Genomic DNA, 71,425 nt, shown 5'->3' on the forward strand with positions numbered 1-71,425 from the left:
ATAAAAAAAGGTGTTAACAATTGTCTCCAGACTGAATTTCTACTTCCTGCTTTCCATTGTGTGATGAACAAGCAACCACCACACACTCCCACCACCAGGAACGAAACTGTTCTGTATTGCCTTCCCCAACATGACAGATGACAGACCAAAATCGCTCTTACACACTGAGCCAAACTAAGCCTCCCCCCCCCCACAAGCTCTTTGTCAGCAATTCTGGTCACAAGTAACTAATACAATCACCAAGCTGCAGCCTCAGCCTTCTGGCTTACCTTCAACTATCAACACAAAAATCTGGGGTCATTATTTCAAAGAAGAAAAAAAAATACCCTGAATTTTCATATCAGAAAATTCACTTTTGTGGACCCATCAGACCCATGAGGCATGTGTGGTCTGAGATCAGAAGCTTCACAACTGGAGATTCCATTTAGGGTTGAAAAATGAAAGAAAATAAATGACAAAGACCTATCATATTGCTTTCCCAGGATGTGTGGGTCGCTCCCAGTATAGCCAGCCCTTCTAGAAACTTCCATTAGGGAAAGGCCGCTTTAAGACAATCTTATCTGGCTGGGCAATGGTGGTGCACACCTCTAATGCCAGCACTATGGAGGCAGAGGCAGGCGGATCTCTGAGTTCGAGGCTAACCTGATCTCTAGTGAAACTTCCAGGACAGCCAGTTCTACACCAAGAAACCCGCTTTAAAAGGAAAAACAAAAGACAGGCATATCTGGATCTGTCTGCCCAGCTTTACCTGAACTCTGTGTTGGGTCTTGCAAAATAAAGCTGCTTCCTCTTGGATCTCGTTTACACACAGCGGCAGCTGGTAAATATTTAACAGCTAATTCCCCAGGAGGGGAAAAGCCCTAGAGTGCAGAGTTTTTACAGAGTTCCAAGATGTCCTTGAAGAGCAGGTTTGAGAGTCTGCCTCCGTGACTGTTTCCGGAGCCCTTCCAACTGGATTTATCTAGCATGCCACTGGCCCACCGGCAGTCCAGGAGCCAGCCCTCTGATCTGGAGGGAGGGGGATTTGTGGGCGGCCCTATCCTCTCTGCCCGCTCTCACAGATCCTCTCCAGAAGGAAGACCAGACCGTTGCTCAGTCAGCAGTTTGCAAGGATTCCAATCAAAGCTTCTCCTTCCCTTTGAAGTTCCTTCACAGAAGCCAGACAGGATTCCCAGAGTCCTCAGGACGGAGCCCTCCGCCTTTCCCGTCTGGTCTCCATGAATAGCTGGACTGGGGACGTGTCTACAATCTCCCTGAGCATCAGCGTATTTTTGAGGTTTGTTTGATTTCTCTTTTAATAGACAAATTCCTGAAAACACAGGAAAAAAAACTCATTTCCTGTTCCCAGCTCAGCATCCACAACCAGGAAGACGCTGGGAGCACGGTGGAAGCTGGGAGCCGGCGCTATTTCATAGACTCCCTGTGGAGCGCCTGCCACGCTGCCACCAGGATCCTTAGCAACAGAGACAGGAGAGCAGGAGGAAGGGTTGGGGGCTGTGCAGGCTCAAGAAACAGGGTGTGCGGTAACAGGATTGCAGGGCTTTCTAGCGAACACGACTGCGCTGCCTCAGCCCCACAGCTGGTCCTGCACACGTTGCTCTTTCCCTCCCTTAGCACACATTTTCCTTCCTTCCAGAACTTGACCTGAATCTCCCCCTCATCTCCTCTCCTCGCTTACTCTTGGCATACTATATTTGCGACTTGTTTCCTGATGTACCTATCTCCTATGCAGAACCTTGACTTGACTTTTTTGTTTGTTTTTGTTGTTGTTGTTTGTTTTCAGAGACAGGGTTTCTCTGTGACTTTGGAGCCTGTCCTGGGATTTGCTCTGTAGACCAGCCTGGCCTCAAATTTACAGAGATCTGCCTGCCTCTGCCTCCCAGGTGCTGGGATTAAAGGCATGCGCCACCACTGCCTGGCTGACTTTATATTTTTAAGCCTTCTGGTGACTGTAAATACTCATACAATTATCCAAGCTCCCTGTCTCTCTTATCCTGTACAATATCTTCCTTGTCATTCCTATTACAGAGGTGTTTAAAGAGGGAGATTTTGTAGTCTACACTGATCAAGTTAAGCAGATAGCTTCCCACGTATCTTCCTGTAATCTTGGGTCTCAGAATTATCTGTGAAGTAGACATTATTGTTTGTTCCATTTTACATAAGCTGTTATTAAGGATCAAAGAGGTTAAGTACCTTTCCAGAGTCACACAACTAGTAAATGGTAAGTGGTCTGTGAACTGACCCTAGAAGGATTGCTTTTGAATGTGCGAATCGGAAGGACAGTAGGAGCCAAGGACCAAATCCCCATAGTTATACGTACGCCTCAGCCACCAGAGTCCCCATCTGCCACAAAGTTCACCCAGCACTTGGGCTAGGAATATGGACATTATTGCACCACATGAAGTCTTCTTGGTCAACAATGGAGTTTCCATCAACAATGGGAACATTCTTCATACTGGTCCCGATTATTTTAATGCCCTGCCTGTCACATAGCTCGTGTTTTCACTGTAACTTTTCTGTCTCCATAAAGAAAATACTTACTCTTCTGTTAAAAATACTGGTGATCTGGGGGCTAGAGAGATGGGTCAGTGGCTATTCTTTCAGAGGACCCAGGTTCAATTCTCAGCACCCACATGGCAGTTCATAACTGCCTGTATCTCCAGTTTCAGGGGATCTGACATCTTCACACAGACAAAACACAAATGTGCATGAAATAAAAATAGATAAACTATAAAAAAATACTAGTGGTCATCAATCCACTGTACAGGTAGTAGCCCAGAACCAGTAGGGTTGCACAAATGTGTTCTATGGTGTTTAGGACCATGTCACCCATGTCACAGTATAGCCCATCCTAAGGGACACTTGGCTGATAGGAGCGCAGCTGTTTCTTAACAGTTAAAAGAGTGAAACAACACGGTCCTTAAGACAGTGGTTCTTGAACTGTGTCCCTACCCTTTCTTCATAAGGTGTTACAAGCTGGACTTGGGTGGTGAGGGTTGACGGTGGCAGATCCAGGGGTCAAATGACATCGTTGTGGCTATTACCACCTGCTCAGAACTGCTGTCTGCTGCTATGATGAACGCCGTGACCAAAAGCAACTCGAGGAAACGGTTTCTTTCAGTTACAGCTTGTGGTCCATCACTAAGGGAAACTGAAGCGGGAACCTGGAGGCCGGATGCTGATGCTGGAGTTGCTGATGCAGAGACCACGGAAGAGCACTGCATACCAGCTTGCTCCGCTTGGCTTGCTCAGCCTGTTTTCTTATCCTACCCAGGACAACCTGCCCCCAATGGGCTGGGCCTTCCCACATCAGTCAGTAGTCAAGAAAATGTCCCACAGACTTGCCTTTTGGCCATTGTTGGAGGCATTTCCTCAATGGATGTTCCCTCTTCCCGAGTGGCTCTAGTTTGTGTCAAGATGACAAAAAAAAAAAAAAAAAAAAAAACCCACTCTCTCAAGGTGATGATGTCACATTACTGTCTGAAAACTGCCCCAACTTGAGAACATCCCACTGAAGGTGTTCTTAGCATTTGGCACTGGCACCTTCTGTCTGCCAGTAAACACAGATACACTTAGACACGTGAGGACGGCTCGCAAAGATTAGCAGAAACAAAGAGAGAACCCATTTGGTCTGGTGTGACAGCTCAATTTTTCTTTCATGGACAGTTGGTGATAATTTTAAATTTTATCCATATATTCTGGAGTCTACTTTCTCCTCATAACATTGTTCTTAGCTCATTTAAAAGAAAACAAACACTCCAGTGTTCCATGCTGTTCTCCAAAGAGCCCTACAGGCGTGGGTGCTGTCCTCTACTATGCCATGGGACTGAGGATGCTACAGATTTGTTTAGCCTTAGTGAAGGATAAAGGGGATGAGAATGTAGAGATGCCACCACGAGGATCAGGTGCTGGTGTCAGACTGGTGGAAGGCACCGGAACTACTGATGAAAATGGAACATTCTAAAGAGGGCCCCAGGCCTTGCCCCCCCCAGCAGGGGTTACCCAGCAGGTCAGGGGACTCATTTTAACTTTCCAAATCCATCCCCACTTCTCACTCCCAGTGTGAGCCTGTGTCTGTGGCAATCCCGGAGACCCCGGGAGGAAGCTGGCATGCCTGCTAGAGAAGTCTGACAGGAATGAGTGCCTGGACCCTGAATCCTTGTGACTGACAGAAGGCATGCCTCCTGCTCTTCCCCAAGCCTACCTTTCTCCGGGGCTCTGTGACACAACTGCATCACAACACCGTGTCCCAGGCCTTGAGTAAGGAGGCTGCAGTCTGAAAAGTCATTCTGGGGGTCTTCACCTCTGCTCACTGGAATCAGCTACCAGAAGATGCTTGGAGCCAAAGCCAGGCTTTTTCAACATAGTACCCCGGAGCCCTCCCTCTCTCTTGACCACCAGCCTGCCTCCCCACCACTCCCCCTGTAGTAGAGCCTACCCCTCCCCTAATGCTGCTATCTAGGGTCTTCTAGACCTCCTCCCTAAATACCCAGTGGGTTCCTCAAACTTGGTTGTCTCCTACATCATTCATTCTAGCTCCTCTTCCATCCATCCATTCATCCATTAGTTTTATTAAGACAGGATCTCAGTCTGTAGTAAAGAGTAGCCTGAAACTCATTATCAACCAAGATGGCCTTGAACTCAAAACATTCCTCTTGCCTTGACTCCCAAGTGCTGGATTTACAGGCATAAGCCACTACTTCTGACTTTTATCATTGTTTTTTATTTAATTTTCAAGTAATATATAGTAATTGTACGTAATCGTGGGATACAGTGTGATACATTAATAAGATTCTAGATTATGTAAATGAGTGGGTTGGGGTAATTAGCATGCCCATCACCTCGGCCGATCACCACTTCTTTGTGCTGCAGATACTCAGCACTTTACTAGCTGTGTTGAGATAGAAATTCTGATTATCCTACTGTGCTGCAGGACATTAGGATTCTTCCTGCTAGCCATCCACCCCACGGAGCCATCACCATCCACCTACCTGCTCAAGCTAGGAGCCTGTGAACCGTCTTTGCACTCAGTTCTTTCTCCTACCCCCCTCAGTGTAACCAAGCATCATGTCGCCTGTTTTCTTTACCTGATGCAATGGCTGACACGTGTCTTGCAAAGCTCATGTGCTTGATCCCTGGTGCAGCAGGGCTGAGAGATGGGGGTCTAACAAGAGGTGGTTAGGTCACTAGGACGCTGTCTCAGGATAGATTGGGGTTGTAGGTTAATTAGCCCAACAGTGACCATGCTTCCCTGTCTCTCTGTCTTCCACCAGGGGATGATGCAGCAGGATGACCTTCACCAAGGGCCAAACACTCATCCTCTTTAACTCTGAGTGACCAAAAAAGTTCTATATAAACTAGCCAGTCTCAGGTGTTCTGTTATAGCAACAGAGGTACAGAGTCATGTGACTTCCCGTGACCTCAGTCCTAGCTGGAGCCCTCAACCTCTCTCTTCTGAACTTACTGCAGCATAGAGACGTCTCAGGCACCACCACTGCCGACTGGCCAATGCAAGCCAAGCTCCTATAGATGCCACACCTGGCCTGACCTCCCAACACTTCCCTCCGCCCCGCCTTGAAATCTTACTTCCTTTCAGCTGTCTCTGGTCTTCCTGTCACCTGTCTGCCCATGATTCCACTTCCTGCTTCCTGAATGCTGATGTCTCCCCTCAGCTGTGATCCCATCTTTTCTCTCGCAGGGTGAGATGCCCTTCCCCTGATCTCTGCCATCTTCAGGGACTACCTCTGAATTGCTCTTCTCTTGTTTGCTGGTTTTTGTTGTTTTATTTTTGCATGGGCCTTGAATTTATCATCGTCCTGCCTCAGACACCCAAATTCTGGGATGAAAGGTATGTGCCATGTACCAGTCAAATTATTCTTTGATTTTTAAAGATGATATTTATCTGTGTCACTCAAGGGGGTATGTGTGTACCATAGCATGTGTGTTGAAGATAGAGGACAACTTGTGAGTCTCGCGCTCAGGTCGTCTGGCTTGGCAGTAAGTGCCTGACTGAGCCATTTCGCCAGCCCGCTCTTTGATCTTACACTATCTGTTTCTCCATTTGTTTCTTCCAGTGAATGGGAGCTACTTGGGGCAGAGGTGGTGATTTCTACCCTCTCTGAGTCACCATTCCCTAGTCTTGACCACTTCACAAAAAAGAATTTCAGGCAGGGGTGAGGACCAGAATCAAAATCCAGCCCTGAAGAGTCTGTCTGTGACCCCAGAGGAGTCAGAAACATGGCCACCTGAAAACAGGGACATGATTTCCCATCTTACAGGAACCGGGGTGCTGTTAAAACATCCCCCCCCCCCTCCTAAAGCAAAGTGCAGAGGGTGGGAACACTCACGTTACCTTCTCAAATCCAGCCCCAATTATCCTTCTCAGTCTCTAAAAGCAAATGGATTTGAGACACTGCTAAACCCAGCCTGCGGATCAGCTCTCCCTCAGGATGCAAAGCCGCCCAAAGTCGTCAATAGTCTCCCTGGATACACATGTACAAGCCCTACCTCAGCCTACTCACGGTTCCCCCAGTGGCCACCCTCCTGCATGGTGCAGACACACAATACCAAATGGGCTTAATTTAGTGACAACATGATGGCTTGTCCCCCTCCCATCTTGACTCTTGGCTTGACACTCCCAGACTGCTCTGGTCCCCTGTAGCCACAGTACTGAAGAAGCCTTTGCTACACAGTCATAGCTGGCTCTCCCTGTCTGTTCATTCCACATCTGCGGGTCACCAGCTACTAACAAAAAGCATGCAGGATGGAAACTGCATGTTCAGTGGACATACAAAATGCCTGGGAAGCGTGGCAGCTGCTTATATAGCGTGTCCATTGTATCAAGACCGACTGTCATCTACAGTGAGTGTAGTAGCACACGCTTGTAACCCACAGACACGTGAGGCTAAGGCAAGGGGATCGTGCCTTCAACCTAGGCTACACAGCAAGACTGTATTCCAAGGGAAAAAAAATCACCTAGAGATAATTGAAGTATACAGGAGGTGTGTGTAGGTTCTATACAAACACTACATAGTCTTACAGAAAAGGGACAGACCCGTGTAGATTGTGACATCTATGGGGCACCTGCAATGAGGCCTCAGTAGAAGCCCCAGAGCACAGGCACAACTGTACTATCAGACCCTTAAAGGCCCTGTGACTCAGTGTTGCTAACCCAGCTGATACCGTGCTTCTGGTCTGGACAACACATACCTGATGCTCTGATATGGAGGGCGTGCTCCTGACCACAAGCCTCCTACAGGCTGTATCTCAGGAGGCAGTTTGCCATTATGAGCGATGGCAAGAGTGTTATCCCAGATGTGCCACTTAGCAGATGTGTGACTTTGGGCAAATTTCCTTTTTGAAAGTCCATTCTCCTCTGTCATATGGAGTGACCACAGCGCCTGACTTGCAGGACTGCTTTAGGGCATCAACGGGTTAAGAAAAAGTACTGGGCAGAGACACACACACAGAGGCAGGCAGATCTCTCTGAGTTCGAGGCCAGGCTAGTCTACAAGAGCAAGTTCCAGGACAGCCTAGGCTACTCTGTCTCAAAAAAAAAAAAGGAAGGAAGGAAGGAAGGAAGGAAGGAAGGAAGGAAGGAAGGAAGGAAGGAAGAAGAGAAGGGGAAAAAAGAAAGAAAAGAAAGTGCTGGGAGGGGGCAAGATGGCAGCAGGGAAAGCCAGCAATATTTCTGTGTGCAGGCTGGCTGTCAGCTGCACACAACCCTGACAAGGAACTGTTTTACAACAGGAAATAGGAGCTGGCAAAGGGAGCCAGCCAGCTCCACCCCAAGGGCAATACTCACTCCAAACCCCCTCCCCCACAAGCCGGGCCTCTGTTCCCAAGGAACAGATGTTGGTGAAGCTCAGGAAATCCTCTTGTCATAAAACCCAGCTTTCCTGCAAGGCCACCCTCACAGTGTTATCCACAGCACTTTGAGGCTGTGACCGGCACAAACTCTGCATCCCAGCAGCCACATTGCCTGCTTGGCTAGTAGGAAATGTATTTGAGCTAACTCAAAGATAAGAAGTGTCTCACACTTAAAAATAGCCCCCTCTATACAAATAAAAACAGGGATAGCACGGCAGAGAGGTCTGGGGCTTCTCTCTCTGACCCTAGGAAAAAAATCAAAGGTGTTTTTGCCGAAGAGTGGCTGCAGCTGGGCGATGGCGCCCTGTGGCAGGAAGTGTGTCGGTATGTGACAGTTTCCTGGGCCATGTGTTGTAACCGCTAGGCTACGCTTCTACGGTTACAACCCCAGGAATCATGAGAAACACCAGCTGCAGTCCTTAAGAATGCCTCAAGAGGTAATCAGTGACCCCAAAAACCGGGCAGGAAAAGTCTACTTAGCTTAGGTTCCATGGTGTTAAACGGCAGGCTTAAGCAGGAATGTCACAAGGACGCTGCTTAGAGGGGCTCAGGGACGTTTTGGCTCTCAAAGATGATCGACTCAGAAGGCTCTTCAAGCACAGCCAGTCAGTCGGTTTACAAAACACGAGTCAACTTTCGGTTGCCATTGAGCTTCCTTTAAGCCTCTTGTTTTGCACCGAGCAAGAAAACAACTTCTAATCCCTCAACTGTGTAGTTCCGAGTACACCACAAAGCGCTGCGCGCGACACGCCTTTGCCCCTGCTCTGTGTGGTTGCAGGTTAACCAGGCCTTCAGTTACGAGCCTATGCAACGGCTCCTTCCCTTGGGGCACACATGCTGTGGACCGGCGGGTTCTGCTCTGACTTCTCCGGTGGGGCATAGCTACCTGATGCACGCTTCTTAGGCCCGCCACACAGACAAGCGTTAGGGACTATTCCTTTTAAAGCAGAGTCCATGCTTTTGTGTTTGGAGAGACTTCGTGACACGCCTGAGACTCCACTATCAAAGTCTGTTTGCTTTCAGGAAGAGAGAGTTGTACAGGAAGGTAGATTGGAAGGAAAGAACACCATGATTCAGGTCGGTGCATTTGCAACACAAACATCACACCTGCTAACTAAGGTTTCGTAGAGATGTCAGTCTTGGGCATAAGATACACAGACTCACAAGGCTAAGCAGATGTGCTCTGCAGCTCAGTAATATAAAGGACACCAAGTCACCAGCCTCAGTTCCCGTGAGAGCCCCCTTCTTCCAATCCACTGATTTTCTAAAACACATGGCTATAGAATTTTAGTGCACTAAGGCCCTTTGTAATTTACTTCTACCTCAATTTTTTTGTTTTTTTTGTTTTTTGTTTGTTTGTTTTTACGAGACAGGGTTTCTCTGTATTGTTTTGGAGGCTGTCAGTCCAGCTCGGCCTCTAACTCACAGAGATCCGCCTGCCTCTGCCTCCCGTGCTGGGATTAAAGGCGTGCGCCACCAATCGCCCGGCCATACCTCAATTTTTAATATATATCTTATTCTGAGAAAATGTTAACCCCTGTGTACCAGAATTACAGGAATAAAAATCTCTCTCTCTCGTCTCTCTCTCTGTCTCTCTCTCTCTGTCTCTGTGTGTGTGTGTGTGTGTGTGTGTGTTTCTCTGTGTGTCTCTTTCTGTGTCTGTCTCTCTGTGTGTCTCTGTGTGTCTGTCTCTCTTTCTGTTTCTCTGTCATTGTCTGTGTCTCTGTCTCTTTTTGTCTGTCTCTCTCTTTGTTTCTCTCTGTCTGCCTCTCTGTATATCTCTGTCTGTCTCTCTGTCTCTGTCTCTGTCTGTCTTTCTCTCTGTCTGTCTCTCTTTCTGTTTCTCTGTCTTTGTCTGTGTCTGTCTCTTTCTGTCTGTCTCTCTCTTTGTTTCTCTGTGTGTGTGTCTCCGTCTCTCTGTCTCTCTCTGTATGCATGTCTCTGTCTCTCTCTCTCTGTTTCTCTCTGTGTCTGTCTCTCTCTGTGTCCCTGTCTGTCTCTCTCTGTTTCTCTCTGTGTCTGTCTCTCTCTGTGTCTCTGTCTGTCTCTCTCTGTGTCTGTCTCTCTCTATCCTTCTCTGTGTCTCTGTCTCTGTCTCTCTTTCTCTCTGGTCTCACTATGTAGCCCTGGCAAACCTTGACACCTCCAGTACTGGGACTAAAGCATGTGCCACCACAGCTGGCAGAAATATCCCTGTTGTTCTTAGAAAATAGCTTCCTTTCAATTTTACTCAAATCAGAGAAAAGTTCAGCTGATGTTTTTATTTTCTATTTTGTTTCTGCACATGCAGTGGCCATAGGGGTGACATACAGAGTGATAAAGGAACAATGCCTTCTCAGAATCCTTTATTTTGTGGGGCAGGGGGAGGGCACTTGTGCCGCAGTGGGGGGCAGGGGGGCAGAGAACTTTCAAAAGTTACCTCTCTCTGCCATGTGGGTTCCAGGAGTTGGACTGAGTTCAGCAGGCAAATGCCTTGACCCAGTGACCCATTGTCCTGGCCCTCAGGACACATTTAATTTTTAAAATTGTTTTAAATTGTGCATATGTGTGTCAGTCCACATGTTAGCTCGTGCTCTTAAGTACAGATCCCCCCAGAGGTGGAAGTGCCAGCAAGTGCAGGGGTGCCAGCAACTGTGAGCTGTCTTGAGTGGATGCTGGGAACTGAACTCGGGTCCTCTGCAAGAGCATCAAGTGCACTAACCACAGAGCCACCCAGCCCCCAAACACCTTTCTAACACACTTCCAATTTCAGAAGCCAGAGGGTTGTGCTTGGCATTGTGGCCAAACCAGATGTACTGAACACTTTCCTGGGAACAAAAGAGCAGGGCCCTTGCCCAGGCCCTCACACTCATGTCCTTCCAATCTCCAGCAGGCTGTCATGATTTGCAAATAAATAAGTGAGCTCAAATATTATTAAACTTTTTAATTAAATATAAAAAGAAATGAAGACTTCTGCTGTCCCCCTGCTCTTAGCCACAGCTCCTGCTGGCTGTAGGAAAGAATTTTAATAGGAAAAAAATAAGATAGGATAATTAAATAACTCTAGAGGCAGAAGGGATCCGGCAGAAGCCACTAATAATACCGAGTAATTGTGTCTCTGTGTTCAATGCAAGTGTGACTGAAAAATGACCATCCAGCCATGTAAGCCAGAAATCCAGAAGTTAGCACATCCTGGTCTCTGGAGATGCCCAGGAAGCCCACCTCCTATTGAACACACCCCTCACCAGTCCTGGGGTCCACTCAGAACCTTTGTTCATCTTACACCTTTGAAGACTTCCACAGCGCTTTGGGTCCCCCTTCCTGACTCGTTGCCCCATGGACATATCCTGAGACTGTGCCCATGAGCTTGTCCCATGATTCTCTGTGTTTGTTCCCCCACACCCTTGACGGTGAGGCCTTTGAGAGCCAGCGCTGCCACTCATTTCTCTATCTTCAGTACCTAATGGTCACTTACTAAACAGACACATAACTCACAAAGCCATTTTTATGTTCTGCCCCTTTCCAGAAATGAACAACTGAGAGGGCAAAGGAATATAGTTTGCAGGTACTGGCCTCTCTGTCTCCCTACAGCTGGGCAGCACTAGGCTGGAGAGATAGTCCAGGGGCTAAGAGCATTGCTGCTCTTCCAGAGGACCCAAGTTCAATTCCCAGCACCCACATGGATGCTCACAACCATCTACAACTCTAGCCTAGGGGATCCAACACCCTCTTCTGACCTCCCTGGGTACCAGGCATGCATGTGGTACACAAACATACATGCGGGCAAAATATCTATACATTAAAACAATAAAATCTAAAAACAAATAAACAAAAAAAATTTTTTAAGTTGGGTGAGACAGCGATGAGTAGGTGATGTTTAAGGCCATGTGCAAAGTCAGCTATGAGGGATGCCACCACGCCCAATGGTACCCTGCTAAATGCCAAGAGCCACGAGAGAACAGATACCAAACACCTTTATCAAATTGTCGCAAGTCTCTATGGCAGCAGTTCTCAACCATTATCAGATATCCTGCATAGCAGGCTTTTACATTGCGATTCTTTAACAGTAGTAATATTGTAGTTATGAAGTAGCAATGAAATAATTTTATGTTGGGGGTCATCACAGCGTGAGGAACTGTATTAAAGTATCTCAGCACTAGGGAGGTTGAGAAGCATCGCTCCATAGCAAGGGTGACTTTTTCTCTTTCTACTGAAGAGACCGAAGCAAGGAAAGATTTTTTTTAATGTGTGCAGAGGGGTTGGAGAGATGGTTCATCAGTCATAAGTATTTACTGCTCTTGTAGGGGATCCCAGCACCCATGTCTGGAAGCTCACATCTGTAATTCCAGCTCTAGGGGATCCTATGCCTTAACCTCCATGGGTACCAGCCCTCATGTGCACATACTCATACTCACACACATACACATAACTGTTAAACAATAAGCCTATAGGCCAGATATGGTGACACAAACCTTTAATCCCAGCACTCTGGAGGCAGAGGCAGGTGGATCTCTATGAATTTAAGGCCAGCCTGGTCCACAGAGTGAGTTCCAGGCCAGCCAAGGCTGTCTCAGATGAATAAACATATAAATCTTAAAAATTAAAATCTTCACAGCCAGTGTGTGACACACACAAGTAATCCAAGCACTAAGGAGCCAAAGTGGGGTGACCATAGTTCAAGGAGAACAAGAACTTGTCTGGAACACAGTCCAAGAATAGAATACGGTGAGGAGAATTCTGAGTGCTTGTGAGAAAACAAGACAAGGATTTTGTGACCTCAGTTTCTCCAAAACCACAGAATTGTTCTTGGAATGTGCTTTCATGTGCTTCCCAGGCGTAGCAGAGAGGAATGAGGTCACTTCAGATTATTCATTTGCATCCGGCTATTGTTTTTTGTTTACATGCCTCTATGGAAAAACGTGTTTTTGCCACATGTGACTTGTCCTTGTGGTTGTCCATTTTACTTGTGAGAGTCTTCTTAACCCTCAGAGGATAAACTGTCCGATGCTCTGAATAAACTTGGCTATTGCGTGAGACTTTAGTCCTCCTCATTTTTAGGCTCGGCTCTCCCAGGCTCAAAGGCCTTTAGAGTGTTGAACAGAGAACAAGGAGGGGAAGTAAGAAGAGAAGATGTGCCCAAAGTCAGCCAGCCAGCAAGAGATGAAACGCGTTCAAATCTGAACCCTTCGATCTCTGCATCTTCCCACTGTGTCCTTCAGTCTCTGCTGGCAAGCTTGGCTGTGACACTGTAAACACTGTAGAACCTTTAGAACAGTTTGTTTCGAATAGCCTTAAAGAGCTGTGGCGAGGTTGATGGCCTTAGGGAGAGCTGGACTTATGCCAGGCAGAAGCATTTCCCAAGCTGTGTTCACACCCACTCTGCCCCTACTGCCAGGCTCATCAGAAGCCTCAGGCCACCTCAGATGCAGCCTAAAAGATACGTTCTCCTGCAGTGTGGTAAGAGACAGACAGAGGGACCATCCCCAGGTGCATTGGAAGCTGTCCTAAGACCTGCCAGCCCTGGTGAGGCCTCCCTCTGAACCCCTTCCAATCTTAGAGCTGAGGTCTCTTTCTAGGACTGGATTCCATCTCAGATCCTCTCTAGACCAAGATGGTGCCTCTGGCTTCCAGTGTCTGGGGAAGTGGAGAAGGAAGTGGGGCCATAGCCGAGGGAAACAAACAGACATAGATCCCATGTAACAGGTAAGCCAACTCCCAGAGAGACAGTCTTGGAGGCACTTGGTACTTGGTTGCTGCAGAGGGTCTGCTCTCCTCCCACCCACACATCTAGCATGCTCATGGCCTGCCTAAGTAGACCTGGTGGTCAGCAATGTACCACTGGCTGAATCACAACCATCCTCAAGTTGGTCATGGAAAGATATACTGCCAAAAGCAGCACAGTGTGCCAGAGGTGACCAGATCAGAACGGTAGCGCCTTACCCAGTCATGCCTTTTGTTTGTTTGTTTTTAGAGACAGGGTTTCTCCGTGAAGCTTTGGAGCCTGTCCTGGAACTCTCTCTGTAGACCACAGGCTGGCCTCAAACTCACAAAGATCTGCCTGCCTCTGCCTCCCGAGTGCTGGGATTAAAGGTGTGCACCACCAAAGCCCGGCCCTAACTGTCTTTTGAACCTGAACTTTCAATAGTTTCAATCAAGCATCAGGTAACATGGGGACACATTGTAAGAAGCACTGGCCAACCTGACTGCTGTGCAAACATCAAAGACCCAGATGACCCTGATCAGTCACTCCACGTGGCCTCCTGATGCAATACAGCAGTAACACCAGCAGGTGTGTGAGGCTGTGCAGAAGCTGGCCATGCTGTTCTATTTATTGTGTCAGAGTTGTTTATTTTATGTGTATGTGTATGCACCTGAGTACATGTATGTCTACCATGTGCATACAGGTACTCATGGAAGCCAGGAGAGGGCACTGGATCCCCTGGAAATGGAGTTACATGTAGCTGTGAGCCAACCAAGCAGGGCTTTGGGAACAGACCTCTACAAGAGCAGCAAGTGCACTTAACCACTGAGCCATCCTAACCCACTAATATTATTTTTGATAAATAGAAAAAGTTTGATAAATAGTAAGGCTAAGGTATAGCTTAGCTTAGAGCATATTATTATTATTGTTTTTTGTTTTTTTTTTGGTTTTTTTTTTTTTTGGTTTTTTCGAGACAGGGTTTCTCTGTGTAGTTTTGGAGGCTGTCCTGGCACTCGCTCTGTAGACCAGGCTGGCCTCGAACTCACAGAGATCCGCCTGCCTCTGCCTCCCGAGTGCTGGGATTAAAGGCGTGCGCCACCAACGCCCGGCTTTTTTTTTTTTTTTTGGTTTTTACGAGACAGGGTTTCTCTGTATTGGTTTGGAGGCTGTCGGTCCAGCCCAGCCTCGAACTCACAGAGATCTGCCTGCCTCTGCCTCCCGTGCTGGAATTAAAGGCGTGCGCCACCACTGCCCGGCTTAGAGCATATTCTTAACAGGAGAAAAACCTTGGAATCCATTCCCAAAACCAAAATAACAATAATAATAACAGTAATAATAATAGCAATAATAATGATAAAATTGAAATTATACTGAAGTTGAAAAGATGGCTCAGTGGTTAAGAGAACTTGCTGCTCTTGCAGAAGATGAGATCAGTAACCATCAACAGCCTGTTAAGTCTCACTCCAGGGATCCAACGCCCTCTTCTGGCTTCCATGGGTACTGCATCCACATGTACATACCCACACATTTGTACATAAAATTATTAGATATATTTTAATTACTATGTAACACATTCACGAGCCAGTGACCATTGTGTGTAAACACCATCATCAAGTGCTGTTTGTTGTGTGGAGCTGTCTGTGTTGTGCTTTCATAAAATTGGCAAAAAACGCCGGGCGTTGGTGGCGCATGCCTTTAATCCCAGCACTCGGGAGGCAGAGGCAGGCGGATCTCTGTGAGTTCGAGGCCAGCCTGGTCTACAGAGTGAGTTCCAGGACAGCCTCCAAAACAATACAGAGAAACCCTGTCTCGAAAAAAAACCAATAAATAAATAAATAAATAAATAAATAAATAAAAACTGGCAAAATGACCAACGCTTTGCTTACAGTGACATCTTCACCTGTATTATAAATTACTCTGTAAGGTCACACCTGCTACTCTGCCTCTGTGCAGTACGGAATTTTCAGCCCTGTTATCATCTTGTTTTGTTTGGTTTGGGTTTGGTTGTGAGACAGTCTCGCTATGTTGCCATGACTGGCCTAGAGCTCAGAGAGATCGGCCTGCCTCTACCTCCAGAGGACTCAGAAGGGGGATTAAGAACATGTACCATTGCCCGGGCAGCTCTGTTATAATCATTTTGGGGGGGGGGGGTTCGAGGTAGGGTTTCTCTGTATTGCTTTGGAGGTTGTCCTGGAACTTGCTCTGTAGACCAGGCTGGCCTCGAACTCACAGAGATCTGCCTGCCTCTGCCTTCTGAGTGCTGGGATTAAAGCATGTGCCATCTACTATAATCTTATGGAATCAGTATCATGTACACGGTTGCTTATCAACTGAAAAGCTGTTAAACAGCAAGAATGTATTTATTTCAAATTTCTATAGAGTCAGTTATGTTGTATTGTAACATACACAAAAATAAGAGTTTAAGTGGAGATTTAAAAGACGAATATTGGTAAGGATTATTCAAGTATGTTCTTCCTGTCCCTGTCTATCATTCTCTTAGTGATTCTACAGTCATTTTGGCCTGTACAGGAAGGAAAACCTCCCCGCAGAGATAATGCAGAATGTGTTTGGGAAGTGTAGAAAAATAAGGGAATATCAGAAGGAGGTGGTGATGATGGCTGCTGATAATAACATACTGCTTTTCATTAGCTGGCACCATCGTTAGCCAAAAGGCGGGCCTGTGAGTTCGACAACTGAGGCCATCCTTCATGCTGGGAAACTGCGACCAGAACTTGGAACCACACTGTGCGTTCCTTTTTTGCCAGTTTCTGACGGACTGGGTGGTACCATCTCCTGGGACACAGAGTGGGAAGAACAGGTTGAGAGGGGAGAGGATTTGCTCTGCTTTCTGTGGTGCCCACGAGCTGTTCAGTGTAGGTACCTGCAGGATCTGGTGGCAGGAAAACAATTTGGAAAACGTCAGGGGCTTAGAAGCCAGAGTTGAAGATGTTTGTTTGGGTCTTATCACCTCCATCAGGAGCAGTAAGTACAGAGGGGCGGTGGGGAGGTGAAGAAGGGGACTGAATGAGCCAGACTCACTCATGAGGGGGTTGGGATAGAGGAGAGGGGGTTGGGATAGAGGAGAGGGGTTGGTCTGTGGTCATTAGCTTTCACCGGAGGAAGACAAGCCCAAATGGAGGGAGAGTCCACAACATAATGAACTGACAAATCCCCAGCAAAGAGAGACCCAGGAACTGTCGCCACCTGGAAGAGACCAAATCCAGTAGTTAAATGCCTTCTGGGATTCCCAGATCGGTCCTGAAATGGGGAGTTGGGGAGACACCAGGGCTGCGGTAGCCTCAGTCTCTGAGAGCTTGCCTAGATAGCTGCTGTCAGCCATGGGTCCATGCCCAGTGCCAGAAGAAGAGAGTGAGGGGTGGACGTTAGTGGGAAATGGTATGCTTTATTTTTTTATTTTTTACTTTTTCTTGGGCTTTCAAGACAGTGTTTCTCAGGCGTTGGTGGTGCATGCCTTTAATCCCAGCACTCGGGAGGCAGAGGCAGGCGGATCTCTGTGAGTTCGAGGCCAGCCTGGTCTACAGAGCAAGTTCCAGGACAGCCTCCAAAGCCACACAGAAACCCTGTCTCGAAAAAACCAAAAAAAAAAAAAAAAAAAAAAAAAAAAAGACAGGGTTTCTCTGTGTAGCTTTGTAGATCAGGCAGGCCTTGAACTCAAAGAAATCCTCCTGTTTCTGCCTCCCGACTGCTGGGATTAAAGGCATGCGCCACCACCACCTGGCCTGAAATTGGTGTACTTTAAAATAATAGTAATTTGCCAGATGGTGGCAGCGGCACTCGCCTAAAATTTAGATCCTATCTCAAAAAATTTTTTAAATAAATAAATAACTAATTTATCAAAGCTAATGGTCAGCATTTCAGATTCAAATATTAGGGGAAGCTGGGTGAGGGGCATGTGAGAGTCTTGTGTGCCAATTTTACCTTTCTGTGAGCCCAATATTATGTCAATATGGAAAAGTAAGTGGGGCATGCTGCATTCTTGAGAAAAGGCAGGACAGTGAGTTCTGGGCCAACCTGGGCTATGGATTGGCTCTGTCTCGAAAGGGTTGTAGAAGTGCTTTCACAGTGAAGTGATTGCCTTGTCTATGCCAAAGCCTTTTAATAAAGGTGCTCAGCATATTCAGGAAGTTACCAAGGGCCGGAAAGATGACTCAGTGGTCAGAGCACTGACTGCTTCCTGAGGAAGCAGTGTTCAATTCTCAGCATCCACATGGCAGTTCACAACTGTTTATAACTACATTTCTGGGGATCTTTATTTGGTTTTGGTTTTGGTTTGTTTTTTGTTTTTTCCAAGACAGGGTTTCTCTGTGGCTTTGGAGGCTGTCCTGGAACTCGCTCTGTAGACCAGGCTGGCCTCAAACTCAGAGATCTGCCTGCCTCTGCCTCCTGAGTGCTGGGATTAAAGGCATGTACCACCAACGCCAGGCTGTTTCTGGGGATCTTAGACCTTCCTCTTCCCTTGTTGGCAACTGCATGCATGTGGTACACGTACGTTTATTCAGGCAAACATTCATGTATACAGAATAAAAATGAATCTTTTTTTTTTTTTTTAGAGAAAACGAAATATGCCATCTTGCAGCCTCAGCTGCTTCATCCTTCCCCATTGGCTAGGATTCCAAGGCCACGGCTATTGCTGGTCAGAGTAAGGAAGAGGAAAGGGAAGTGAGAGCAGAGGGCCAAGCCCGCTTTCCTGTGCCGTCTGCAGCTGGAGAGCTCTGAGCCCTGGGTATCTCTTGAGCACCTTGGAGGAAGTCACTCTTATTGTCTGCCGAAGATGCCAGAATGATACAGTCTGGGCCGGCTTCACACCATCTGTTTGTGCCCTCGGAAGTTTTAAAATGATCTCAGTGTTTACAGATCTGAATTTCCCGTGTCACACTTGTAGGGAAAAACACCCAAGAGGCTTCCAGGCCCAGCAAGACTGTTCATGCAGGAGAGAGAGCCTTGGCTAGGATGCAGGTTAAGTCGTGCAAGGCGGTGCTGAGTGAGGGCACTGTTGTCATTCTGGTTGCCAGGGAGGGGTTCAAGCTTGCAGCTCTCAGATCTGCCTCCGCCAAACTGGAGTGTCCTGAAGTCAAGGCAGATGCTCTGACTTAGCATGCGTCATGCTCATAGGTGAATTTTCCCACCAAGAAAGCAGATGTTTCTACATTGACATTCTCAGCAGGGCTGGAGAGATGGTTAAGGCACTGGCTGCTCTTGCAAAGGACCCAAGTTCAGTTCCAAGTACCCACATGGCAGCCCACAACTGCTGGTAACTCCAGTTCCAGGGGATCCAATGCCATCTCCTGGCCTCCAAGGCCACCAGACATACATGTGGTACATATTTACACATGCAGGCAAAACATGCAAACACATGAAACAAAGATAAATAAATCTTTTGTTTCCGAGACAGGGCTTCTCTGTGGCTTTGGAGGCTGTCCTGGAATTAGCTCTTGTAGATCAGGCTGGTCTCAAGCTCACAGAGATCTGCCTGCCTCTGCCTTCTGAGTGCTGGGACTAAAGGCGTGTACCACCACCACCCAGCCAAATAAATCTTTGAAAAGAAAAAAATCCTGGGCTGGAGAGATGACCCAGAAGGTAATGGCCTAAATTCGATTCCTAGAATCCACTCCACAAAGTTCTCCTCTGGCCTCCACCATCTGTGCCATACATCTCTCTCTCTCTCTCTCTCTCTCTCTCTCTCTCTCTCTCTCTCTCTCTCTCTCTCTCTCTCTCTCTCTCTCTCTCTCTCACACACACACACACCTATAAATAAGTAAATGTTTAAGACAATTTTGAAGGTAGAAAATCCCCCTGTAGAAAATGACATCTATACTGTTTCATACCCCAAATCCCACCCCCCACCTGCACATCACCCCACCCCACCCCCTACCCCTCTATTCCCACTCCCCTCATCCCACCCCTGTGATTTGAAGTCAGGAAAATTCAAACTGACCTACCCAGATCTTCCAAATGACAAGACCGTGCAGTCTCTGCTTTTCTGCCTCTGGCTGGTTATTGGTGACTTAGCCAAGGCCACTTTTCTGTATCACATGCTAACACATAGTCCTCCAGAAGCATTCCAGGACAGCATGCAGTTTGTTCTCTGATCTTCCAAGTCTCTCGTTTCCTTTTATCCTACCTCTTGGGAGGCTGAGGTGAGAGTATTTGCCACAACTTTGAGCTTCCCCCCTCTTCCTCAAGTTACATAGCAAAATCCTGCCTTTAAAAAGAAGTGATTAAAGAAATAAAGTGATTCTAGAGCCAGGAGGTTGGGGGGTCATTATACCATGACCTTTTAATCCCAGCACTCAGGAGACAAAGGAAGGCAGATCTTCGTGGGTTTGAGGTCAGCCTGGTCTGCAGAGAGTTCCAGACTAGCTAGAGCATTACACAGAGAAACCCTGTCTTTAGAAAACAAGCAAACAAAAAGATAATAATAAAATTGAAACATGCCTGTAACTTCCACACTCTGGAGGATCAGCAATAAGGAGGCCAGCATGGGCTACATATAAGACAAAATTATTTCCCCTTTGTAGAATGCCTTAGTAAACCCTTCCATGGGCATGATGGGGTTAAATTGCTTGTGAAACATCTCAAAGTTCAAGACTAGCAGAGCCAGGAGCCAAAAGCCAAGCCCCTGGTGCAGTGCAATGGAGGCTGTGATGAGCTGAGCATTCTCAGTACAGCTTTGTGAATAACGATAAAGTTTCTTTTTTAATTAATTTATTTTTTATGTGCATTGGTGTTTTGCCTGCATGTATGTTTGTGTAAGGGTATCAGATCTTGGAATTATAGACATTTGTTAGCTGCCAAGTGGGTGCTGGGAATTGAACCCAGCTCCTCTGGAAAAGCAGCCAGTGCTCTTAACCACTGAGCCATCTCTCCAACTCCCAAACTATGAAATTTCTTAAGGAGAGGCATTTCTTCATCCCAGTAAAAGCAATGGGAAAGGCTGAGGTGTGGCTCAGTGGTAGACCATTTACCTATTATCCACAGGGCCCCAAGTTCCAGCTTCAACCACACTAACACCCACACCCACAAGAAATGATAAAGCTGATTTTTTATAGATTTTATTTAATTTTATTTCATGTGCTTTGGTTTTATCTGCATTCACATCTGTGTGAGGATGTTGGATCCCCTGGAGCTGTAACTTACAGACAGTTATGAGCTGTCATGTGGGTGCTGGGAATTGAACCTGGGTCCTCTGGAAGAGCAGCCAGTGTTCTTAACCACTAGGCCATCTCTCCAGCTCGATAAAGCTGACTTTTAAGATAGCATGATGATTTACTCTTGTAATCCATCAGCATTCATTGAATGAGGCTGAGGCAGGAATATCACCTTGACTTCAAGGCCAGACTTGACTACATAGTGAACTGAGTTGAGGGTCAGCCTGGGCTACAGTGTGGAGAGCCTGTCTCAGAAGACAAAGGGAGGTACTGGAGAGACTGTTCAGCGGTTAAGAGCACTGGCTGCTCTCACACAGGACCTGGGTTCCATTCGCAGCACCCACGGCAGCTCTTAACTGTAACTTCAGTTTCAGGAGATCTGACACCCTCTTTTGGCCTCCACAGGTACTGCATGCATATAGTACACAGACATACCCATAGGCAAAACACTCATACATAAATTTTGAATTGAAAAAAAAAAAGGTGGGGAGGGGTGCCAGATGGCGGCCTACAGTCGCGGCACTTGGGAGGTGTAAGCAGGAGGACTTGAATTCTATCCTCAGCTAGCAAAATTGGCAACACCCTGGGACCTGAGACCTTGTAAAAACAAACAAACAAAAACAAACCACAAAGCCTAATAAATAAATAAAGTAGATGCTGGTTCCATGTTGATAAATCAAGTTTGACATAATGTAGGGAATTTGGTCAGAACTCTTTTTCTATTTCATAAAAACATGACTTGTCTAAAGGTTTTGAAAATGAGCTGTACTGCAGTACTGTAGTATATTTCTCATGACTTCATTCTCAACACTTCTACTACAGAAGAGCAATATCGATGCTATGACTGCACATTACAAGTAAGAAACTGAGGAACAGACAGGCAAAGTAACTTGTCCAAGGGCGCATAGCTTACTAGAAGCCAGACTGGGATTCAAACTTCAGCCATCACATGCTAGAGAAACATTCCACCCTGAGCCACATTCCCAGCCCTGAAGACATTTTTGCTTACAACAGCTTCAGGGAGGAGAGTAAATGACTAGGCTGTGGCCAAGGAGGCTGCTAAATAGCCTACAGGGTTCAAACAGCTCTTTACGCCTACCCACAGTCAGTGATGTGGGGGCTAAAGAGCCTGGAGCTGAGGAACCGGTGCCCACACGCCTTGCCTTGATCTGGAACCTAGGAGAGTCAGGTGAGCTTGCTCCTCTGGGAATGGAGATATTGCTGCCTGTTCTTGGGCTCCTTCCTTTCAGCTAATTAGCGCATTTACAGAGTGTCTGGGCTCACGGGCTCCTTCTCCATCAGTCTTTCTAAAATGCTGCTCTGACAAGCTGAGTGAACGATTTAGCAAAAAGAGGCTTTCTGCCCATGGCCGTGTTGAAGAGGCCGGCTATAGGGAGGCGTGGGAGAGTGGAGCGTGCTGATGATAAGGCGGGGCTTTTGATCTGGGTCCCACTCCCTGATTACTTTAAAGGTATTGAGGTGTGTGCATGGAGGGGGGGCACTTGTAACAGTCTGCACAGTTGGCAAATCTAAAACGAGACTTAAGTCACATACCTGCCATGAGGAACGGAAGGTCTGCCCCCGCCCCTCCCTACCTATAGGGCCTCTCTCCTGTGAATCAGATGTTTGTTTTTGAATTCCAGCTTTGAAAGGCTGTCCCCATTGTGCCCAGCAGCAGGCACTCTGAACCCCATGGGTCTCCTCACAGAGCAAGCTAAACACAGACGCTTCCAGTGGTAGCCTGGGACACATAGGGTGTGCACAGAAAAGCCATGTTGGGGCCGAGTTGGAGCGCTGGGCAGAACTCTGGAAGGAGTCCCTGCCTGCTCCTTCTTTATCTTCCTAGTGTCAGTCTGGGAGGAGAAACCTTCCCCCGGGGTAAGTCCTGCAATCCACCAAAGACTTTTTATTATTTGAAATGCATAATGGACAGTTTGTTAGTATTCAGGCATCTGTACTGCCCTGCCCTTAGGGTCCTGACAGGACACACCCTCAGCTGCAGCCACTAAGAGCATCACCTGTGCACATTCGCTGCATTCCCTTTTAAAAGGTGGGCCTCGCCTACCTCCCATCTCTCTTCTCTCTCTCTCTCTCTCTCTCTCTCTCTCTCTCTCTCTCTCTCTCTCTCTCTCTCTCTCCCTCTCTCCCTCTCTCCCTCTCTCCCTCTCTCCCTCTCTCCCTCTCCCTCTCTCCCTCTCCCTCTTTTTCTCTTCTACCACTCTTGTCCCCAAGGACCGGCCTCTGCCCACCTCTCCGCCTCCCTCTTCCGCCCCTTCTCTCTCCTCTCCCAATAAACCTCCCATGTGAGTCCGGTCGTAGGGTGTGACTTCTCTTTGTGGCTTTTTTTTATATTACAACACAATTGTCCCATATGAGATGTCCAGGCAAGCTTACCACAAGTACATTTAAATTGTTTGGACCTCAGGTTTTACGAGGGGGTTGGCTCATGATTGAATATAGTGCTTTGCAGAGGTTTGACAAGAGCTCTAGCACCAAGCAACAGTCCCAGCCCTAAGAACAACTGTGGGATACACTGGAGTGCCCAGGGCAGATTTGCCATGAAGCTGTTAAATACCAAGTTCAGACCATGCACTGCATGGCCATTCAGAGGCACGTGCAGAGGCCCAGCCTCGGGTTCATATGACCATCTATCAATTCTTTATTGGTGGGATTGTTAAAAAACTATGTGTTTGAATGTTTTGCCTGAATAGACATCTGTGCACCATGTACCTGGTACCCATGAAGTCAAAAGAGGGCATCAGCTCCCCTGGAATTGGAATTATGGGTGGCTGTGAGCCACCATGTGCATGCTGGGAATCAAACCGGAATCTCCACAAGAATAGCAAGTACTCTCTACACCACTGAGTCCTCTCTCTAGCCCCTGGAGCCTGTCCAAGAACTCACTCTGTAGACCAGGCTGGCCCCAAACTCACAGAGATGCACCTGCCTCTGCCTCCCGGGTGCTAGGATTAAAGGGGAGCAGCACCCCCACCCAGAGGGATTCTTAATAGCTTAAGATGGATGTCTCTTTTCTCCCGCTTCCTAGCTGTCCATCTGTCGAGCAGTCCTCCTCGGCAATGATGCTCTAACCAAGCACCTGGGGCCGACAAACTGTGGACAGAACCCGCTGACAGTGAGGTGCTTTGTGCTCTTACTGTGGCCATGGACAGGCATCTGATGCAGAGGCTGACCAAGCAGAAGACACTGAAGTCATGTGCCAAACACGTGTGGACACATGTCCACAGCCCTGGACCTGAGCACTCTCACAGCACACAGATCCTTCTGTGAAGACAATAACGAGAAAAGCAGCGGCTGTTCTTATTGTGGATATTGTGGACTCATCCGTGAGTCCAAGTCAGAAGCCAAAGGAAACAGCAGATCGTTCTGGCCGTGACAAAGCTGGTTACGCACTGGGGGATGGTGAGTGGCCAGCGTGGCAGGCACCCACTCACTGCACAGGGCTGCAGCTCAGTCCTACCTGCCTGGGTACACAGCGCCCCCTCAGAATGACATACTTCTGCTTCCAGCCCCAGAGTGCTTCTATCTCAGTCACACAAGTTCTATCTTTATCATAACTAATCCAGATGGGTTGCTATGGGGATTTGTTTTGTTTTGTTGACACACCTGATTTTCAGGCATCCCAGGCCAGCCTCAAACTGGCTAAGGCTGACACTGAATTCCTCATTCTCTTTTTGTTGTTGTTTGGTTGTGGTTTTTTGTTTTGTTTTTTAGGGTGTTTGTTTTGCTTTTGTTTTTAAGACATGATTTCACTGTGTGGCCCTGGCTGGCTTGGAACTACCTACATAGATCAAACTGGTCTTGAGGTTACAGAAGTCTTCTTGCCTCTGCCTCCAGAGTGCTTGATTAAAAGTTGTTGGACACCTTGCCTGGCTGACCCCTGGTCCTCTTGCCTCTGATTCCCAAGCACTAGGGTTACACCCATTAGCCATCACGCCAGGCTTTGCTTTCCTAGATCATCTTTTGGTGTGCTTCAACTTACCAAGGGAATACAGCGTATAGGTTAGTTCAGTGAACTCTGCTTCACTTTCCATAGTATGTTAACTTTCACCAGAATCTTCCTTCATGTTGTTCATCCTCTCATTAATCTGGTGATGGGCAACTAAAATGAAACGTTGGCCAGGGATGGTGGTGCATGCCTGTAATCCCAGCACTTGGGAAGTGGAGTCAGGAGGATTAGGAGTTACACAGAGACCAGCCTGGGTTATGTGAGACTCCAAAAAAGGAACAACAGCAACAACAAAACAACCCAAAATCAACACAAATGAATCATGACTCCAGTTCTGCACACCCACCAGCAATTAGAGTCTCGATGCTTCGATATTATCTCGGAACCCTATGGCAGCTCTAAGAGAATGTGTGTGGCTGGACTGGTTAGTTTTATGTCAGCTTGACACAGGCCAAGGTCATCTGGAGTGAGGAAAACTCAGTTGAGAAAATACCCCCATCAGATTGCCCTATAGGCCAGCCTTTGGAGGGTTTTCTTGATTAATGATTGATGGGGGAAGACCTAGCTCACTGTGGGTTGGGCCATCCCTGGGCTGGAGGTCCTGGGTTCTATAAGAAAACAGGCTGAGCAAGCTATGGGGAGCAGGCTAGTGAGCACTTTTTCTCCATGTCAGGTCCTGCCTCCAGGTTCCTGCCCCAACTTCCCTCAGTGATGGTGTGACCAGAGAGTTGTAAACTGAAATAATTCCTTTTCCCTACAAGTAGGTTTGATCATGGTGTTGTATCCAAGCAACTGAACACGTACTAAGGCAGACTACTTTTATTAATGCCAATCAATCTTAAAACAACAGATTGAATTGAAACCCATTCTTGTGTGGCAAATCCCTTTAATCCCAGCACTTGGGAGGCAGAGGCAGTCGAATCTCTGTGAATTTGAGGTCAGCCTGGTCTACAGAGTGAGTTCCAGGACAGCCAGGACTACTCTGAGAAACCCTGTCTCAAAAAAAAAAAAAAAAAAACACCCATTCTTGTAAAACTATATCTCAGACTTTTGGAGAACTTAAGACATATGGAATTTTACTGCATTTGTTGAACAACAAACAGAGCTCATGAATAACTGATTTTTATAAGTTCCTTTGTTGAGTACGAACCCAAAATTAAGGGAATTAGTGCCTTGCAAAAGTATTCTTATGGGATCACAGACTCACTGAATCAACCAGGTAGGCAACAATATGGTCTCACTGTGCAGCCCTGGCTGTCCTGGGAGTTGCTCTGTGGACAGGGCTAGCCTCCAACTCACAGAGATCATCCCGCACAAGACTGAATCTTTATTGCACTCTATTTGGGGGAGAAAAAAAATTTTTTTTTTTTTTTTGGTTTTTCGAGACAGGGTTTATCTGTGGCTTTGGAGGCCATCCTGGAACTTGCTTGGTAGTCCAGGCTGGTCTCGAATTTACAGAGATCCGACTGCCTCTGCCTCCCGAGTGCTGGGATTAAAGGCGTGCGCCACCAACGCCCGGCTTAAAAAAAAAAAAAGGCTTTTTACACTATGTGAAAAATAGAACTCTGACATTTTGATTTTTTTTTCTTTCTGCTAAGGCCCTTTCTCTGCATTTTATCCACTCCCTCCAACCAAACTTTGCCATTTTTCATCCTGCCCAAAATTGCCACTTCTATACTGAAAACACCAAGGAACACTACCCAACCCAGAGAAGGAGAAAGAAACGTCTACATCCAAAGGTTGAGCAAGAAAACCGCCTGGCAGGCAGCGTCTGGCCTTATCAACCACAGGATTTCGGTGTCATGAAAACTCCACAAATGCCCGCACAGGCTCACGTGCCTCCTCCCACCCTCTCGCTCCTCGGGAACTCCTGGCGCTAACTTCCCAAGGCACAGAACATCTGGCATTCCATGAGTTTTAACCCAGAACTTCTCTGAGGTCCATCGTCCCAGCGCTGGAACTGGTTTCTGGCTCCCAGGTGCAAACACGGCCCTGGCTACCCCGGGTCTGGAAAAGCAGGCTGTAAAGGCAAGTTTGCAAATACTGGAAAAGAAAGCAAGTCATGAGGGGGTGTGTGCGGGCTCTTCCATCTCCTTTCAAAAACACTTAGCCAGAATAAGTCACCCACCCACCCCGAATACCTTCTATTGCAATCCTTCCTGCAGTCCCGGCCTCTTTAAAACCTGCATTTTTCTCCCTGGGAGAAAGCATTAGTTAATGATTGCCAGCCGACTTCTCTGGCTGGCAGGCCATGTGACCTAGACACGTGACTCGGAGCTGGCTGGGATGGTTTCTCCTGTTTGAATAAGCTCCGGCTTATTATTGCAGTTACAAGTCTGTGGAAGCTGCGGATGCAACGTGATTCCCTGGCGGTTACACAACGCTGGAGAGCCGTGCTCGCCACTGCCAGCCGCTCCAGGGCTGACTTCTGAAGAAACAGAAAACAAACAGGTCTTGGTGTTTTCCAAAGTAAGAGTCTGTTTTCCCCTTTGGAAAAATGCATCTTGGCAAAAGGCAAGGCCCAGCCTGGCCAAATTGTTCTAGTCCTTTTGGAGCAAGAAAGATAAACTGTGCAACAGGCGAAGAAGAGAGCAGATCGGGGTCGATTTTACCACACTCTCCTCTCTCCCTGGAAACTCCTCAAAATATGGGCTTTTCACGTTTATAAAAAGTCTCCACTGCCGGGCAGTGGTGGCGCACCCCTTTAATTCCAGCACTCCTAGGAGCACAGGCAGACAGAGCTTTGTGAGAGTTTGAGGCCAGCCAAGGCTACATAGCAAATTCTCAGCCAACCAATGCTACACTGTGAGAACCTGTCCTCTGACCCCCTTCCCAGCAAAGTACGGGAGGTTGAGGTTCTTCTGATTTAGCAGTGAAGAGTGTTTGACTTCCGAATGTGCGAGGTCCTGGGTTCAACCCCCAGAACCAAAAACAAAACAAACCCTACAATTATTTTTTAAATTTAAACTGCAAATAACAAGTTTCTTTGTGGTTCCTCCCTCCTTTAATTTGTCAAATATTAATAGTTGAATTTTTATTTTCAGCATATCCTTTAAAGGATCGAATAGATGGTCTCTAAAAGGGAAAGCTGGAAGAACCTTCTCAGGTTAAATTATATGCATGCATGTGTGTTATGGTGAAAGCTTCACCCCAGCCCCTGGTATCCATATACCCAGAGAGTCTGGAGTGTTCTGATGGAAGTTCCACTCAAGCCCCCTCCCCATCTCTCTCCAAACCCTGCTGTATCTCAGAAAGCCTGCCACATGGTGACCCTTCCCCCAGAGATGCTCAAGACCACTCCCACGGGGTATATAAGCTGTTCCCCAGAGAACAGATTTTTCTTTTTCTTTTTTTTTAATTTATGTGCATTGGTGTTTTTTCATGGATGTCAGGTCCCCTGGAACTGGAGCTACAGACAGTGTGGGCTGCCTGCCATGTGGGTGCTGGGAATCGAACCCAGGTCTTCTGGAAGAGCAGTCAATGCTCTAAAGCACTGAGCCATCTATCTCCTCAGCCCCTCAGGTTTTTCTGGTCTCCCTTTCCTGTCTCCTCTCTGGGTTACTGGAAGGCCATCCAGGAGTGTTGTATTAATTAAACATGGACTTTTTTCTAGTTTATTTTGATTTGGTCTGATTTGGATTGCTGCATCAGTGGAGAGGTTTATCGGGGTATAGAAACTTTTCAATATGTATGAAAATATGTGCAGGTTTGCCTCTAGGGGGTCTCTCCTCCCCTAAGATGTCATCTTTACTGTGTGCTTGCTAGAACTGTCCAAATCCCATGCCAATGGAAACCTGCAATGTTTACCTTTCTCCTGCCTCTGCTGTGGTGACATTTACAAGAGAGAGGTGGGGAAAAAAAAAACCCACATGGGCTATCTCTAGCCTGGACTGAGCAAGAGATGAGACTGCAGAGGGAGGTCCCATAGTTGTCCCTTCCTGTGAGGAGGCTCTTCTCCAGGCCAGGCCAAGAAGTTCTCAGTGGTGGAGTCAGTCATTCATTCTACAACCTGCTAGGTGTTCTTGCAGAGGCCTGGGAGGCAGGAGTGAACAGGCCAGAGACAGACAGACAGACAGACAGAGCCTTGTCCCCCTGAGGCTTTACTCCAGTCATCTCCAGAGCCCAGCCTAGCCTGGCATTGCCAGGGATCCTGCTTTACTGCCAGCTGACTCAGTGTGTGGTGGTTTGAACAAGAATGTCCCCCACAGGTTCCCGTATTTGTCATGGACTGTTTGGGAAGTGCAGCCTTGATGCAGTATGTCACTCTTGAGCGGGCTTTCAGGAACCTATTTCCCATACTGGGTTGTGTCACTCAGCCTTAATACAAGCAGAGGTGCTTAGTCCTACCTCGACTGGACATGCCATGCTTTGTTGACATCCATGGGAGGCCTGCCCCTTTCTGGACAGAAACAGAGGAGGAGGGAATTGGAAGAGGGGGAGCGGACATGAGGAGAAGGGGAAACTGCAGTCGGGATGTAAAATAAATGAAAATAAATAAATAAAAAGTCCATGTCCCATTTCCAGTTCTCTCTCCCTGCTTTGTGCTGTGGTTGAGGATGTGAGCCTCAGGTCCTGTTCATGTAGCCACACCTCTGTTCTTATCCCTCTGGAACCCTACGGCCAAAACAACTTTTTCTTCTATAGTATTTTACCACAGCAACAGAAAACTAATACACACGAGAAACAAGAATCCAATCTTTGCTGGAAGACCAACAGGTGTGACTTTGTTTCTTAGGGACCCTTCAAGCCAGCCTCAAGGGGCTCTCACTCACTCTGACTTACAAGGGTCTGGTTGCTATTGGCAGCTGGACTGAAAGAAGAACAGGTCTACTGTAGAGTGAACGTGCTCCAAACTTGAGAGTCCAATGGAGTATCCTCATCCCTGCCTCTCCACAGCCAACCTGCAAGGCACCTTCGGAGCTGGCCTACCCAAAGTTCCTAGGAATCAGGTGTGTTTGAGGTGATGCCAACACCACTTATACTTACTGCTGAGGGGTGTGTGCTATGTATGGAGGCTTCCTTGATTTCACAGGACTGAACACCAACCTTCGGGAGACACATTCTCACAGTCAAACTACAGTAGAGCATATACTCAAAGTAAACAGTCTCAAGCAAATGTCTGGACCCTCATGATCTTTGCATTATTCACATGATTTCAATCCTCCATCCATCCATGAGTGGCGAAACAAGGTGTGGTTTGTAAATGCAATGGACTAATAAACAAACTATCCAACCTTGTGGTGATTAGAGTGAGAATAGGCTCAGATATTTGAATGCGTGGTCCACAGCTGGGGTGCTGTTTGGGAAGGTGTTGCAGGGGCTGCCGGAGGAGGTATGTGTCACTGAGGGTGGACTTTCTGAGTTTGTAGGCTCGCCCTGCTTACCCAGTTCCCTCTCTCTGCTTCCCGCTTATAGTTGAAGGCCTCTCAGCTTTCTGCTCCCACCACCACGCACGCCACCTGCTGCCATGCCTACTCACCATGATGGACTCTTGTTTTTCTGGAACCATAAACAAAAAACAAAAACAAAGAACAAACAAAAAACCCATCTCTTTCTTCCATAAGTTGCCTTTGGTTTCAGTTTTTTAGCACAGTAACAGAAAGGTAACTAATACAAGCCTCAAGAAGGAAGGAAATTCTGGCATAGCCTAGAAGAACCTGGAAGATACTATGCTAAGTGAATTGAACCAATCACTACTCCATGGTTATTATAAAATTCTCCTTCTAGGGGGTGGCCTAGAGGAGTTCAGTCCATCAGATAGAAGCGGAATGTGGTTCCTGAGGGCTTAAGGAGGGGAAAACAAGGAGAGAGAAGTTGGTGCTTGGTAAGTAGGAAGCTTCCTTCATGGGAAAGATGAAAAGGCCCTGGAGATCATGTGAATACAGTGGTCAGAGAATAGTGTACATGTCCTTGATGCCACTCAACTGCTCACATAAAATATTAACATGCTAAGTTTTATACTGTCACTATCCCATCATGATAAAAGATGGGTAGAATTACTAGCCTCTGGTACCCTCAAACAGCCTGTTTAGGAATGATGGGTTCTTTGATCCCATGATGCCATCTTCTTGTTCTTTTGCTTCGGTGGGTGCATCCTCCACAGCCCTCAGCCTTTGGACCATTGGACAGATTTGCTAGCAAGAAAAACAGGGGTGTATAAGAGAGAAGATACAAGATCAACCCCAACTATGAACTGACTCTGCTGCCACCATCAGGAAGGGGCCATCGGGTTGAGATGAACTGGTTTTGGCCTGCACGTGTATGGTTTCCCTCACCTTTTCATGGATTTTACAGAAGGTCATGGAAAATTCCTGAAGGAGAGTGACATGGGGGTTGGGCTGGAAGAATGTGAGGAAGAGTCAAGGAAGCATAGGAGGAAAGGTAAGACAGCAAGCCTCAAATGTTCCATAGGCCTCCTTGGAAGACGTTAAATTAGGGGTTAGGATGGCCTCAGAGTACTGTCCATCTTAATGGCTGTCAGTCTCCATGGCTCATTCGTACACTAGAAAGCAAGTCAGATACGGGAGGCTTCTATCGTTACTATCCAACACATCTATCCCCAGCTTCTGCCTTCCTCAGGGGTCAGCTTGGCACACATACTGACACACCTGGGAAGGGGGAACCTCGACTGAGGAGTTGCCTCCATTAGATGGCCCTGTGGGCATGTCTGTGCGGCATTTTTAATGATTGCTGTTTAACATAGGAGGGCCCAGCTCGCTGTGTCACCCCTAGGCAGCTGGGCCTGGTTCACATAGCTAAACAAGCTAGAGGAAGAAAGCATAGCAGTGCTCCTCCATAGTCTCTGCTTCAGATCTTGCCTTCAGGTTCCTGCCCTGGCTTCCCTCCATTGTTGTGGAATATTCGTTTACATGTGTGAAGATATGTCACTGTGATTGGTTTAATGAAAAGCTAAATGGCCAATATCCAGGTAGGACACTGGGAAGAAGGGTGACCCCAAGAGTCATCAGACAGACATGAAAGAAGCAGGAATGCACTTGGACAAGACAGAGTAAAGGAAATAAAGCCACGAGAAAGAAAGTAAATGAATAGAAATGGGTTAATTTAAGTTATAAGAGCTAGTTAGGAACAAGCCTGAGCTATTGACTAAGCTTTCATGATTAATAAGAAGTCTCCATGTGGTTATTTGGGAGCTGGCAGGTGGAACAGAAAAGCCTAACTGTACTCCATAGTAGACTCTAACCTCTAAGCCAGTGATTCTCAGCCTTGCTAACGCCGCCACACTTTAATACAGCTCCTCATGTTGTGGTGACCCCAACCATAAAATTATTTTTGTTGCTACTTCCGAACTAATTTTGCTACTGTTATGAATGGTAATGTAAATATCTGTGTTTTCCGATGGTCTTAATTGTGACCCACAGGTTGAAATCGACTGCTCAAAGTGAAACCAGCCCTTTTCTTCCCAGGTGGCTTTCAGTCATGGTGTTTGTCCCAGTCACGGAAAGCAGATAGGACACCAGGTCAAAGCTCTGCTGACGCTGAGCTCACAGTGAAGAGACCTAACGGATGACAAAGCCATAAACAGAGCAGCATCTAAGCCCTGGCTACCATGGTGTCCAGAAGCATGCTCTTGTAACTCCATGCTTGGCCGGTGACAAGTGGATCCCATGCTGGCTCTATTGTTATGATGATGCTGGAACACATCCCCACATTGGGAGCTTCTGGTGTAAAGCGCACATTTATACTTAGGCTAGTTCAAGCCATGGCTTTCTAGAAATTTCCAGGCTGCCTATGACACCCTTTGAAGAGCTCACCATGGACAGGCTATTCTGCCTTAACTATAAAGCTTTCCCGAGTTTCCATCTCTTGGGATGTGCAGGGCTAGTGGCATGAGCAACCAATACAAGCCCGGCTTGTGGCACTCAGCCCCACTTGTAAGTGCACGTCCACAACTGAGTGTAAAAGACTGGGCTGAATGACAACAGGAAGGAGAAAACTGGGAATTGGGCTGGGCCAAGCCATTATGGAGAGAGGGGGCTGCGAGGCAAGGAACCCCGATTCAGGACAGATGGCCAAAAATGACACTCTAGATGAATTTCTCCAGGGTCAGGTCAGGGACAGCGTGCCCTGGGGCTGACCCAGGGGGAGTCTGAGGGCAGACACCACAGCTCATGGCCTGTCCTGCCTCTGAAGCTTCAGATGGCTGCTTACATACATACATTTGTTTAGAACCCAGAAAGAAGCAAGTCATCTCTCCCCCAAACAGGATATAAAGCTCTACATTGAGGGCTTGGCAAGGGTTTTTTTTTGGGGGGGGTGTTAGGGTGAGGGGCACTATGGAGACTGATACAGATAAGAGAATGCCAGGAGGAGAGCTGGAGGCCTCATGCTGTGAATAGATCTATTCAGCCTGACAGGGAGACAACTCCAGAGCCTGCTTCAAAACAGGCCTGTCCTTGAACAAACCTATAGTGCCAATTTGCTTTCTTTTTTCTTTTCTTTTCTTTTCTTTTCTTTTTTTTTTTTTTTGTGCTTTGCTTTTTATTTTCCTCGAGACAGGGTTTCTCTGTGCAGTCCTGGCTGTCCTGGAACTTTGTGGACCAGGCTGGCCTCGAACTCACAGAGATCCACCTGTCTCTGCCTCTTGAGTGCTGGGCCACCACTGGTAGATCCTGGGCCTTCAAGCTTCCAACAGACAGCATGATTGGGCACCTAGCAAGCTGTGACAGAACCGGTAAATGCAACACCTTCCACAGCTGGCCTGGCCCTGCTCTTGACACCAAGGGTGAAGAGTTGCATTCCTGCTCCAACTTGCCCCCCATGAGCCTTCCAAGCTGCTTTCCTTCAGTCGGGGCCAACATAAACTGAGGGTGTTTGCACCACTTGGTTGGGACACTCGAAACCTACAGAGCTGCCAGAGACACTCACGGCATTGGAAAAATGAAGAGCTTGGAGAGTCTGAGATGGGCTGGGCAAGTGACCCCAGCCACCGCCTCCCACATGGATTTGGGGTGCCTCCAGCTGGGCTGATCCTAAGCTTCAGTATTCAAGATCTCTTTCGACTTGAATTGTTTCCTTAAGTAGGCTCACCTGCCAAAAAGACATAGTCATTCATTCCACAAAATATGGATGCCTCCACTTGTGGGCAGAAGGAATGAACTCAGCTGTATGAAAGAGACAAGGCCTTGTGAGAGGCCGCCCCAGCAGTGCAGTGCGGAGGGTGTGATGGGGTGCCCGGGGTGTCATGGAAGGAGTGTGTCAGTCAGTAGATACTATCGGGGCTAGCTTCTTCCTGGAAGGAGGCAGGAGATGCAAACCAGAAGCCGAAGTGAGAAAAGACATCTGGGATGAGATAAGGCCTTTTTTTTTTTTGAGACAGGGTTTTTCTGTGAAACAGTCCTAGCTGTCCTAGCACTCACTCTGTAGACCAGGCTGGCCTCAAACTCACAGATACCCACCTGCCTCTGCCTCCCAAGCGCTGGGATTAAAGGCGTGCGCCACCACCTCCAGGCCATCTTTTATTTTCCAATAGTGGGGATGAAACCCTTGCCCATTCTAGGTGAGTGTTCTGTCTCTGACTGGAAGCCCAGGCCTATCCACATGGAGGAAAGGTCTAGAAGTCTAGAGCACATGAAATATCTCTTACCGTGAACAATGTCAGAGAATGCTCCCTGTGGCCTGAGGTTTAGCCACACATTGTTGTTGCGTTGCCAGATCTCAGAGTCACAGCATAACACACAGGAACCCAGGCCTTGGCAGCCTATGAGGCAGCTACCACTCACCTTTCACCCTACTAGAAGTGACAGGGAGCTTGCTACCTGGGATGGATGCTGGGCAGAGAATGTCAGTGAGGCAAGACTGTAGACTGACTGGGATTGATCCAAAGGGCCTCCAAGGCCCTGTCAACAGGTCCTCACATGTCCTACAAGCACAGAACTGTTAGAGAGTGGCTGTGTTTTACACTTGATGCAAAACATGGTCCTGCTTAACCCTGAATGCATGTAACTCAAAGTGTTGATTTGCTAACCAGTCTACCCACCCCCACACTCTTGTGATTCTCTTCTTGCTTTGTAAACAAAGGCATCTTGCTATGTAGTCTAGTCTGGCCTCCAGTTCATGGACTTCCTGTCATGGTTGCCCGCCCTCCCCCCCCCCAGCACAATCCAGCAGCGGGCTTTCTTTTTCTTTGTTGTTTCAGGCCTGATCTTATTACATTAGCCCAGGCTAGCCTTAACTGCGCCATCTGCCTACCTCAGCCTGTCAAGTGCTGCTTTACTCTTAGGCTTTGCCATTGCCTGTCTAAGCTTAGCTGAGGTTAGACTCCCAGGTGAAGAGGTAATTTGTCAAGGTGGAAGCTGTGCCTCAGCTTTTCCTTCACTCCCTTTCCAGGCCCTGCCCCTCAGAAAGTCCACCAAGCAGCAGCTCCTCCCCCCTGAGAAGCTCAATACCACGCCTACAGGTATTTAAGAGCTGGTCCATAGACCTGCCATGTGATATCTCTCCTGCCTTCCCGAGAGTCACCCGGGAGTAGCTTCGCTCTGCTTTGCTCTCTTTATTAAATCTGGGTTTATTAATTCAGCTGGATTTGGATTATTGCATCGGCAGAGGATACCCAATAACTGGGGATCCAATACTTAACAGTAATGTGTAAAATGTTTAAGGAAGAAACTTGACTTTCTAGTCACCCCTCCAAGATACACGTGCCACGCCACCCCACACTGCACTTCCCAAAACAGCCGTGAGTAAAATGCTTCCTAAGAGGCCATAGTGGGGGTGCAATTGAGCTTCAGTGAGCATCAATTGAAAAAAAAGTGGGAAACATCCATCACCTCAATTCAAATGGGGGAGAGGAGGTCAGATCACAGTGGGGTGCCAGATTTGACCAAGCAGGACTCCTCTTCATGATGCATGGGACCTAACCATTTCCAAGCCAGGTCTTTATAGAGAGACCTAGTCTAGGACCCCAGGAGCCATCTACCTCCTAAGCCAGAGGTAACAAGTGTGAAAGTAGAAACAGCTGAAAAACTATGCAGTTCTCACAGTGCTGTGGGGGCATCAAGAACAGGGGCTGTTGAAACTGTTGGGATTCTGCAAATGCTAGCTAGCTCTTTTCACTGCTGTGCCTGTGGGTGGCATTCCCAACCTCTCAGAGCCTCCATTTCTCCAGCTGTAAAGTAGGGACTGCAAGCAGTATTCACCACAAGAAGTGGGGGGGGGGCTAAGAGTTATCCATAGAGATCCTTAGGACTCAGGTTGGCAGCTAGGGAGGAGCCAAGCCATGTGGACTCCTGGTCCCTGGGGTAGCGTAGCTTCAGGCTGTGTCCAAGAAACATCAGTTTGCCTTGCAAAACAGACTCTCATCCCTTGGCTTCAAGTTCTGCCTCTTAGTATGGCAACTTCAAAATACATGTTTTTAGATGAGAATGAGTGTGGATGTGTCAGCTACAGAAAAAGTCACATTTATACCAGGAAAAAAATATGGATTTCAAGAAAAAAATGGTTCCAAGAGATTCCATCCCAAACCTATTCATAATACTTTTAAGATACATTTATTTCACATGTGTGGGTGTATTGTCTGCATGTATGTCTATGCACCATGTACATGCCTGGTGCCTCAGAAGGCCAGAAGAGGCCATTGGATGCCCTGGCACTGGAGTTAAGGGTGGCTGTGAGTTGCCACATGGATGCTGGGAACTGAACACAGGTCCTCTGCAAACGCAGCAAGTGCCCTTAACCATTGAGCTTTCTCCCTAGCCCCCAAATCTATTTCATAAAGATGTCTCCCACAGAGAAACAAAAGGTACCATCATTCAAAAAAATCCCCAAAGTTACACTTTGCCAAAACTCTGTTACCAAGATGAAACAAATACTATCTTTGTAAAGACAGAAATCCTAGAGGAAATGAATAAACTAATCCAAAATACTTGATTTTTATACACCTGTGGCCTTTCAGCATGTTTAACATTTATGTGGTGTTTAGAGGCGTAAAGGTGAATCAGTTTCCCAAGCAAGAACTTCGGCTGCTGAATGATAACCATTTGATGTATCAAGCATTGCTTCTGATTTTTAATATAATTTATTTATTTATTATTATTATTTTATCTGCAATGGTGTTTCACCTGCATGTAGGTCTGTGTGAGGGTGCCATACAGTTGTGAGCTGCCATGTGAGCGCTGGAAATTGAACCGTGGGTCCTCTGGAAGGGCATCCAGTGCTCTCAACCACAGAGCCATTTCTCCAGCCCAACATGGCTTCAGATTTTAAATCTCGCCACCCTAAATTATTCTCGTCTTTGGAATGGAAGGGAAAAGACAGACAGAGCCTTGCCTGTAACTTGTTCCAGGCTCCTGGCTTTGCTGGAAGTGAGACTGTGTTTACTACCTTCAGAATCTCTCTTGCCTTGAAGCAACAGACAAGTGTGTGCTGCTCCCTCCTGAATGGGGAGCCGCAAGAACAAACAGAAGACTGGAGATTTGCTTTGAAGCTTGACATCCCTGAAGCCGAGCTTCTCCCAGGCCCGAGCTCTTAACTGAAGACAGCACCCAGCTCTTAACAGCTAACTTATTAATTCCAGGCTGTGTAAGTTTAGACTGAAGGTCACAAGTCTGGCTTTGACCTTAGTACTAATAGGAATCCCATGGGATCCTGAGTGGTCAAAGAAACGTCGTAATATTGCTAATAATTAATAATGGCAATAATGTCCTGGCTTTCTTGTTTTCCTGCTTTTTAATCCCTGAAGGCTTCAAATCACTTTGCAGACCAATTGTTTAACCCGCTGCTGACCTGTAACCGATCCGGGCACAGAATATCGCCCTGTTGTCGAGAATACAGCCACACTTGGCTTGTTTCAGCACGAAGACAGACACATACTGAAACTCAGTGTAAATTTCAGGTAGGCAGGTTATAATTACCCACTTGAAACCAAGCCAGGAAGTGAAGTTAATACCCTCCCCTTCGTGAAAAGCGCCCAGGCAACTTCTGGGCCAGAGACAGAGCTTGAATTTTCATCTCCTCAGGTTTTCAGAGCCTGGGTGCCTCTGGCATTTGGCACCAGACGGCATTCTATCCTGGGGAGGGGGGGGGAGGGCAGTGCTGCACCCTTTCGGATGTTCAACAGTCACACTAGATGCCCATACAGTGTGACAACTGAAAATGTCCCCAGACATGGCCAAATGTCTCCTGGGATGGGGGTGGGGCAAAGTCACTCCAGCAGAGAGCCGCTGGTGGCTGCATGAGGTGGCCAGGCTGGGAAAGCACTCATTACCAGACTGCTCATGCTTCGGGTTGCTCGACAGGCCAATGCTGAAAGAGGGGCACACACTGCCTGTGACATTCAGAAACTAAGGCTCATTCCCTACACACACACACACACACACAGAGAGAGAGAGAGAGAGAGAAATGCCCCCAGCATAGGTCTCCCACACCACCCTCTCCCTGGAGTATTTCTTCTGGGCTTCCAAATCCCCCACATTGGCTGTGATAGCCTCTAAGAAGAGTTCTAGGACAGACTCTCTAACCCCAGAATGCTCCTTTTTCTTCTGGTCTCCATGGCCCCTGTCTTAACAGCTGCAAGGAGGCCTCAACATGGCTGTGGTAGCACCAGGTGCAAACGTCTTTGACCACAACATGCTCTTGCCAGCGATAAACCCACAGGACTACCCCCACCCCCAACCAGGCCCTTAGCTCCTTGACGCCCACCCCACGCCTTGCCCCCTACCCCCACCCCTATCCCCCCACCCCCTACCCTCACCCCATCCCTCCCCTCCCCCACCCCCGCCAGGCCCAGGCAGGCAGCACCAGACTTTTCCCACAGTCCCGGAGTGAGACTATTTCCCCCACAGTCTACCACAGGAAATGTATTTTACATCACAAACCCCATGCCATTCAATTTTACTTTTTGAACATTTTAGGCTTAATTTTAGACTTAACAGAAAAGCTACAGCAAATGCCAGGGATACCCCCGGCAAGGTGACTGGCTCCATGTCTTCCATCCTGATCCCAGTAGTTGGGAGGTGAAGGCAAGAAGGTTAGCAGTTCAAGGCCAGCTCGGGCTATGAGACTTTGTTTCAAAACACCAAAACAAAGCCCGGCAGTGCTGGTGCACACCTTTGATCCCAGAACTCTGGAAGCAGAGGCAGATGCAGGCAGGTCTCTGTGAGTTTGAGGTGAGCCTGGTCTACAGAGTGAGTTCCAGGAGAGCCAGGGCTACATTGTGAGAGACCCTCTGACATTGTCTATTGTCCTTCAGAGATTTCAGATGCCCAGGAGCTACAATTACAGCTGGCTCTGTTGGATGCTGGGACCAGAACCCAGGACCCTGCAAGAGCAGCTTGTGCTCTTAACTGACCCATCCCTTCAGTGCCCATTCCATTGTCCTCTAAGATACTGGTTTCTCTACCTGGCTAGGTAGCCGCTGATTTGAAAGCACAGCCCCTGATTTGAAAGCACAGTTAAAGGCAGCTCTCTCCTACTCCTCTTACTGGAATGTCGTCCCGCTGCTCTGCCTCAGTGACTTCACACAGGGTTTTCTTTCCTCCCCTCTGCCCAGGTCACCTGTGTATGGTGGATGGTTTTAAACTTCTTGACGTCCCTGCTTTGTCTGACCGCCTCACAGCACACAAACTTCCTCAATGAACTGAGACAAGGCTCTCATTTCAACTCTCAGGACGGGGTAGGGGGGAGGAGGGCCGGGGAACTCTCCCCACCTGTATTTCCAGCTCTCACTTCTAGTGGCTTCAAGAAACCATGAATGTCCTACCTGTAGTCACACTAAACTCATAGAACCTAAAATAAAGCTGATTAAACTCTCCAGGTTAATTGTCATTTTGTACTTTGGCATTCAGTGTGGCTCAGCCAGCGTATACTTAGCATGCTCGCACACAAATGGTCCTCTTCCCCACACCTTACCTGCTGATAGGACACTTTTGTCCTCATCCGTCCAGCTTTTCCCTGGAATCTGCCCACCAGCTACCCAGCCCTTTTTACAAGCTAGCAAACTTACCTGTTTGTTTGAAATAGGCTCTCACTATGGAGCCCAGGCTGGCTTTGAAATTTTGATCCTCCTGCCTCAGCTTCCTGAATTAGTATTATAGGGACACTCCCAGCCTCGCTTGCCCAGCCCTCCTGTGCCACCAAGCTATGCCCAGTCGCTTGTCAAGTTTTACAGAACAGCAGAACTATTTGCAGGGTTCCTTAAAGGACCCGACTTCCATCCCCAGCCCTTAGAAGTGAGGGACCTAATGAGCAGACCCATCCATCCTCTGGCTGATTCAACAGTCTCCATGTCACCACCCTGAAATCTGGGGCTGGAGAGACGGCGCAGCAGTTAAGAGCACTAGCTGTTCTTCCAGAGGATGTAGTTCAATTCCCAGCACCCACACGGCAGCTCACAACTGTCTGTAGCTCTAGGTCCAGGGGATTCGATACCCACTCACAGACATATCTGCAGAACATACATGCAGGCCAAACACCAATGAACATAAATTGTTTTTTAAAAAATCTAAAAAAAAAAGTAAGAAAATAAATCCCTATTTCTAACAAATTCCAGTGGCTGGGGGGACTCTGGCCACCCACATGCTAACTTCTTGCTCTCCACTTCTGCAGAGGAACATCACAGGCACAGGCCACTAGTCCACCTGCCCACCCAGACTGCAAGTGGCACCTTATACCTCCCATTCCACAAGTCCCTCTGACAGAAGGCCCTGCCCATTTGCCAACCTTGCAAGAATTCAAATCTCTCCCCTCCTTGAAGGGCCAGCCCTAAACCAGCAGGCTCCAGGTCGACTGTCCATGTCTCCATGCTTTCTGGAACTTCCCTTCCAGCCCTTGGTGACGATGAAAGTGGGTGGTTACAAAGCTAAGATTAGACAAGTAGTGAATTGTACTTGGTGTGTCCTTGCTGCTGCATTGTGGTAGCCTCTGTGACTAGCACTGTCACCACACACTGGTTGCCTGAAGCAAGGGTCTGAGAAAAGCTTAGCAGAGGACAATCTGACTGGCAGGGAACCTTTTTAATACAATTACCAGTGACGTCAGAGAAACAGGCTTGTGTTTTTTACTTGGTTTTGCTCTTTGTTTCTGAGGTAAGATACCTAGCCCAGACTGGCCTCAAATTTCAAGGTCCCCCTGCCCCCACCTCCCTCTCTGCTACTAGAAGCACGGGAAGGGACCTAATGAGCAAGGAGAGGGGACTCCACCCATTCGGTAAGGATTGAAATGAATGGAATTCGCTGAGGAAGTATATAGACACTGGGCATACCAGACAGACCCTTTTAACAGCAGGCATGGGGGAGGAGAGAGCAGGCTGACTAAAAATGTCACCCAGGGCCAAAGCCAGAAGACATGCGAGCTCCCCTAGACGTGTCTGTTGGAGAAGTTTTGGAAGATCATTCAAAGAAGGAGACCGTACTGTGCCCGTAGCAGCCGAATCAAGAACTAGCTTGCACAGGCAGAGCACAGGCAGGCGCGCCCTGGTTCCGGGCCTGTGACCGTCAGGCCTGCAAGATGCCGGGCTCGGGTGAGCCGCACTATCGCCAGCCGCCGGCAGGTGCCGCTTTCCTGGCCTCCGAATCCACTGTGAATTCAGCAAATGGAGGCGCTAGGAGGAGGCTGGGACGCTGGCAGAGGAACGGATTTCCTGGCCTGGGAACATCCTGGCTCTTGTTTCTGGGGGGCGGGGGTGTCTTTTTTTTTTAAATCAAATACTTACAGGTCATTTACTGGATATCAGGCCCTGCAGGAGTGATTGAGTGGTCACGCAGGGATTCAGGTCCTGTCCAGGTCACCCTGACCTCAAAAGAAATGAGGGTTTTTTTTTTAGGCAGCAACTGATGCCTAGTGCTTGAAAACTCAAGTTTGGGGAAGAAAACCCCAGTAAGGACCTTTGTCTCTAGGTATAAGGTAAGAGGGGCTTTGCATTTCTTTAAATCCTCTTATTTCCTAGTGGCTTTAAAATCTTCACCGAGGGCTGAGTTTGCCACTGTGTGCTGGGGTACAGTAGACAAAACGAACTTTATCTTTAAGACCTTGGCTCCCAGGGGGCACAACGAGTAGATGAACATGTAAGCGAGTGCATCCCAGCCTAATGTTGGTTCGATAGGCATTTTAATCCACTAATCGTAGGGCATAAAAGGGAAACAGGGGTCTAGGACAAGACCCAAACCCAGGCATAAGTGACAGTCCTGTGTGAAAGCCACCCCTGAATGCCTGGAGAGGAACATCGGTTGCCTTCTACCCGAGGACAGAGGTGATAGAGGCTTTTCTGACCCCTGCTCATTGAGCCTATTGTCTTACAAATTCATTTCTGGACTGTTCTAGGAACCACTGTCTATCATATATTTAACTTCCCCGCTATGAAACTGGATCCTCGAGTCTGGCTGAAGTTAAGAAAGGGTGCACCCCAGTGCTGCCTCTGTGTAGCCCCGTTTTCATTTATCTGTTGCTTGGTTTTAGGTTGTCTTTCATGTGCTGAGACTGTTCGGGCTTTCTTTCTTTCTTTTTTTTTTTTTCTTTTTCTTTCTTTTATTATTATTATTTTTTTGTATTTTCGAAATGTTTTAAAAATTCAGATTTCCAGGAAAGACTTTTTTTTCCCCTCACTAGGCTAACAGAACACTAGTTTTAGTCTGAAAAGAAATCTCATCTCATCATACAGCCAGAGAGATTGTCACAGATCCCCACAACACACTTTGGGCAGTATCTTGACCTGTTTGGAGAGGGCAGGAATCAGGCTAAGCTGGAGATGAGAGCTAAAAGCTGCCCGGCTTCCCTCTTGGTGGATTTTTGGTTCTTTTTCTCTGAATGGGGAAGCAGAGTGCTCAGTGAGCACCTTTATCCCCTTCTGTTTTGTCTGATAAATGAAACCGTACAGGCCAGCAGGATGGCTCTGTAGGTAAAGGCACTTGCTGCCAAGTCTGAAGACATGAATGCTATCCTTGAAACCCACCTGGTGGAAGGAGAGGGCTTGGTCCTACAAATTGTCCTCTGACACACACACACACACACACACACACACACACACACACACACACACACACACACGATTTAAAATATTTTAAAACCAGGGCAGTGGTGATGAACATCTTTAACCCCAGCATTCTAGAAGCAGAGGCAGGAGGACCTCTATGAGTTTGAGGCCAGCCTGTTCTACAGAGTGAGTTCTGGGACAAAAAATAAATAAACAAAAATAAATAAAAGGAACTTAAAATATTTTAAAGGCATACAAAACTCTATATTCAGTGTCCTCTGAATTTTGTGTCCTTTTTGTTAGTCCTTTTCAAAAGAGAAGTTCTGCCTCATAGGAAAGAAAATGCTATCCCATACCTGTAATTCCAACACTCTAGAGGCTGAGACAGGAGGATTGCAAAGCCATGTTGTCTCTGGCAGGAGCCTGAAGCTTCTAGAAACCAGGTTGCTGCCTTGCGGTAATGAGGTCTTCACGGTACTTGCCCCGTCCCCATTTGCCCTAAACAAATGATTTGGATGGTTTCAAGGGATTTGATTTAAAGTATTAATCTATTAAGTCCTATCATATTATACTTGTTAAATTGCTCCATTCCCTTAAAAGAATTTGGAGCTGGGTGTGATGACCTGAAATCCAGGCAGGAAGGTCACCAGTCAAATCAGCCTGGGGTACATACACAGTAAGACCCTATCTCAAAAAAAAAATTAAACAATTTCCAAAAAGGTATAGGACCCCAGGTCTAGCAACTTAATAGATGACATATTACTCCCTTTGTATCAGCCACCGGTTCTTTAGCGTGTGTGGCACTTTGAATGAGAAATGTCCCCCACAGGCTCATGTAGTTGAATTCTTGGTGCCCAGTAGGTGGTGCTGTTTGAGGCTGTGGCACTTGCAGGAAGCGGGGCGTTTGCTGGAGGAAGTTATGTCACCGGGGGGGGCAGCTTTGAGGGCTTGTAGTCTTGTTCCACATATTTACTGTTGAACATGAGATCTCTCAGCTTCCTGCTCTGGTCACCTTCTGCCATGCTTCCCCTCCACTATGGAGTCTCCTTCTGAACCATAAGCCCAAGTGAGCTCTTTGTTCCGTAAGTTGCTTTTGGTCGTGGTGTTTTATTACAGCAATAAATATACTGTGCTATTTATAACAATGTTGTCTTATGTGAAGATGGAGATGGAGCCTTTTACCAAACAGCAGAGACCTCCATCGAATCGGGATGGGCAACACTTCAGAGGGGCGATTATTCATCCTTGCAAATCACTCTTGATTTCCCATCATCTCTCCTACATCTCTGCGCTATCAACAAGTACTCCACACAGAACTTCTGTCTGGTATACTACTGGAATTTATGTGCTGCCTGGGCCTTCCATCCCATCATATTTGTTTAAACAATGAAGTTCAGTTCTTCACTGTCTCACTGCCTTTACCTGCTGTTCCTTTACCAATCCTGGATTTCCCATCCCACCCAGACATCAACATCACATCAGCCACTAGCCACACCTACAAGCTGGCCCCCTCTTGGCTGTGTGACAGTTTCCCGAGTGAATCACATGCGTTTCTGGAACTGTGTTAGCCAGTCGCCTGCATCATCATTTCAGTGTACACTCCTACACTCGGTGGCTACGGGTGTTGGTCACCCCGTCCACTAGCCAGGCACCTTCAAAATGAAGAGTTTTTTTGTAATACAAATGGAAAGCTTTCAGGGGCTGGAGACTGGCTCAGTGGTTATGAGTACACACTCCTCTGGCAGAGCACCAAGTCTGATGCCCAATCCCCATATATGACAGCTCACAACTGCCTGAGATTCCAACTCCAGATTATCTGATGTCCCTTTGACCTGCAACTGCACACACACACATACACACACACACACACACACACACACACACACAGGTGCTTGCACACACACAAAAAAAGTTATTTTCTTTAATTTTATTTAATTAAAATAAAAAAGAAAATGGTTTTTAAAATGTAATGCTTTCTAATGTGGATTCTTACTCATCTCTGCTTACCCACCAGTACCATACACCCCTAAACACAGCTCTAACAAACTAGAGCTGCTGTGCGTTTAAAACCAAGAAATCCAAAGCCTAGGTAGGACATGATGTCCTTCTGCCTGGGAATTCCATAACCTTCCACCTTCAGATTCAGAAAAATAAATAGTTGAAAAAACATAACTTCTTTATTTAATCTTTGGGAGCTTCACATGCACCCCAATTCCATTTCACAGTCCGTCCGTATCCTCCCCTCACCCCTACATCAGCCCCTCAAAATAAAATAAAAAAAAATCAAACCAAACCAAAACAAGCAAACAAAGAAAAACAAAATACCAAAACAAAACAACCCCTTCACTCCTCCCTCTTTCCTGCCTCTCCAACACCTCTTCATTCATCCTGGTGGCTTTACTTGCAAAGGTCCATTGCAATGAGTCCCTGGTCTGGTTCAAGGCCTCTGGTTTCTAGACCGTCATCACTGGATCCTCACCAAAACGACTCTTGGATATCCCTTGGCCACCTCAAATCATGGAGATCCTGCTGGTATCGTTCCACAGGACCAGGCCCTTCATGAACTCCCCCCAGGTACTCGACGGGGTAGATGTTAGGGCGGGCCAAGGTCAGGCTGTGGGCCTGGGTGGTAGTTGAGCTGGTCAGTCCAGGCCAGACCCCCCCCCCTGCTTCAGGCAACGGGCAGAGCCAGCTTCCACACACACCATGCCATCAGGGTCAGTTCTCCCTCACCCATGGTGAGGAGTGGGGCCATCTCTCCCAAGTGGCGGGGTGGGGGGATTGGGGAGTTAGAGGGGTGGAGTGGGGTGGAGAGGGGTGGGTTGCTTGCTGGCAAACAAGATCACAAGCTACGTGAGGGCAGGAGCCATGTGTGTCTCACCCTCCGCTCTGTCCCAGAGTCAACCACTGTATGCACATTCAGAGAGGTACACTCCGTAGGGCAAGCGCCCGGGGAAGGTTTCCTGACAGATAAATGAAAAATGCATGTGTGCACAAAGGCAGCTTCATCTGTGATTCATAAAACCAAGTGCAGAAGGACAAATACAGACCAGGTCAATGCCTTCTGCAAGGGAATTTGGGGACAGATCTGGAATAGCTGTCTGTGTTAGCTTTCTGTTACTGTAGCAAATACTTGAGATAAACAGAGTTACTGAGAGAAGGCTTTATGTCAGCTCACTGGTTAGTTGATTCGTTTGCTGGCTGGGCCCTTGACATTGGGCCTGGGGAAAGGCAGAACCTTAGAGAGGGACCTCGTGGAATGGGGCCGCTCACATGGAAGCAGCCTGGAAACAGAAAGGGAAGGAAACAGAAAAAGGCTGGTATACCAGTATGCCCTTCCAGGGTATACCCCCAACGCTAACTTCCTCCCACTAGGCCCCTCTCTCTCTCTCTTTTTTTTTTTTTTTTTTTTTTTTTTTGGTTTTTCGAGACAGGGTTTCTCTGTGGCTTTGGAGGCTGTCCTGGAACTCGATCTTGTAGACCAGGCTGGCCTTGAACTCACAGAGATCCGCCTGCCTCTGCCTCCCAAGTGCTGGGATTAAAGGCCTGTGCCACCAACGCCCGGCTAGGCCCCTCTCTTAAGGGCCCTCCCATCACCCTGTAATGCCCCAGGCTGGCATTTAACCAAGGCCTGAGAGACATTCAAGATCCAAATTATAGCAACACCCAAGATATTTAAATCAGATAACAGTCTAGATTAGCAGTTTTCAAACGTTTTGATCTCACTACCTCACACGTTAAACCTTTGAGAATCAGCAAGAGATTTTGTTGATATCAGATATTAACTGTCAATACTTACACAGAAAATAATCAAACATATACAGACTTAGAATAACCAACCAATCCTGCATCATCATAATGAACTCTTTTGTTTTGTTTTATTTTTCTTTTGTTGAGAAAGGGTCTCACTGTGTAGTCCTGGCTGGCCTGGAAGTCACAATGTAGCCGTCAGGCGGGGGTCCTGGTTGTCTTGAAGCGTCTTGGCTATGGCAAAGCCATCTGCTCTTCGGTTTCAAGAGACCAGATGTGTTTTCATGTTTCCCTTCATGCTTATGCCAGCTCAAGGTAACCACTTCCAACGGAAAGCTTGGGAGTTAGTTAGCCTTTATTTTGTTGTTGTTTTGTGGCCTTTCGAGATCTCACTGTGTGGCTCTGACTGACCTTCAACTCAGGAGCCTCCTGCCTCAGCCCACCAAGAACCGATTAGGTGTGCCACCGTGCCTGGACCACCTGAAGGGTTGTGATGGTTTGAATGGGGAATGTCCCCACCGGCTCAGGTGTTTGACGCTTGGTTCTCAGTTGGGGGCGCTATTTGGGGCAGTGGTGCAGCCTCGATGGAGGAAGCACATCACCAGAGGAGCTTTGGGAATCCATAGCTTACCCCACTTCCTGTCTGCTCTTAGCCTCCTGCTCTTTGTGCCACGCCTACCCACCACAGTGGATTCCTATCCTTCTGGGACCATGTGCCAGTCTTTTTTTTTTTTTAACCTCTGCTCATGGTGCTGTGTCATAACAACAGAAAAGTCACTGATACAAACGCACAGCCTAAAGCATCAGCGGGGAGTTTTGTTGTCATTTCTCAATACTGTGGAGTTTACTTGGGACCACACACGTGCCAGGCAAGGTGTCTGTCACTGAGCTACAGCCCTAGCCTTCTTTACCTTTTATTTTGTGAGAGGGCATCTCACTAAGTTTCTCAAGCTGATCTTGAACTCCCACACAGGCTTTGAGCTTGCAGTCCTTTGCCTCAGTCTCCCAAGTTGCTGGGAGTTGCAGGTCTCTGTCACCAGAGCTAGTCTGCGAGGTCTTCCTTGCCACTCACTCACCGAGCTCTGGAGGGCTCTGCAGTATCTAAACACAGTGTCCACCCTCAGAGGGCTTCCACAGGCAAAGGTACCATTCTATGCCGGGCCAGCCGAATTAGACCACAGCATTTGCCGGAGCTTCCCAGCCCCAGAAGGTGAGCGCATAGTTCACTGTGGTTAGCAATCACCTCTGCAGGGTAGTACTTACTGAGGGCACATACCCAGGGGCTTGAGTGATGGGAGCCCTCAGGTTGCCAGGGAGGAGACTGGTAATTTTGCTTCTAAGCATCACCTGCTTCTCCCTCTAGATCATCACACATAGGGGTTGTGACCCCCAATGGCTGGTGGAGCCGCTAACTTTAAAGAGGGCCAATTTGAACAGCTGCAGACAATAAGCATAGTAGGAGACAAAGCTGCTTGGAGGACTGTTTTTTTTTTTCTCCTTAACTGTTTTCAGAGGTAGGAAGATGGGGGTGTGGTAGACCATAGCCATGGAGAAGGGTGTACCTCTCCACCCTGGCAGCCGAGTGATGCGAGGTTTTACCAGGCCCCTTCCTGAGCCTCAGTCTTCACTGCTGCAAAATGAAGAGATAAAATGCCATCATCTTTCATGTCCCTTTCATCTTCAGTACTCTACAGTCTCTGTGAGCTGTAAAGATCCACGTGGAACTTCATCTTGATTTTATTATTCGTCGTCCATCATTTTCCACTGGGGCCAGTGGCAGCCTGTGCATACGGAAGTAAGTGGTTCATGCTCCCCGGGATGATGGAAGAGGTGCTGAAAGCTCAAAGGAGCTTCCCTAGTGCTCTGTCGCTGCGAGCCTGTAGCTCCCCTGTCCCACATCCAGACAGGGCTGAAGTCATCGTCTCTACATGGTCTCAAGCTCATAGGGCGAATAACTACATGGCCTGTGGTCTTTGCAGAACTTTTTAGCCCCTGGGCACCCTGGGGATGAGAGCAAGAGCAGCATCCAGAGAGACATCCACCCACCAGGCAGAAGTTTGGGACACGGAACCTGACAGCGACAGATAGACCTAAGGAATCAGTGAGAGACACAGAGTAGTTACCAACTCAGACCGCAGCAAGCGCTGAATGGCAAAGTGGCCCTAAGCCTCAGAAGCTGCAGAAGGAATGACTCCACACACTGCACGGTGGTGGTTAGAAAGAAAATGGCCCCCAAAGGGAGTGACACTACACTACAAGGAGGTGTGGCCGTGTTGGTATGCTTGTAGGTATGTTCTTGTTGGAGGAAGTGTGTCACTATGGGGGCAGGCTTTGAGGTTTCCTATGTTCAGGATACCTCCCAGTTGTCTCAGTGGGCTTCCTGTTGCCTGCAAGATGTAGGACTTTCAACTATTTCTCCAGCACCATGTCTGCCTGCACTCCACCATGCTCCCTGCCATGATAATGGGCTAAACCTCTGAACTGTAAGCTACCACCACAATTAAATGTTCTCCTTTATAAGAGTTACCGTGCTCATGGTGTCTCTTCACAGCAATAGAAACCTTGACTGAGACATACACTAAGCTTTGCCTCATTTGATCATCTTCTCTCCCCCAGAATGCCCAGCAAAAAGGGGGTCTCTGCCCATTCTCTAGCCCTGCTATGACACTGTTCCTCAAATACAAGTGCTAGGAGCTGACCTCCATGGAGGAGGGCTGGGGTTGGGCCTAACGAGAAGCCATCCTAACTTTAGGGGTGAGTACTCCAGTTATAAAGCAAGTGGGGGCAGAAGAGGGGCGTGGAGAGATGGTTTAGCAGATAAGATTACCTGTAGAGAACCCAGGTTCGGTTCCCAGGACCCACACAGGCTTCCAATTGTCTGTAACTCCAGTTCTGAGGGACTGCAAGCCATAGAGAGGCCTCCTGCTTCCCTTTCTCCTTACCAAGGCTTGCGCATCAAGATATAGCAAGGCCCCTCATTGGTGGCCTCAGTTCATAACCTAAAATAACGGAGAGGAGCTATTGCCCAAGAGAACTTCCCAGCATTCCTGCGATGGCTTGGCATGGTGACTAACACCTGTAGTCCTAACACTCAGGAGTCAGAGGCAGGAGGATCCCAGCAGGTTTGAGGCCAGCCTGGATTACACAGAAAGTTCCAGGCTCAGCAAGATTACACAGAGAGACTATCTCCAAAAATAAGTAAATAAGCCACCAGACAGCACCCTGAGGTGTTACTCTGCCGTATCACTTCCTGAACAATTTCCTCGTCACTCAGTTGGAACATGTGTGGACACCAGATGTGAACTCTGCCTTCTCACTCACTCCCTTAGCAGTCTGGACTTGTCAAATCAGCTCATTTGGGGGTGGGCGTGGAGCAGGGCTTGAGGGAGTGTTCTGGAAACTTCTGAACATACAGAAAAACCTCCTGGCGGGAGGGGGAGGGCTCCCCAACCATCATGATAGGATCTTTTCTACTTGCTGGGGTGAAAGAGAGAAAGGCAGACGGTCACATTGGACCATAAATGTCCCGTCATCTTATCCCTCCCAAGCACCCATCGCCTTCATCTCCAAAGCAAACACCTTGAAAACCATCCTCGAAGCCAGAAATCTCCATTTGTTCCAAGACGTCCTTCTAGAGTCCATCAGAAATGACCGAGTAGGTAGGTAGCCAGGAAGCCTCTGAGGCTCAGGCTGGGTCAGCCCCTCATTATTGCATATTGTCTTTGCTGAATATGGGAGTTGGGGTGACTTTTAAATCTTGTTGGACGGTGCAGTCATTTTGCACAGGGATACTAAGTCTATGGCTCAGGGAAATTCCCTAAGAAACCGCAGGGAGGCTTGAGGGATGCAGCCCTGTCACAGACTTGGCTGCAGTAACGCCCTGAGGGCTGAAGAGGCAGCTGAGCTGAGCGGTGCCTTGTGAAACCCCTACCACCCGTCTACTTGGCCTGTGCCCTAAATCAGGTGTAGCTCAGCCTGTCCGAGGCCGAACCAGATTGCCCAAAGCCTCCTGGACTCCGAGTCAAATCAGGAACGTTGGAGTCAGTTTTGAGAACCCAGAGACCCAGGAAGAGCTGCGTGGTCATGGCCAAGCCCCTTTAGCATACCCACGGCTCAAATCTGTCTGAGCCTGGACTAAAGGAGACACATAAGTCGTTATAAGGGTAGGTGCCAAAAAAAGTCGGAGAGGCTGTTCGCTGGCCCATCCCCTAGATTCTACGGCCTGTGAGACCCAGTTAGCCCAAGGGAAACCGGGTGCTCTGCACACGCCCTCATCATACCCAGGCTCCAGGCACAAGTTGGGAAGGTGGACCCCCCGGAAGACCAAAAAGGCGCCATCAGTTTTGAGCAGAAATACCACCCACTTTCTTCCCTGGGTGGTCTCATCCTGACTTTTCTTGAGGTCACCTGATCCTTACACCCTCCTTCCCCGGCACGAACACGAACACTAGATTCGGTTGTGGAGACAGCTTTCCCGCCTCACTCGCGCTCGCTGCCTGCTCTCCTCTGCCTCTCCCTGGGTCCCTGAGGCTACCCGCGCCACCTCTCAAAAGCCCTACACCGCTCCCACACAGGAGTGAGGCGGTAGGCGAACGGACGCAAAGGGAAGCTGCGAGCCCAAACTTGCCCTTAGGAATTCCTGACCGACACTCTAGGAACCACATCTGCCCCGATAGTGTGAGCGAAACCCGGGCGCAGCCAGGAGCCTTGCAGATGAGAGGGAAAGGGGAAAGGAGAGGAGGGAGGGGAGAAGGGGAGGAGGGGGAAGGGAAGTGGAAGAGGCGAGGGAAAGATGAAGGAGAGGAGAGGGAAGGGGGGAGGGAGAGGTTAGAGGAAAGGGAGATAAGGGAGGGGAAGGGAATGTGCAAGGAACCTGTACCGGGAAGAGGGAAGCCTCAGGTAGTTGGGGTGGGGAGGGGAGGAGGGTGGAAGCGGGGGCGGGACGGCCACAGAGCCCTCGACCTCGAAGCCTGGCCTTTGCCGTCCGTCGATCTGTCTGTCGATTGATCGATCCATCACGGGCTCCGTGGGCTCCGGGGGAGAAGGGCTTCCCCTGAGTGGACCCCGCAGTCTCCTGTGGTACTCTTCGTGGAGTATTCCAATTCCGAGGCAGGGTCCGTGCCCTGCAGGCTTCGGTGGGTCCCCAGTCCTGCAGGATTCCGTGAGCGGAGCCGCGGATCTTCAAACCTGTGTGCTTCTGAGCACTGTGCGCTTCACGAGTGAAAACCCGACTCTGCACTGACTTTGATCTGTTTCCATTGTGGTGGGTTAACCTTGCCTTGCTCCATAACGGGGTTGGGGGATAGGAGGGGGCAGAGACAGAGAGACAGAGAGAGACAGAGAGAGAGAGAGAGGGAGAGACACAGAGACAGAGACACAGAGAGAGACAGAGACACAGAGACAGACACAGGGACAGAGAGAGACAGAAAGAGAAACAGAGACAGTCTTAGAGGGAGAGGTTATCTTTAGTCCTGCTGGAGACTAGTTAAGTCAACACCCCCTAAAGCAGTGCCAGTTCTCAAAGTGGAGTATTGAAAATGGAAATAGCAACAACAAATTTTAGCTGGCCTATAGTCATTGTGGATAAAGCAGTGTGATAAACTCACACCGTGGGGAAAGCCTGGACACTGACATATTTCTTAGGATGTTTATCATGTTGTGGGGTAGTAAGTCTCACACACTGCGGGTAGATCTTAGTGTGCACACCCGTACATGTGAAACTCGTACAATGAGAGGAATCATTTCTGCTTTAAAACAACTGTGACCCTTAAGGGCAGGCAAGTTCAACTTAGAAAATCCTTAAGTGCTATTATTTTTTTTTATTATTTAAGTTTAAATTTAGATTAGAAGCTGGGTGTTGGTGGCGCACGCCTTTAATCCCAGCACTCGGGAGGCAGAGGCAGGCGGATCTCTGTGAGTTCGAGGCCAGCCTGGTCTACAGAGCGAGTTCCAGGACAGCCTCCAAAGCCACAGAGAAACCCTGTCTCGAAAAAAAAAAAAAAAAAAATTTAGATTAGAAACAAGGTTGTTTCACAAGTCAGTTCCAGGTCCCTCTCCCTTTCCCTCCCCTCAAGTGCTATTATTATTATTACTATTATTTTAAAATTAGCTCAAATACCAGAGAATAACACACTTAAAATTGGCCCCAAGATCACGTCAGAATAAGGCAGCCCTGCAATAATCAGGAAAATTAATAGGCCCAAATGAAGCTTTAAAAAAATCCTTCTGGCTGCTATGTCACATAGCCTGCACCACGTGCAAAAGTTTCTTTAAGAGGCAAATTCTGCTCACCTCCTCTCACTCTCCTTCTGCCTTCTCTCTGATGAGGCAGTCAGATCTTTGTCTGTCCTCTGTCTCCCCTCCCTTTTCTCTTCTCTCTCCCCCCCTCTCCCTTCCCCCACTCCTTTCCCTTCCTGAGTCAGTTCTGCCTGAAGGTATGTTTGTCCCCTGCCATGGGATCAGCCTCAGTTCCTACTTGTGCTGTGCTCCTGACAGGTATATGGGTGTTTGCCTTCATGGTCTGCATGTGCACCACGTGCTTCCAGTGCCCATAGAGACAAGAAGAGGGCGTGAGATCCCCGAACAAGAAATACAGGTGGTTAGGAACACTGGCTGCTCTCCCAGGAGATCTGGGTTCGATTCCCAGCACTCATAGCAGCTCACATCATCTCTTAACTCTATGCCAGGGGAGCTAATGCTCTCTTCTGGCCTACACACATAGTGCACAGACATACATACAGGCAAAACACTCATATGCATAAAATTTAAAAATATTTATTTATTTTTTGCCAAGCAGTGGAGGTACATGTCTTTAATCCCAGCATTTGGGAGGCAGAGGCAGGTAGATCTCTGAGTTTGAGGCCAGCCTAGTCTACAGGGGGAGTTCCAGGATAGCCAGGGCTACACAGAAAAATCTGTTTTGAAAAACAAAAACAAAAAAATAAAAATCTTTTTAAATCTAGCTAACAGGTCTGGAGATATGGCTCAGCAGTTAAGAACACGGACTGTTCTTCCAGAGGACCCAGGTTCAATTCCCAGCACCCACATGGCAGTTCACAACTGTCTGTACCTCCAATTCCAGGAGATCTGGCACCCTCACATACAGGCACATGCGGACAAAACAACAATGAACATAAAATAAGAATAAATAAATTAATTTTTTTAATTTTAGCAAACTTAATAGGAGTCACGTTCTCATTTCAGAAAAGTTGAGAAAGTTCACATTCTCTGTTTCTTGCTGTATAAGGAATAGGGGCTATATCTTAGACAACAAACCAGCTCCCAAATCATAATACGGAGACTTTATTATTTATAAATGCTCGGCCTTATCTTAGCCTGTCTGTCCCACTAGCTCTTATAACTTAGACTTAACCTGTTTCTTTTCATCTATGTTCTGCCTTCGGGATTTTACCTTTCTTTCGTTCTGTGTGTCTTTCTCCATGCCTGGCTGGATGGCCCTGGCATCTCCCTCTCTTTCTTTCTCATTCTTTTCTCTTTCTCTCTCTCCTTAAGCCTAGATTCCTCCTCCTACTTATTCTTCCTACGCATCTATCCCTCTATTGTTTAGCTTATTGGCTGTTTAGCTTTTTATTAGACCAGTCAGGTGCCTTAGGGTAGGCAAAGCAACACATCTTTATATTGTTAAACAAATGCAGCATAAACAAACGTAACACACCCTTGACTAGTTAAAGTAGTATTCCACAACATTGCTGTAGTTTTGTTTTTTTTTTCCCCTCATGGAGTACGGATAACAAAATGGAACCTGGGCCTCTACAAATCACAATCATTGCTTAACAAGAGTGTGAGGAAAATTCACTTTTGATTTCATGAATACATTCCCTTTAGTGAACTTACATTTAAGATGAAAATGCCCAGAATGCAGACGTCTTCATTTCAGGCTGAAGGTGAAGTGAGGTGAGGTGAACCAGGCATGGTGGCACACACCGGTCCTTCCAGTGCTCGGGATGCTCAGGCAGGAGGATCCAGTTTGAGGCCACTGTGGACTAAGGGAGAAGGACCCCACAACTCATTAAAAACTAAAATGAAGAAAAAACAAAATAAAAGCTTGATGTGAAGGCGCCTTTAATATCAGCACTGGTGAGGCAGAAGCAGGCAGATCTTTCTGAATTTGAGACCAGCCTGGTCTACACATAAGTATTAGGTCTACACAGTGAGACCCTGTCTCAACAACTACTTACCCCTCTTTTCTTGTTTTTACCCTTTTTGTTAGTTCAGTGGTAGGGATTGTAGAATCCAGTGCCTGACCTACTGTAGGCAAGCCCTTAACCACTGAGCCACTCCGCCAGCTCTCTTCAAGTTCTCTCTCTACTCAATGGGAGAGAGTTACTCTTGTAACTCTGTCAGCTTAGAGAAACCCCACACATCGCATTGAGTGATGATAAATCTCCACGTTGCCAAGAATTCTAGGGATTTTCTTACTGTCTGTGTTTTCTTAGGAGTCCTGTTCTCATTTCATTACTATATTATCTACCTCACAGTTGAATTGTCAGATCGCTAAAAGTTCAGGGTCTGGGAGGTGAATCTACTGTAGCATGTGGCTGGAGACGCTTGCATGTGACTGCATGTACTAATGCAGTCTACAAGACACGAGCTGGGGGCTAGAGAGACGGCTCAGTGGTTGAGAGCACTGACTGCTCTTCCAGAGGATCTGGGTTCAATTCCTAGCACCCATAAAGCAGCTCACAACTGTCTGTAATTCAAGTTCCTGGGGACCTGACACCCATGGCAAAATACCAGTGCACATAAACTCTAAAATTTAAAAAAGACACAGGCTGAGGGAAAGGCATTTGAGGCCAATCCAGATGACTTGAGTTCAATTCCCAGAACACACATGGTAAAAGGAAGGAGAAAATTGACCCCTGAAAGTTATCCTGACCTACACACACACACACACACACACACACACACACACACACACACACACACACACACACGGAGAGAAACAGGAAAATATAAAGGATTCAAAATTGTTCAGCATGCAAAGGTTAATGCCCAAATGCCAGTACAAGAACTTGAGACTCCAGCCATCATCTAAGATACCCTGGGAGTTTCCACACAGCAGAACATCAAAGGTATACAAGTTGATGGACGGTATGAACTGGCCACGTGTTGTATCCTGCACCACAGGTAATGGATGAGGTTCCAGCCACCTCTCGTATCCCTCCATGCTTTCCTACATTGAACATCCAGATCGAGACTGCAGATGAGATTTGGAAAGCCATGTTTGGCCAGAACTGTGAAATATCAAGTGGGTCAGGGGTAGTGTTACTACTCTCAGACACTTTTTTCCTGGGGTCACCACTGAGGTAGGAAAACATGGTTGTCATGAGGACACAGACCTACTTCATGGAAGTAACTTCAAAAGCTTGAATCTACTTCCATGTAGGTTTCTTCTGCTTGATAATGGCCGTCTCTAGATGTATGTGAAGAACAATTTCTGTACACATTCATAGATACCGTTAAGTGTTGATTGATTGATAAGACAGGTGTATGATCATGTAGCACAGGCTGGCCTGTAGCTTACTTTGAATTCCAAGTTGTCCTTGAACTTGATACCTTCATCCCTCTATCTCCTAAATAAATCCTCAGGTGACAAGTTTATGCTACCATGTCTGAATTCTTAGATTTATCTTTATTTGAATTTTATTGAGTCGGAATACTGAATGATCCAGGTGGTGGTGGCACACGCCTTTAATCCCAGCACTCAGGAAACAGAGGCAGGCGAATCTCTGTGAGTTTGAGGCCAGCCTGGTCTACAGAGTGAGTTCTAGGACAGCCAGAGCTGCTACAAAGAGAAAGCCTGTCTCAAAAAAACAACAACAACATAACCCAAACAAAGGAATAGTGAATGAAAACTAGATATTTCCTTTAATTCTGGCCACTGGTTGGTTGACTGATTGATTGGTTGAGTCTCATGTATCCCAGGTTGGCACTGAATTGACTTTATTTATTTGTTTGTTTGTTTTTCTTTGGAATCTGTCCTGGAACTCTCTCTCTAGACCAGACTGACCTTGAACTCACAGAGATCCACCTGCCTCTGCCTCCCAAGTGCTGGGATGACAGTCATGAGTCACCACTCCCTTTTTATGTGACACTGAGGATGGAATCCAGGGCTTCCTGAATGCTAGGCAAACACTCTGTTAACTGAGTTGTTACCTAGCCTGACTGATTTTTTTTTTCAGTGCTAAGGATTGAACAGAAAGAGCCCATGTTAGGTGAGCAGGCGAGCCCTCTGCCACTAAAGGATAGCCCAACCCTGAAGCTGATCATTAGAAACAGCCTGAGACTTCCAAAAGAACAAATGTGTCCTGCCGTTTAAATGGCTAACCTTCCAGCTGATTAAGAAACTGCCCCAGCAGGTAATCTGAGTCACTGTGTGGCTCTGGTCATGTCCCTTGGCCTTCACTTTGGCTTGTAGACAGTATTTTTCCTCTCAGCAAGTCACGATGGTGCCTTGGGGAACCAGGAAACACTGATGTTGCAAAGTTACAGTGCAAATTTTTTAAGTGCCTCAGGAAAAAAATCAGGTTTTGAAAAAAGGAAAAAAAAAAAAAAAGAAAGAAAAAGGCCTCTTGTGAAATGCAGTTGCTTCGTAAGAGATACAGCCAGGCACACAGTCTTCTTGGCTCAAACAAAAATATCTGTCTCTATAATTCCAAACCAAAGGCGGAGCACTCTATGTGAGATCTAAGGAAGGAATTTGTGTCCCTTTTAGATCTGCAGGGTGAGGCCTGCTCTTTTCTGCCATCTCCAGAAAAGAAAACCCAGTGGGGACATAGCATCTTATTGTCAGCACTTCATAAGGAGGGTGGGATGTTTGGATGGCAGAAACACGGCTGCTGATGCAGGCTCTCCTCTCGAAAGGGAGTGACCCCAGGCTTTCCCACAGGAAGCTTCGACCCCTGAAATAATTACAGGTTTCTGAAGGCTCCTTGACCGTGTCTCTTGTCTACTTCCAGATGGGTGAACTAGACGTAGTGGATGTCCTTTCATGGCCCCTCGAGGGCAGAGTACATACATATGAAGGAATGCCTTCTGCTCCTGGACCACACAGACATAGACACACACACAGACACAGACACACAGACACACACACACACACACACACACACACACAAATTGTCTTGCCACAGGTGTCTAGGTGAGGATCCATCTTTCTTTTTTTTTTTTTTTTTTTTTTTTTTTTGGTTTTTTCGAGACAGGGTTTCTCTGTGGCTTTGGAGGCTGTCCTGGAACTCGCTTGGTAGTCCAGGCTGGCCTCGAACTCACAGAGATCCGCCTGCCTCTGCCTCCCGAGTGCTGGGATTAAAGGCGTGCGCCACCAACGCCCGGCTCCACCAGCTTCTTGAGTGACTTTATTTTTGTTTATTTTTTTGAAACAGGGTCTCTCTAATAGCCCTGGATGTCCTGGAACTTGCTCTATAGACCAGGCTGGCCTCAAACTCACAGAGATCTGCCTGCCTCTGCCTCCCAAGTGCTGGGTGTATGTATGCCATCACTGCCCAGCACTCTCTCTCTCTCTCTCTTTAAAATGTGTTACATGTATTTAGTGTGTGGGTGGTGTGTGTACAAGCTCTTAGGCATTTGGGGGTCAGAAGACAACTTGCGGAAGTCCCTTCTCTCCTTCTACCATGTAGGTTGCAGAGATTAAACTCAGGTCACCAGCTTCAGCAGTAGGCACCAAAGGGGTTATCCTCCAAGCCAAACTGCCACCATCTTCAGGAGTTTGAAATCACAGCTGGGCTTGTTGACTGTCCTAGAATGAGGGGTTGGGAGGGTCCTGGAACCCTCAATGAAGTCTCCAGCCATCCCTCCCTTCGATAAGGAAGGATTAGGGGAGTGGGCTCCAATACACAGCCCCAGGGAAGTCATCATCAGTGCTGGGGTGAACTTTCTAGTGTGGCTGCTTTAAGGCCACCCCTGCTCACCCCTCCCCACACCCTGCTCCCACCCACCCATAATTCCTCACTCTTGCTCTGTAAGGAAGCCCCATAAACCCACTGGTTTCCCAGAGTGAACTATGATGGAATCACACCTTGGTTTGTTGTTGGGACTTTAGGGTAGTGGGGGGAGGGCATTTTTTTCTACATTTCCCCCATGGGAGGAATTTTAACAACACTTTTCTTCCTTCCTTCTCTTCCTCTCTCCCTCTCTCCCTCCCTCCTTTCTTCCATTCTTTCCTCCCCTCTCTCCATGTGTCCAGGCTGGTCTAGAAGTCTATGCAGCCCAGCTTCTTGAGTACTGGGATTAAACTGCACACCTGCTCCCTGGACTATGCTTTCCATTTTCACTGATGTCATTTCTTTGTTTTGGGGGGGCTTTGTTTTGTTTTATTTATTTTTTTTGTAGATATAGACCCTTGTGATGTCCCTTCTGGATTGTCAACTTGACTACTTCGGGAATTAACTGAAGCCTATGAGGCTGTATACACCTGTGAAGGATTTTTTTCCTTCCATGATTTGGGAAGACCCATTTTATTCTGGATCTTTTGAGGTGGGAGCTCCATCTTAAGTCTGGGCCACCCCTCCTGCTGGCTGCCTGTACAAAGGACACAGAAGAAGGAAGCTTGCTTTCTTTGCCTGCTTGCTCTCAATGGCAAGTCCATTCCTTCACTGGCCTTAGAGCTTACTTCTTCAGGATTCAGGCTTCTACTGAAGACCAGCTGAGACATCCAGCCTTGTGAACTGAACAGCTACTGGGTTCTTGGACCTTCCATTGTTGGACTGTAATGATAAATCTATAAATTCTATAAGTTCCACTCCTCTAGAGAAGCCTGACTAATACACATCCTAGTGAACAGCTTATTCTGCAGAGAGCAAAATAGTCCATACATAGAATTCCCTGGTCCTTGACTTGTTAACTATTGCAGATCTTAGTAGCTAGAGGCCAGTCTAATTCAGTTAGTCCAACTGTGGATACATCACAGATAGTAGAACTCACTCATGAATCACAGACCCATGACCAGATGCAAAGCTTCTAGAAAGATAGGATCTCAGGGACTGTCTTTCTTTCTTTCTTTCTTTCTTTCTTTCTTTCTTTCTTTCTTTCTTTCTTTCTTTCTTTCTTTCTTTCTTTCTTTCAGATAGGGTCTCACTATATAGCCCTGACTGGCCTTGAACTCACAGAGATCCTCTTCCCTCTGCCTCTCCAATGCTGGGATTAAAAGGACCTTTGGGGCCTTTTCTAACCTAGCATTTCAAGCCACTGCTGGGAACTGTTCACAGGAAGTTGACTAGGGCCTGAGTGTGTCCACTCACAGGCAGTTCATCTGACACGACGCGTGACACAAGATGCCAAGTGGCCCCAACATCCATTAATGTTTTGCAGGGTTAGTAGACACGGTGGATCCATGCCATCACAGCCCCCAGGATGAGATGAAAGGCACGAGGCAGCATCCGTCTCCTCCTGACCACAGCGGTTTGATTTAATAACTGGTTTGTCAGCGAATGTGCAGGGGGGAATGAACTGATGCGTGCTGTTGTAGAAATTTAGACTGTAAATTATGTTTAAAATCGAGTGGCTCCCCAACCCATCTGACTTCCTTCAGGCTGTCGATGTAGGAATCTGAGGAATCAAATTTTTATAGGATGAATTAATCAAACCTATGTGGAACTATCAGCATTTAAATTTAATAACTAGTTTCTTAATAACTACTTGGGATGGTATTAAGTAATGTGCATTCCCAGGGTGATGTATTATGTCAAAGAGTCTAAATTCTGACAAAATTACTCATGGTTCTTTAGAAACTCAGCTGAACTGAGGCTGTGACTGCATGATTTTAAGGAATCAAACTCTATCAATCAAAGCTTATCAATTCAGGAAGCTAGAGAGATGGCTCGGGGGTTAAGAGCACTGGATGATCCTCTAGAGGTCCTGGGTTTGTTTCCCAGCACCCACTTGGTGGCTCATACTGCGCCCTCCTTTGGACTTTTTGGGTACTGTATGCATGTGGTACACATGCATATGTGCAAGCAAACACTCATACACAAAAAGTAAAAATAATTTAAAATCTTGAGCCTGCTGTGGGTGGCAAATAGCTGTAATCCCAGCATCCAGGAGGCATAGGCAGGTAGATTTCTGTGAGTTCAAGGCCAGCTTGGTCTATAGCATGAGTTCCAGAACAGCCAGGGCTATGTAGAGAAACCCTATCTCAAAAAAAAATGTCTTTAAGGGTTATCAACTCAATGAAAACTAAATTGACTTATTCAGACTTATTCAAGTGTTTATAATAGCTATTATCTCAGTCTACATATAATTTGACCTGAACTATGCCCCTTTGACCCAAATCTTTTTTTTTTTTTTTTTGGTTTTTCAAGACAGGGTTTCTCTGTGGCTTTGGAGTTGACCCAAATCTTAATGGACGATTACTTGCAGAGCCAAGTTTGGAGACTGGGTCTTGGCAGGGCCAGGGAGAGGTTGTCTTTGGTGCAACACAAGATTTTTCAACCTCATGATGGCGTGAAAATAGGAAGACGGAGGTTTGGTTCCATTTCTTTTCCTGGTCTACTGATGGTTGGATCCTCCCTCAGGATGCTGGGGAGTGGTAGCCGGCCCAGTCAGATCTCAGTCCTGAAGAGAGACAGCTGACTCCTTGTGGGGGCACTGTTCAACGGAGCCGGCATATCGGGTAGGTTAGGATAGTCCATTCATTTGGCTTATGATAGTTTCTATTTAGGAAGGGTTTGTCAGGATACTACCCCACCTGAGTCAGAGAGCCTCTTTATCAGATTCACACTTCTGAGGCCTGGGCCTCTCCTCAAGACCAGGGCATTATTTCCCCCAGATAATACTAAAGTCATCTGAGGGGAAGGAACCTCAATTAAGAAAATGCCTCAATAAGATCTGGCTGTAAGGCATTTTCCTAATTAGTGATCAGTGTGGGAGAGCACAACCCATTGTGGGTGAGGCCATTCCTTGCCAGGTGTCCTGGGTTCTATAAAAAAGCAGGTTGAACAGCCAAGAGGAGCAAGTCAGTAAGCAATACCCCTCTCCCCATGGCCTCTGCATCAGCTCCTGCCTCCTGGTTCCTGCCCTGTGTGAGTTCCTGTCTCTGCTTCCTCTAATGACAGACTACAGTGTGGAGGTATAAGCCAAATAAACCCTTTCCTCCTCAGCTTGCTTTTTGGTCATGGTACTTCATCACAACAAAGAAACCCTAAAACAGATACAGGAAGACCCTATCTCAAAATAAATAAAGGGGCTGGAGAAATGTGTAGTTTTTTTTTTTTTTTTTTTTTTTACTCTTTGAGAGCCCACCACTCAGCTCCCAAATAAATACATGGAGATTTATTTTTACTTATGAATGCCTGGCCTTAGCTTGGCTTAATTCTAGCCAGTTTTTCTAACTTAAATTATCCCCTTTCTCCCCTTCCACATTGTGCCTCTGGGCTTTTTACCTTTCTTTATTCTATGTGCCTTTCTTTCCTTCTTATGCTGTGGATGGCTGGGTAGCAGTCCCCTGACATCCTCCTCTCCTCATTCTTTCCCCTTCTTCTCTTATTTATTCTCTCTGCCTGCCAACCCCACCTACCCCTCTCCTGCTTCGCTATTGGTCTTCAGCTCTTTAGTAGAACAATCAGGTGTTTTAGACAGGCAAAGAATCACAACTTCACAGAGTTAAACAAATGCAACATAAAAGAATGCAACACATCTTTGCATCATTAAACAAATGTTCCAAGCATAAACGAATGTAACACATCTTTAACTAATCTGCCACAACAGAGATGACTCTGAAGCTAAGAAAACTTCCTGTGGGTCTGGAGAGATGGCTCAGTGGTTAAAGTACTGGCTGCTCTTCCAGAGGACCTGTGTTCCATTCCCAGCAACCACATGGTGACTCACCACCATCTGTAATGAGGTCTGGTGCCCTCTCCTGGCCTGCAGGGATACATGCAGACAGAACACTATATACATAATAAACTCTTTAAAAACAAAAAATAATCTCTCTATATCTCTCTCTCTCTCTCACTCTGTCTCTCTCTCTTGCTCTATTTTTCCCTCTCTAGTTTCCTGGCAAAGTTAGAGCACTTGTATGCAGTAGGCAAGACCCTAGAAGCAGAACTCACACTTGGAGGAAACTGATAGATTTGCTGAAGTGTTTAGGATTTAACTGAGGGATCTGAAGAGACAGCACAGGTGTTTAAGAGCATTTGTTCCTCTCACAGAGGACCCAGGTCCCATTCCCAGCATCCACAAGGCAGCTCACAACCATCTGTAACTCCAGTTCCAGGGGATCTGACGCCCTCTTCTGGTTTCCAAGAGCACCAGACATGCACATGATACACATACACACATGCAGGCAAAACACTCATTACACATAAGATAAAATATGTAAATCTAAAAATACATTGACTTCAATTAAAACCAAACAAATAAAATTTAACTGAACAAGAATAAGATTAAAATCATGCTTCCCACCCTCTACAAACCTTATTTCAAAACACAGTACGAATTCATCAATATATGCTTGTATACTCTGCTGAAAAGCTGCCTGGGGTTTTGAACCAGGCTTGGTGGTACGCACCTTTAATCCCAGCACTCAGGAGGCAGAGACGAGTGGATCTCAGCCTGGTCTACAGAGCGAGTACCAGGACAAAAAAGGCCCGTCTTGAAAAACACAAACAAAAAACAAAACAAAAAGCGTAGAGAAAAGTTAAAAATGACCAGAGACACTCTCCAGGCTGGTGGTCCAGCTGACGGGCCACCCAGACTTACACCTTCTGGGAGCCTGAGGAGAGCAGCCTTCTGTCCCTCAAATGGCAATCACACCTAGCACCTTCACCAGCCAGGAGGAAGGGAAGGGGCTAATTCCATCTTGCACCTCACCGGGTCATTCCTCCTTGGGAGCTGAACCTAGGACACACAGACAGAAAGTCCAGGCTGCCCCCCCCCTGCAGCTCCCTACACTAGGCAGGACCCAGGAGGTGAACTGATGTTCCCTGAGGAGTTGAGCACTGGTCTCTTACAGTCTAAAGCCTCCAGAGGACAAGACCTGCACACCGGCTCTTTGAGAACCCCTCAAGCTAATTTTCCCACCCCAGCAGAGCCTGAGGGGCTGTGTGGGGCCCAGGCCTGTCCCCATTGCCAACAGGGGCCCAAGTTTAGTGTCTGAGGCTGCTAGGGCCTCCACCTCCCCTCCTCCTGCTCCTCCTCCTCGTCGTCATCATCCTCCTCCTCCTTCTCGTCCTCCCCCTCCTCCATCACCAACACCACCACTTGTGAAGCCCTGACTGGCTTGGAACTCTCTCTGTATTCCAGACAGTCCTCTAACTATTAATCCTCCTGCCTCTGTCTCCTGAGTGCTGAGGCTACAGCTGTGGGCCACCACACCTGACTCTTATATTTCCTTATTTCTTCTGTTTCCTCCGCCCCCTCCCTCTTCCTGTTTGTTTTCAGACAAGTTCTCACTCTATAATCAGGATAGCCTGGAACTCTGTAGCTCAGGTCTTGAACTTGTGACAATCCTGCCTCGGCTTCTCAAGTACTGGGGGTCACCGGTGCCGCCATGCCTGGCTCTATATTTCCTTTTCTGTTTGCTTTTGTTTTTTTTCTGAGACAAGGCTTACTGTGTAGATCAAGCTGGCCTCAACCTAACTATGTAGCTAATCTTCCTGCCTCAGATTCCTAAATGCAGGGCTTGGAAGCGTGCCTCTACAGTACACCTGTGCCTTATAAGTAATACACTCAAACATTCCTATACTCCAGGTTCTTTATTAATGGATCAAAATTATTTCATGTCATTTTTGAGAAGTCATCTATACAGAACATTTAGAGACTTTCCTTCTCCATTGTGCACTAAATAACACATTTTAACAGCTGCTTCCGTAGCATCTGCATTGTAGGTCACCTAGAGATGACGGAAAGAATCCAGGAGGATACGTGTATGTTCTGGGCAAACATCCATCACTTTATAAAAAAAAAAAAAACCTGTGAATTTTTGTGTCTTCAGGGAGACCTGAAACCTGAAGGACTTTGGGGTCCTTGTACTTTTGCATTTTGGGGAGACTGGCCTGACTGGCCTGAGGAGAGCAGGACTCTTGTAACCTGCAGGAGACACTGGAAAGAAAAAGAAAGGATTGGCATGTGCCTTCGTGGTAGAATGCAAGGCCCTGGGTCTCCAAGACAGAACTGGAGGCTTTGGGTGTGGTGGGCTAGAGAGATTACCATCCCCAGCAACCAGAACGAGGGCGGGGGGGGGGACTGGGCGCCTTGAGCACAGGCTGGGCTGTGTTGGTGGCTCTGCCCACAGGCTCCCTCGGGTCCTCGGTTACCTCTCCCTCGGTGTCAGTAAAAGAGGTTTCTGCTGCTGGCTGACCCGGGAGACCGGCTTGCCTCTCTCTTCCGCTGCTCTCAATCAGCGCTGTGCAGGATGGGAAAATGAACGCTACCCTTTGCACTCACTCGTGCACGGGCCTCCATCGCTGTGGGCCGCTCACAGGGGCACGCGGGAGGCCTGCAGTAGCAGCAGCTGGCACGCTGCCCGGGCAGTCACCTCCAGCTGCAGCTGTTGCTGAGGCCTGCTCCTTAGAGAGCATGAAGACGACACGGGGGAACCCTGAGGAAAGTGGGCAGGAGTCTGCCCCTTCCTGGTCCTGGAAGGGACTAGGACAAAGAAGTGGCCAGACTTGGACTTGCAGGGTCTTGAGGGGACGGTGGCCTGGAGTTCTGAGCATCAGCCAATGACCAGTTCTTGTGCAACTCACTGAAAGAGTGAGCACTTGGAGCTGCTTGCTAGTAAAGTCTGAAAATGAACCAACCTGGTTGGGTGGTAGTGGCGCTCTCCTTTAATCCCAGCACTCGGGAGGCAGAGGCAGATGGATCTCTGTGAGATCAAGACCAGCCTGGTCTACAGAGGGAGTGCTAGTGCTAGGACAGGCTCCAAAGATAAGAAAGAAAGAAAGAAAGAAAGAAAGAAAGAAAGAAAGAAAGAAAGAAAGAAAGAAAGAAAGAAAGAAAGGAGGGAGGGAGGGAGGGAGGGAGGGAGGGAGGGAGGGAGGGAGGGAGGGAGGGAGGGAGGGAGGGAGGGAGGGAGGGAGGGAGGGAGGGAGGGAGGGAGGGAGGGAGGGAGGGAGGGAAAGAAAATGAAGCAACTTGCTTGTATTCTGGCAGGAAGGCCTGTTTGACTGAGTGATGCCATCACCAGCCACTTGCTTTATTATTTTCACAGCTTTAGCGGCATCTAAAACTCTTTGCAAATGTGTTTCCTTGTTACTTGTGTGTTGAATTGTCAGATAGGTCATAGACTCTTTTTATGAAGGAGGCAGTTAATCTGCTTTGCTCCAGGACCAAGACCAGTGTCTGAGCCATCTGTTAAAGGAATGAATAAGTCCAGGACTATCCAATTGCCTACCAATCTGTCAGGTCTTTGGATTTTTCAATCTTCTGTTTGGACAAGGTGAAGTTTCATGTACCTATTGGAAGGAACTGGTTATATTTGGGAGTAAAGAAAAGTATCTTTGAGTCAGGCAGCAGTGACTCACATCTTTAATTCCAGCATTCGGGAGGCAGAGAAAGTCAGATCTCTGTGAGTTTGAGGCCAGCCTGGTCTACAGAACGAGTTCCAGGACAGGCTCCAAAGCTACAGAGAAACCCTGTTTGAAAAGAGAGAGAGAGAGAGAGAGAGAGAGAGAGAGAGAGAGAGAGAGAGAGAGAGAGAGAGAGAGAGAGAGAGAGAGAGAAGAATAGAAAAGAAAGGTATCTTTGGCTCCAGAGAGATGGCTCAGTGAACCCAGGTTCAGTATTCAGTTCTAACACAGGGGCTCACAACCTCCTGTAACTCCAGTCCCAGGGGATTAGTTGCCTGCCCTCTTCTGGCCGCTGAGAGTACTAGGCACACACGCGGTATGCATACATACATACAGATAAGAAAACCATACCCATAAAATAAAGAAGTCTTGAAGCAAAAAAAAGAAAAAGAAATGCATCATTGGAACACAGCAGTTGGGAACACTTGCTTTTCTTCCAAAGGACCCAAGGTCAGTTTTCAGAATCTACATCTGGCTGCCCACATCTGGCTCCTCACAACTGCCTGGAACCCCAGCTGCAGAGGATCTGATGTCCTTTTCTGCATGCACATGCACATAACCAACACATACACATAAAAAAGTAAAAAATAATGTGTCCTTTCTAGCTTTATTATTTTTAATTTATTATTATTATTATACCTTTTGGGGACAGGGTCCTATTGTGCAGCCCTGACTGGCCTGGACTTTACTATAGAGAACAGCCTGACCTTGAACTCATGGAGCTTTGCCTGCCTCTGAACTCTGGGTGCTACAGTTACAGGCTTGTACCACCACACTTGGGGGAGCCCCCCTTCCTAGATGAATTATCTTCCCAACCTAGCATAGGATTTGGATATAAGTGGTCTTTACAGTTTCTTTTGATGATGCATGTCACTTGCACTATTTAATGAACTCTCATGTCATTAAGAGAAGGTAAAATTACAGAGTAGGTAGAAAGATTTATATTTGGTATAACCTTGAGCATAATAATTTAGAAGACCTTCACTTAGAACCTGGTTAGAATAAGAAATTGGAAACCCAGGTTGATTCAGTGAACCTGGCCTGCCGACTGGGTCCCTGATCGGTGTATTCGGTGAAACTCAGGCTCTGATAAAGAGGAACGAATGACATTAATTAAATTTCCTTCTGTGTTCTTGGGACTGAAAAGTTTTTTATTTTATTTTATTGCATTTCTTTACTTAGCATTGTGGTGTTTGTGTGTGTGTGTGTGTTTGCATGTGTGTGTGTTTGCACAGGTGCCTGTGTGCGTGTGTGCGCGCTCGCACGCACAGGTGCCTGTGTGCATGCCGTGTCATGGTCTGGAGGTCAGAGGACAACCTCGGAAGTCAGTTCCTTACTGTCACCACGTGAATTCTGGGCTTGAATGCAGGCTTAGTCATAGATGTCTTTACAATCTGACCAACCTCAGTGGCCTGGAAAAGCTTCCTTCTGTCTCCTCACTGTCCTCTTCCTCCTCCTCCTCATCTTCCTCATCTTTGTCCTCATCCTCATTTTCCTCATCCTTGTCCTCCTCCTCCTTTCCTAACCACCCTCCTCCTCCTCCTGTCCTCCTCATCCTTGTCCCCCTCCTCTTCTTTTCCTTCCTCCCTCCTTTCTTTCCCCTCCCCCGCTCTGCCCCATCTGCTCTCAACTGGTGGTTGTCCTAGCTCAGCCTCCCAGGCGCTGGAATGACAGGCGTGTGCCACCACACTGGGCTGAGGGACGTTAACTCTACAAGTGCATCCCATTCCAGGGCAGCTCAGCAGTAGAGTGCTTGCCCAGCTGGTATGTGTATGGCCCTGGGCTTGGTTCCTAGTACCACCAACAAAAGGGGCAAATTCTCTCTGAACATTAAACATTGTATACTTAAGTTTAAAACAAATCATCCAAAAAGAAAAAGATTTTCCATAGTAACTGTGATTTCTGGTACTGATGTCTACAGCTGCAAACTGTGGTAAGGTATCATGTCAATGTATTATATCATGAGACAATGCGGTATCAGTGAACGAAGCAGCATCCATTTTCCTCAAGTACCATTCATTCCCTCTATAATTATAATGCTTTGTCCGGATTTCTTGTAGCATATCAGCTCCTCCTAGGTATCTGGGTCACAGAGTATGAGAATCCAAGCTTATAGAAATGGCACGTGCCCACCATCCAGCATTCGGCCATCTGTTGGAATATGTAGTTTATTTCTGAGTAGAAAAACAATTTATTCATAGATATCTTAGTTTTTGTCTCTCTTCTTCCTTCCTCTCCTCCCTTTCCATGGCACAGTCTGCCTATGAAGCTAGCCTGGCCTCAAACTCACCATCCTCCTTCCTCAGTGTCCCCAGTTGATGGGGGTTGTCCTTCTATATATATGTTTCTCTTATGGGTTAATGAATAAAACAGTTCGGCCAATGAGGCAGGAAGATAGGCGGGTCTAGGAGACAAGAATTCTGGGAAAGGTAAGCAGAGTGAGCCTGCCAGACAGTGTCGCAATGTTGCTGAAGTAGTAACAACGTGCTGGGGTGTTACTAGGTAAGCTGCAGCCTCGTGGCCATGCATAGATTGATAGAAATGGGTTAATAATTAAGACAGAGCTAGCCAATAAGAAGGCCTACTCATGGGCCAACAGCTTTATAATTAATATAGAATCTGTGTTTATTTGAGGCCCAAGGGCAGAAGGACCAGGGTGGCGGGAAGGAACTTCCGCAACACCCAGTGCTGGCATTGCAGGCATGCCCCAACGCAGCTGGGATTCCTGATGCTTCTGACAAACTTAGAACCATGTTTAGCCATCCCTTGAGCAAAGTGAATTGTGCCGGGACTCTGCCATAGTTTACCTTCAGTTGCTGTGACAAAACGCTCCCTAAAACAAACATGAGGGGCAAAGGGTTGGCTTTTCCTTACAGGTTACAGTTCCTCGCTGAGGGGAAGTTGGAGAGTTCAAAGAGGGAATCTGGAGGCAGGAATGGAAGCAGAACCATGGAGGAGCATTGTTTGCTCGTTTGTTCCCAGTTCAGGGTCAGCTGCTTTCTTACATAACCCAGGACCATCTTGCCCAGGAGTGGCAAATCTCACAGTGGGCTGGGCCCTCCCACATCAATCATCAATCAAGAAAATGCCCCCCTAGACTGCCCACGGGGCCAGTCTGGTAGAGCAATTCCTCAGCCTTCTCTCTCCCCAGGTGTCCTCAATTTGTGTCCAGAAGACAAAAGCTAACTAGCGCAGACTCCCTCCGTGCTGATTTAATAGAAAGTGGAAAGTTGACATCCAGACTCAGGGACTTTGCCTGGAAGCGGTGTGTGACTGGAGATGGGGCACAGAGAGCCTGACCCCATGACCCTACAGAGCGTGGAAACTAAAAGGGAAAGAATTTGTTGGGGGAGAGAGAGAAGAAAACTTCCCAGTCATGTGCAGACTTCAGCACTCTGCCCACCTCAGAGTACCTGGTTCTCCTAGCCCCAGGTTTGGCCTCTGAGGAAGTATGGGTCATCTGAGTCCTGGGTAGAACACACAGGACCCGCGGGGCAGTGGTGGCGCATGCCTTTAATCCCAGTACTCGGGAGGCAGAGGCAGGTGAATTTCCTTGAGTTCGAGGCCAGCCTGGTCTACAGAGCGAGTTCCAGGCCAGCCAGGCTACACAGAAAAACCCTGTCTTGGGAAGGAAAGAGGGGAGGAAGGAAGGAAGGAAGGGAGGGAGGGAGGGAGGGAGGGAGGAAGGAAGGAAGGAAGGAAGGAAGGAAGGAAGGAAGGAAGGAAGGAAGGAAGGAAGGAAGGAAAAGAAATTCCTTGGGCTTTCTGAAAGTTAGTAAAAGCTACTCCTTTATTAGACCATGGCAGTGAAAGGGGTTTTCAGAGAAGGTACTTGGGGTGCACCCCTGCCAGCGATCGGACAAACACTAAGTGATGAAAATTCCCCCAGAAAAGTTACGTGGGAGAGGGGTCTAGAGCCAGGCCTGTCTCCCTGGTGACCACCCTAACCTCTGCCCCAGCCAAGCTTCCGCCCTTTAACTCGCTGGCTCTCCTCCTGGCCAACCGTATGTGCTCATTCAGTGCCTCAGTCTCGACCGACAGAGTTAAATGAAAAAAAACAAAAGGACAAAAAGCAAAGAACTAAAGTAGCCGTGAGACCAGAACAAGAGCAGGATTGAATTTCACTGATTTCTCTTTTTTTCTTAAACATCTTTGCCACAAATGCTTGGATTGTGGAGGCATGGAAGCCAATAAAGGTTATGCTCCTTTTGCACCATTGGCTTCTTCATGTCCCCTTTCAAAGTGGGATACTCATAATAAGGCAAAATAGAAATATTTCTATGATTTTTTAAAACTTAGTCTACTTTTTTAAGGTTTGTTTTTTCCTCCAAAACCACAGAGAAACCCTGAAAACCAAAAAAAAAAAAAAAAAAAAGATTTGTTTTTTATGTGTATTGGTGTTTTGTCTGCATATATGTCTGGGTGAGGGTGACAGATTCCAGATTCCCTGGAACTGGAGTAACACACAGTTGTAAGCTGTCATGTGGGTGTTGGGAATTGAACCCAGGTCCTTTGGAAAAGCAGAGCAGCCAGGGCTCTTAACCACTGAGTCATCTCTCCAGCCCTTTTTTAAAATGATTTTTTGTTTGTTTGTTTGTTTGTTTTTAGAGACAGGGTTTCTCTGTGTAGCTTTGGAGTCTATCCTGGCACTTTTTTTCTTTCTTTTTTTTTTTTTTTTTTTTTTTTTTTTGGTTTTACAAGACAGGGTTTCTCTGTGGCTTTGGAGGCTGTCCTGGAACTCGATCTTGTAGACCAGGCTGGCCTTGAACTCACAGAGATCCGCCTGCCTCTGCCTCCCAAGTGCTGGGATTAAAGGCGTGTGCCACCAACGCCTGGCTATCCTGGCACTTTATGGAGCCTATCCTGGCACTAATTCTGTAGACCAAGCTGACCTTGAACTCACAGAGATCTGCCTGCCTCTGCCTCCCGAGTGCTGGGATTAAAGGCATGTGCCATCAACGCCAAGCCTTAAAATGATTTTTAAGTGAATTTTTTTATTTGTTTTTCAAATATAACTCTAGTTTACCTGGAACTCCTATATAAACCAGGCTGGCTTTGAATGCCAAGACAGCTGCTGGAATTGAAGGCACATGCTACCACACCCAGTATTTTATTTAGTACTTTCTTTTTATTTTCTTTTCTGTGTATGAGTGTTTGCTTATGTGTATATAAGCTCACATGTGTGCCTGGTGCCTGAGGCCAGAAGAGGCTGCTGGATCCCCTGGACTGGAGTCACAAACAGTTGTGAGCCACCATGTGGGTACTTGGAACTGAATCTGGGTCCTCTAGAAGAGCAGCCAGTGCTCTTAACTGCTGATCTATCTCTCCAGCCTCGGGTTTTGTATATAGTACACAGCTTACTTGCCTGGTACTTGCAGAGGTCAGAAGAGAGCATTGGGTTCCCTGGACGAGTAATAAATGGTGTGAGTCACCAGGTGGGTACTGGGAATTGAACTCAGGTCTCTGCAAGAGCAATAAGTACTGTTAAGCACTGAGCCAGCTCTCCAGCCCAATTTTAAGCAT

The 71,425-nt window shown here is 47.4% G+C and overlaps 3 long non-coding RNA genes across 4 annotated transcripts; all 3 read left to right on the plus strand.

Moving 5' to 3' along the window:
- The first annotated feature begins 793 nt into the window (after nt 1–793).
- On the plus strand, nt 794–5,551 carry LOC121142048. Its single transcript, XR_005879071.1, has 2 exons — nt 794–1,276; nt 3,122–5,551. It is a non-coding gene; the product is annotated as an uncharacterized LOC121142048 (long non-coding RNA).
- Nucleotides 5,552–11,664: 6,113 nt separating this feature from the next.
- Nucleotides 11,665–18,431, plus strand: LOC121142050. The gene is made up of 2 exons (XR_005879074.1): nt 11,665–13,551; nt 18,121–18,431. It is a non-coding gene; the product is annotated as an uncharacterized LOC121142050 (long non-coding RNA).
- Nucleotides 18,432–21,826: 3,395 nt separating this feature from the next.
- Nucleotides 21,827–27,665, plus strand: LOC121142049. 2 transcript variants are annotated; one of them, XR_005879073.1, is made up of 3 exons: nt 21,827–21,907; nt 23,765–24,138; nt 26,284–27,665. It is a non-coding gene; the product is annotated as an uncharacterized LOC121142049 (long non-coding RNA). The 2 variants fall into 2 exon arrangements; XR_005879072.1 differs by lacking the exon at nt 21,827–21,907 and having other exon boundaries at nt 22,890–24,138.
- The last annotated feature ends 43,760 nt before the right edge of the window (nt 27,666–71,425 follow it).

The sequence above is a fragment of the Mesocricetus auratus genome, unplaced genomic scaffold, assembly GCF_017639785.1.
Source record: "Mesocricetus auratus isolate SY011 unplaced genomic scaffold, BCM_Maur_2.0 Super-Scaffold_100008, whole genome shotgun sequence".
NCBI classification, from domain to species: domain Eukaryota; kingdom Metazoa; phylum Chordata; class Mammalia; order Rodentia; family Cricetidae; genus Mesocricetus; species Mesocricetus auratus.